Raw genomic sequence first — 71,208 nt, 5'->3', positions numbered from 1 at the left:
TATACATATCAGTTTGTATTCCAAGTCAAATCTTTATTTCCTTGAACTGGGTGAGTTAATTCTCACCAGTGGGAGAAAAATAGCTCATTTTTAAACCATTTTCAATGTTTTCAAGGCAACTGTGGCACAAATAATCAAAGTCTTATATTAATGATGTCAACTTACTGTCAACAGAATTGCAGGAAGCAAAAAATGAAGTCAAATGCAGGTGAAAAACTGGAAACTACAAATATATGAAAAATAAACCAAATAATTTTTTGTTATCAATTTCTAATTTTATTACATTTTACTGAAAAATTACATGATATTAATTTGATATTTTAACATGTGTTGAGACTTATTTTGGGGCCTATCCTATGATTTGTCTTGGAGACTGTTCCATGCACTGATGAGAAGAATGTGTATTCAAGTTTTCACAAGACAGCTGGACCTGCTAGCATCTTCATCTTGTGCATCCCAGTTTCCAGAACTTTGAGAAAATAAAATTATGTTATTTGCTAAAAAGTAATAATAATTTTGGAAGGAATAGTATGGATTTGTAATGCCTTGTTGTCACAGCATGATGAGGTTACCTGATGGTCACTGAAATATTTAAAGTGCTACAGTCCATCCATTGTCAAAAGTCATTTGTGCCTGGTTCATTCTTTGGGAATGTAATACTTTTTCCTTATTCCTTCATTATTTGTTGCAATCAAGTCACTGAAACTGACCATCTAAAAAATGAGAAAGATTCTAAGCTCCACATGTAGGAGGGGATGCTATTATTCTGCATTGTTTTGAACTCTTCTATATAAAAGAGTTGTCTGTTTCCATCACTTTTTATCAATGAAGTCTATTATGTTTTATCAGTAAATATATACTCATTTGCTGCTTTCACTTATAATTTATTGTAAAAGGTTTTTGTTTTATTGCTCATATTTTTCTAACTTTCACTATTTCAGGATCTTTTACCTTAGTTCTTATGTCACTTTTCAGAAATCCACATATGGGAGACCTTGGGAGACTCTCCTCCTACTCTTTCTTCTCTTCCTCCTTCATATGTTAAGGCTCATTTTTAATTTATCTTATGAGATGCTAGAATCAGCACTTTCTCCAGGGAAATATACCTTTTTACTGGTATTTTTAGGGAAACGTGTAATTTTTCAGGTCCAATGCAAAATGAAAACTTAGACTCCCTGTCTAAAAGCAGGTGACCTGTGCCATTGACATCATGCCACAGAAATCTATTTCTTTCTTCTGTGATCTACTCTTATATCATGGTACAGTTTGTCTGTCTTTTAATTGTCCTTTTTATTATAACATTTTTAATTATTAGTAAGACTTCTAACATTCATCTTTAAGTATACCACATCAATTCTAAATGCAAACTTACTAACAAGTCACATTGTAGAGCTTGCACATACATGTTGGATTCATTAATACCAAAGAAGTGAATATGTTACACAGAACCAGTGCAATTGTTTTTACTACACCTTGATAACTGTGAAAGTTTGTCCACCTGTTTTGTTAATGAGTTTGAAATAACTGGAAGAAAAGTGACTGTGGATCACCCTATTTTCCCTTATCCTCAGCTGGAGAGATGGGCTGATACAGTGAAGTACCTTGAGTAACAAAGCTGTCTTCTTTCTATATTTAAGTCTAATTCTGGTTGGACATTAATGTGTGGTCTCCCTGGGTTTTATCATTTTCCCTTTTTTTACTTACGTGTGGATAGGACATGGTCACATTGTACCCAAGTTTCTCTTAGCTCCCATATTTCATTGGCCCACTGGACTTCTATGTTGATGGGAATAAAATCTCAGTATGCATGAAGTGGCCAAATGCGATATACCTGCAGGTTACATTTGTGTGCTGTGTTCATACCTGTGGTCCATTGTCTTCTTTGAATTTACTTATGAAAAGTAAGTAGTAAGATATAATCAATAAAAATTAGATAGCAATAGCACAATATTCAATAAAGGACAGGTACACTTTGAGAAGGAATCCTTATTGTGTAGAAGAGCATCATGGGGCTAGGCCTCCTTTCTCTGTCTTCTGCCTCCTCCTCTCTCTCCAATATTCTTCCCTCCCTCCATCACTTGCTTCCTTCATTCCTCTCTTGCACAATAGTAAGAACACTAAGTAGGATATATGTACTCTGAAAACATATATAAGTGAACATTATAGTATTGTAAAGTGTAAGTACAGAAGTATTCTGCAAATATCTAGAAGTTGTTTATCTTATACAATTAAACTTTTATATCCATTGAAGATTAGCACCCATTTTACCTGAACCACCTTCCTTTGGAAACAACATACTACTCTGTTTCCTTTTGTTTTTGCCACTAGGGATTGAATCCACAGCACTTAACCACTGAGCCACATCCCCAGAGTTTTTATTTATTTATTTATTTTTAATTTAGAGACACAGTCTCACTAAGTTGCTTGCTTAGTGCCTGGCTAACTTGATGAGGCTGATTCTTAACTTGTGATCTTGCCACCTCAGCTTCTCAAACCACTGGTATTCAAGGTATGTCCCAATGTGCCCAGCTCCTGTACTGGTTTTCATAGGGATTTTTGTGTGTGTGTTTTAGACTTTATACTCTTCTCAGGTGATGTGTAAGTAATTTCTATCATTCTAACAGTTAAATCATTTCCATGTCCATGAATTAGTGTGCTGTGCAGAAGCTTTTGGTTTAATAAAATTATACTAGTCTGTTTATGGTTCTGTCCCCTGTCGTTTTACTGTCATAGCCAAAGCACCATTTCCTAAAGCAATGTTGTAAAGTGTTTCTTCTGTGTTTTCTTTAATATTTTGCTCACAAACTTATGCTCTTCTTTCTGTCTTTTTTTTAATTTAGATTGAAAAATAGCAACTTCATTTGCTTATGTGGTATAGCATGATATTTTGATTCATGCAACACTGTGTAGTGATCAAATCAGAGTAAAGTTCATATTTGTCACCTTAGTAGGATGGGAAGAGATTAGTAAATGAAACCCAAGCATTTTCTTCCAGGAATTTTACAGACTCACATCTCACTGTTATATATATATATATATTTTTTTTTCTGACTTGATGTTTTGATATGGTGTAAGAAAAGTCTTGGTTTTCTTTCTTCCCCATGTGGACATAGAGTGTCCTCAGAACCATTTGTTAAAGAGACTATCCTTTATCCATTCTGTATTATTGACCCCCTCCTTAAAGATGATTGTGAAGTAAATTTCTGGGTTTATCCTTGTTTTTTTTTTTTTCTGTGCATTGGTCTGTACGTTGCCTTCTATTTCAGTACAACAGTGTTTTAATTTTTATAGTTTGCAATTTGTTTGATTCTATCTTTTTGGCATTTGTTACAATTATCTATACATAATAGTATAATGCATTGGCACAGCATGCATAAATGGAGTATAACTTCTCATTTTTCTTGTTGTACATGATGTAGAATTACACCAGTCTTGTAATTATATAAGTATGCAGGGTAATAATATCTGATCCATTTCATTATCCTTCAAAACCTCATACCTCTTTTTCTCCCTACTCTTTTCTCTTTCTAATCCAAAGTGCATTTAATCTTCCCTAGTCCCTTTGATTGTGAATTAGCATCTTCACACCAGATAAAATATTCAGCACTTGGAACTTTTTTGTTGTTTTTTTAGCTTAGCATGGTATCCTCAATTTCCATTCATTTGCTGGCAAGTGGCATAATTTCATTCTTTTTAGGGTTGAGTAATATTCCATACACACACAACCCCCCCACACACATATGTGTGTGTATTTGTGTGTGTGTGTGTGTATGTATATGTGTATGTGTGTATATATATATATATATATATATATATATATATATATATATATATCACATTTTATTTATGTATTCTTCTGTTAAAGGGAGCTAGGTTGGTTCACTAGTTTAGACATTGTGAAATGACCTACTCTACATTGATGTGACCACCAGCAATGTATGTGTGTACTTTTTCTCCTATATCCTCATGAACACTATTATTGCTTGTATTCTTGATAATTGTCATTATGACTACATTCTAGTGAAATGAAGTATTGAAATAGTTTTGATTTGGATTTCTTTAATTGCTAAAAATGATGGTCTTTTTTATATGTTTTTTGATCAATTGTATTTCTTCTTGTATGAAGTGTCTGTTCAGTTCCTTAGTCCATTTATTGATGGGTTATGTCTCTTTTTTGGCATCAAGATTGTTTAGCTCTTCATATATCTTGGAGATTACTGCTCTATTTGATGTGTGTGTGACCCCCTCCTTGAGGGGCGGGTTAGTGGCGGGAGGCTTGGGCTCCCAGTACTTGAAGAGGATGTGGCCCTGCCGACCCCCTCCCTGAGGATGCCCAAGACACAGGACACGGAGAGAGCATGGTCCCCAGGGATATCCCCTGGGGTTCCCAGAACTTGAAGAGGGCACTCTGGACTTTGACAAGCTGGACCCCCTGCTCCTTACGGGTTGAGCAAATGACGCCCCCTTAATGCTGCCTCTGTTCCTTCTCCAGCTACCTCTGTTGCCCATGCTTCCCTGTGTTGCACAAACCTGAGCGCCCTGGCTGCTCCTGTGTAAGCGGGCTCTTGGGGAGCAGCCTCCAGCCTGACTTTTATTTTATTTATTTATGTTTCTAATAGGGAAGAAACAGTTGTGTGTGCATGTGTGTTGTGTTAGTTTTTGAAAGAAATGTGAAGAAGAAGAAAAAATACTATGCCTTTTCCTTGCTCTGGCTACCCCCTTCTGTCCTTCTGACACCCCTGCCCCCTGCCCTTTTGTTCTTTTGTTTTTGTTTATGTTTTGCTGTGGGTCCACATTCCTGTTTGTAATCCTTTGTTCTCCCAGTTTTCTGTTTTCAGAATAAGTTTCCCTTGTGTTTAGGATAGACAGCTTTTATAGATATATCTCTATTATACATAGTTTTCTAGTGTTTTGACCATGTATTTAGTCAAATGCTTTTCCTGCAATTATTGAGATAATTTTCTGATTCTTGCCTTTACATCTATTTACTTGAAAAATGTTTATTTATTTTTATGTGTTGAACCAACCCTGCATCACCGGGACAAACCCTACTAATCGTGTTGTAATATCTTTTTAATATAATTTTGTATGTTGCTTGCCATAATTTTAATGAGAATTATTACATCTTTGTTCATCAGGAATACTGGTCTGAAATATTCTTTCCTTGATTTGTCTTTATCTGGTTTTTGCATCAGGTTAATAATAGTTTCATAGAAGGAGGTTAGAAGGTTTTGCTATTTTATTTTTCATAAAATAATTTTAGAACAATTGGTGTTCATTCTTCTTTCAAATTCTTGTAGAACTGGGCTGATAATTCCTCTGATACTGGGTTTATCTTAGTTGTTAGGCTTGTGATAAACCTGGCTTGGGAGAATCAATGTAGTACACTCAAGACTTCAGGCTTTAGAGGAGAAATGACTACCCTAACATTAGCTTGCTTTGACAAATGTTAGTTGTCAAAAAACAATATATTTTTAAACATTTTTTGTTTTCACCAGGAGAGGACTGACACCTCCAAGACTCCTTTCTTTAAAAATGTGTGTGTGTGTGTGTGTCTCCAGAGTTTTGTGGTCACTTAGTAAAACTGCATTAAATAACACAGCCATGACTCCAATTTGGGTATTTTACTCAAGGTTTTTAGCCCAGATCTTAAATTTTTGATCCGAAGAACACTTAAAGTAGCTATAATTTCTATCAGAGTATCTACAAGGAAGTATAAAATGATGGGGTAAAATATTTTAATAATCTAACTCTCCAATATTATCAAATTTATTTCCAATGGAATTTAATGTTATTCATACTCTTGACATAATGCTCCTGAAATAAAGGTAAAAAGCTTTAAAATAAATAAAACACATTAGGATCACTCAAGGAAAGTGACAGAGTCCCATGGGAGCAGGATGTATATCATGAAATGCTTCTGAATTAAAAGCTAAGTTCCATGAGAAGTGGAATCAAAAATTTTCGTGCACGCACACACATTTGGATAATTACTATAGTAAAATATTTAGGTGTTTGTAAAGTAGGAGAATATAAGAAAAGATCACAGTGTTAAGAAATAGGAAAATAAGGGAAGCACTATCATAAACATCATGCTGAATTTAGCTGGAAATCCAAATGTGAAGCCTAGAGATGTTTTGTAGAAAGCAATGAAGTTAAGCAAATAGACCATCAGTTCTCTTGCTGCTGAGGACAGAATAGAAGGCAATAGTTTACACACATATTTTAAATAAATTCAATAAAAATTCTTCATTTCAAGGGAAACTAATAAACCAGGCTGTGGTAGAAGAAACTGTCAAGTTGAACTTGTTAAACTGTTCTTCACACATCTATGACTGAGAAAGGAAAATGACAATTTCCCATGAATAAATTCAGTAATAACAGAAAGTCTTCTCAGATAAATGGCTACACTTTGAATAATGCTGCAGTATTCCTTAACTCTGGTGCCTCATCTAGAATAGTCACTCAGTGCCTGAAAGACTCATGGGTACAAAGTAGGTACCCAGGGCTTTGAGTTTTCTTCAAGAAAATTTTTCTTTTTTTCCCAAGCTTTGGCCATCCTGATATCAATGTATGGATTGAGATATTTGGGGCAAAGTTGTACTCTGATGATCCAATTACCTTTCTCTTTAAAATTACCAAAAAAAAACCTTCTATACAAAATGCTTACTTTAAGAGTAGAGGAAGGAGACTAGGGAGAAGGAGAAGGGAGAGAAGAGGAAGAACTGGAGCCTGAAATGGAGTAAATTATATCCCATGCATTTATGATTATGTAAAAACAAACCCAACTATTATGTACAATAATACAAGCAAAAAGTATATATGTAGAGGATGAAGTTGGGACTCAGTGGTAGAGCACTTGCCTAGCATGTGTGAGATACTGGGTTTTATTCTCAGCACCACATATAAATAAATGAATAAATAAAGATCCATCAAAAAAAAAAAAGAAAAGAAAATGCTTACTTTACTTGAACACCCAAAGTCTGCTGTCATTCATGAAATGAATTTAAATTGTCATTGAAAAACATATTTCTTTAAAGTTTTCAGTGAACAAAATCATTCTTTGGTATTTGGGTAAAAAATAAGTAAAAATTTATTTGAAAGTTTAAATATTTTTCAAGAAAAGACAAAATAATTTTAAATTATCATAAACTGCTTTTATTACAGAAAAGTCAGTAATGTGATAGAAAATAATTTGGTTTTTATTTCTGTTGTCATGTTTCTTTTTCTTTTTTTTTCTTTTTCTTTTTCTTTTTTTTTTTTTTTTTGTGTTCCTAGCAAAACAATGTAAGGCCTCTCACTATACCCCAGATATATATGGCTTGGTGTATAAGAATATAAATTTTTATAAATCCCAAACTAATGTTTCATGTGAGTGTGTATACTCTTACAATACATTTTCAGGTCTTTCAATTGAAAACAGTTTAGAGTAATGATACCCTATATAAATGGATATGCTTCTCATAGAGCTTTATTTTCCAAATGACTTGTTTCTGAGAAGTAAATATGAAGAATGAACTGAGACATCTTCTCTTAGAAAGAAATGAAGGAAGGGATGGAAAATGAGAAAAAATAAGAAAATAACCAATGAAATGAGGAAGGAAGAAAGTAGACAAGAGAGAAAGGAAGGAAGAAATTTAACTAATGGTTTTTCTCATTTGGGAATGGAGATAGGTTAAAGCACCTTCTTCCTGAGGCAGCCAGTTTTTCTTTCAATTTCCCCTTTCCATTGTAGTCTATCTTCTCATTCTCTCACCCTTATCATATTGAATATTTAGCAGATATACATTGTCATTATGAACCAATCTGTGCTTGAAGATAATTTCTTCAGCTACTGTACAGTCCAGCTTGTCCATGAGCATGTAGTTTAAAAACTGTGGAAAAAAATACTGATGCCAGTCATGCAGGATTTTCTATTTCCCATTCTAGAAACCAAAATGAGAACCTCTTCTCTGTTAACCTTGTCTGAGAAATGTAAGGGAAGGTCCTGACTGGCCCTGATCATGTCCAACTCTACTAAATATTGTTGTGAGCATAATGGAACTTGATCTGGAAAGATATGACTCAGAGACCATGTTATCTGTTTCTGGTAGGTTAGTGTTAGTAACTACCATAGCTCAGAATTGGAAGATCAACATGGGAAGTGTTAAGTATTATTTTAAAAAATAAAGAAAGATTATGGAGCTCTCAGTATCACCAAATGCCTATTATTTATCTGATCAATAGGACTGTGTTTCTCAGTAATATCACCCACAATTTATCTGCCCCTTAATGTGTATCATCAAACCCCTTTACTTGGACTATCTTCATTTATTTCAACCAGAAATATATTGGGTAAGAAAAAGAAAGTAATCTCATTTTATAGGTAGCGTATTGGAAGTGAGGTGGACTTAAAAAATATATCAGATAATTTTCTCATGAATATGAGTTTAGTAAAATAAGTTTAGAACATCTTTTTATTAGTATTTTATGATTTACTATCTGTGGAGCAGAGTGATAAATAATTATTTTTATTGATGTATAAGCATCTTTTTAATGTAAGGTACTAGTTTATTCACTAAGGGCTTATGTTCACTGTTCTCTAAGAAGATAATTAAAACAGAAAAAAATAGATTTTCTTGAATTTCTTGTTGGAAAAGATCAGCAAAACTTTGCAGAAAAATGTCAAAAAAAAGAAAGAAAGAAAGAAAGAAAGAAAGGGTTGTTGGAAATTATTAATTATCAGTACAAATATTATTGTTGAGGGCCAGTTCTAGGGCCAGATATTTTTGAGGCTAGAAATATCACCAAGCCTTCTTTGATTGTTTTAATGAACAGACTTTATTTTAAGGAGAGTTGTAGATTTACAGAAAAATGAATCATATAAGACCATGTTCCCATATACCTTCCCTATTCAGAGTTTCTACTAATATTTTTTTGTATATTACTGACAAACATTTGATGTAAGTACAAAATCAAAATATTTTGCCAATAGTGATGGTATAAAATAATTATTAATGGCAATAATTTAGTTATATATTAATAAATTTTACAATTTTTAAAGCATTGAGAAAGAATAATGTTAATTTTCATCATAATGGCATCTTTCAGAGTAGCTTCACCATGCCAAAAGTTCCTGTTCTTCACCTCTTTAACATCTACTCTGGCTGATTTCTTGGCAATGTTTACCATTTTTAATGTTTGACTTTTCCAGAATGTCATAAATTTGGAATGACACGAATATAGCATTTTAGACAATATATTCTTTCTGGCAATATGTATTAATGATGCCTCCATGTGTATTCATGTTTGATAGTAAATTCATTTTATGAAATTTTTTGAGTGACCCTCCAGTGTTTGGATGTATCAAAGTGTTTACATTAATAAGAGGTAAATGGCTACTGAAATGGCAATATGTATTAATGATGCCTCCATGTGTATTCATGTTTGATAGTAAATTCATTTTATGAAATTTTTTGAGTGACCCTCCAGTGTTTGGATGTATCAAAGTGTTTACATTAATAAGAGGTAAATGGCTACTGAAATCTCTTTTAGCTGCTTTCTTTTCTTGGCAATCATGAGTGAAGAAGTTGTGGACCTTTGTATCTTGGTTTTGTGGACACTTGTATGTGGACATAGCTTTCAATTCCATCGAATTAACACTGAGAAATACAATTAGCGGGCCATATTAAGTGTATATTGTGATTTTTAAAAAGCTACCAAACTGTCTTCCAGAGTTGCTGTCCAATTTTGCTATCTCAACAGCAATGTATGAGAGTTCTTCTTGTTCCCTATCTTTGACAGCTTTTGATATTGTCAGGTATAAAATTTTATAAATTTTTATAAGTCTGTTTAATTTGTAATTTCTTTTTTTCTCCCCAAGTCTATTTATTATACCCAACAATTAGAATAATGCCTGAATTTTACATGCACAAGAAAGAAAATTAGTAATCCATTAACTTGGATAATTGGGGATGAAGAAAATGTTGACATGCACCATAATTTTACCTTGAGAAAGCTTGTTTAAGACATGGCTTATGCATTGTTGTATCTTTGAAACTCAGCACAGTTGGGCAGATAATAAAGACATCTATAGAGTACAAACCTGTTCACAAATTATAATAATTTTTTTATCTCATTACACATTTATTGATCATAAGGCTACTGAGCAGTTTTATTTTATTTGGCACAGCTCTTTCAAAAGTCCTAGCTCAACAAACTAGGACTGGGAATAGGTAAAATATACTCTTATTCAGTGTCCCTGGTTTCAGAGACAGAATATATAGCCAAAATACAAAGGGGGATGCTATTTTCTGAGAGCAAGAGATTAATACAGCTATCAATTTTTGGCACCATCAAATCAGATAATAGCAAATGGTGGGAGAAGGGGGGTCCCAATGTATAAGTCAAACCCAATAAAAAAACAAATGTGTCTGTCATGGATAGATAAATGACAGGAAAAGAGCATTTGAATAGTAAACTTGGATTAAATCTATGCAAGATTCCACTACTTTCAGTCGTTGTAGTGTGTCCTAAACACATCAAAGCAAAGCTAGCATTAAATCATACATCTTTATTGCCTTATTTTAACATTTTTTCAATTAAAAGGGTTACATCTTTATTTTAAAATCTCATCTGCCAATTTACCATTTTCCACCAACTTGGGGAGCAGAAAACGTCTCAGGTTTCACAGTCTTTTTCTGAGGTGTTGCCTTTGTGGGAGTCTTAGCAGCAGCCATTGCCATCTTTTTAAATGCCTGCTTAGCCTTTTTGTTTGTTTGTTTGTTTTGCTTCCCTGGCAGCCTAAGAGCTTGCTTTCATTGAGCCTTTTAAACTTCTGGTTTCTGATTCCTCTTGGCCATGATATTCATAAGGAATGCACCACTGATGGCCCTCTGAAATTTGGCTTCAGGTTGGGTTCTCTTCTTTTTAATTTCTTCTGACTGGCTTTTTTGTGCTTTCTTCTGTAGAGGACAGTACAGTTTAGCTGCTGAGGATTCCTCTTGGATAAGAAAGCCAACTCATATTTTGCTTTAAGAAATTGGAAAACCTTTCCATCAGTCCTTGCATAGTGACTCCTGTATATGGGGTATATCTTGTACCCACTAAAACTGCACAGCTTGACCTTCATGGTGGTGGCTGCTCTGTAATTTCTTAATGACATATAATATTCAGCATCTTTCCCTATGCTTTCCAAATATATATATTTTTTCTGAGGAATATATTTATTTCTTTCATTCAAATTTAAAACAATTGTATTAGGGTAATACTGAAATACAATAAACTATACACATATAATTCATACATTGTCATGTTTGCAGATACCTATTTATCAGTGTAACAATGACCACAATCAAGTTTTTAACATTGATAGTTTATGCAGATGGTTCTTGGTGCCCTGTTGTATTTCTACCTCTTGTTTCCTCCTCCAAGGGGGGGGGGTACAAAATAAAACAAAAACAAAAAACAGAACAAAACAAAACAAACATAAAATCCTGACTTTGTATTGTGATACATGATACAGTAAATTGGACACCACACAAATTAATTGTCAGAACCTTAGTCTGCATAGATAGTGATCTTGGAAAAATCAGTCATCCCTCAAACTTAGTTTACTCATCTGTAAGATCAGAAGTCTTCCAATCAGGACTCATGATACTTGAAAGATAAGGACAAAGTGAATAATGAATCAAGAATACTGCCTGACACAGAGAATGCTCTTGATTTCTAGTATCCAGTGTTACCATCCATGCTTTAGTTTGGTGATGCAGAGTACATGTGGGTGACTATAAATCTATAGTTTTTTTTATTTGTTCTTTTTAGATATGCATGATGATAGAATATATTTTGGCATATTATACATACATAGAATATAACTCATTGTATCTAGGATTCTATTTTTGTGGTTCTACATAATGTAGTTATTGTGGTCATGTGCTCCAATACAAGAATAAGAAAGTTATGACAAGTTTCATAGTTCATTTCTGTCACCTCTAGCTATGACTGTATAGACTTCAGTGTTTTAAAGATTTTTTTTCCTTATTGGTGTTATTGAGGTTCAATTTTCATAAAAGAGCTAAAAAAAATAAGTAGTGACATTTATACTTTTGTGGTTATAATTACAACAATTATTTTGATTTAAACATTTCAATTACTGAAAATAAATTATATAATCAGTTAATCAACACTCCCTTAAATGCCTTCCAAGCCCCTGGCAACAAACTCTCTCTTTTCTAACTCTATGATTTACAAATATTGAATATTTAATATAAATGTAGTTATAGCACAGGTGAAATTTCATGTCTGATTTTGTCTACTTTTCTTAATATTTTTGAGATTTGTCAACATGGTGACTTGTAACAGAATTTTATTTTTATTGCAGAAGAATATTCAAACATATATGGAAGCTATAAAGAGATATAGATATATGAATATGAACATATATATGTACATGTGCTTATTCAGACAAGAATACATATAAATACATAGACACATTTGTTTTCCATTCTTAATGAAAATTTAGATTTTCATATATCTTCTAATGGAAATGGTGATGTCATTTGTATTCGTGTTCAAGTGTTTGAATATCTGTTTTCAGTTCATTTGAAAATATAGCTAGAAATAAAATTGGTAGGTCATGTGATAATTCTGTTTAAAATTTTAGTAATCATCAAATTCTTTTTTATACCTACTATACTATCTTTTATATTCTGAACAGAAGTGTGTGGCTTCTAATTGGTTCACATGGTGACCAACACTTCTATTTTTAAAATAGTGCCGGCATTCTCTTGTTCATGAAGTACTCTTTCATGGTATTTATTGTATTTCTGTTGTTCAGTTAGTTGTTGTAGTAGTTTTGTATAGGGAAGTGAACCTCTAAGGTGGTCCACCAACGAGATCCATCTTCTACCTGTTGTGTTCACAGAATCTTACTAAGTTACCCAAGGTTTCCACAAACTTGCAATACTACTGCAGACTCCTGAGTAGCTTTGATATGAGCATTTGCATATTAATAGACAAAAAGAGAAAAGCATCAATATTCCTCTAATAGAATTTCACTGAAAGAAATATCAGAAAATTTAAAGCAGGAAGACAAAAAAAATAGACTGAATATGAGTGTCTAAGATACAAAGTACATAAAAATTTACATAAAAAGTTCATAAAACTTTATGATACACAAATGGTGTAAGATACAGTGAAAATTAATGCAAATGTTGAAAAAACTAATCCATATACAGAAAATAATTTTCACATACTATTTGGAAGGCATTTAAGGGAGTGTTGATTAACTTGTTATCTATTTAGATAACATTGTTGTAATAGAAAATTTTAATTCTATTTTATTGATTTTTATAAGAGGTAAAATTTTCTGAAATAGATAATATTTTATAAGAATGACAAAGTTGCTTTTGATCAGTTTTGTCAGAAGCAGACTTTTTTCTCCATTTAATTTGCATAGATTTATTATTTGAGTGTCAGCATAAATCAGCACAAAAGGACTGAGCATGCCATCACCATTGATACCAAGCCTTTGAGGACATCTCAAGATGAGATAAGTTGCTCACACTGTGCTTATTAACAGTAAGATAATGGAGTTCAAACAATACTGGATGTCAAAGCACATAATGGGCAGCAGAAGGGCATGAATTGCTTTTTTTTTTTCTGGGGAAATTTATGGAGTAAATCTGAAGCTTTGAAAAAACATGATTGTTGTTTACATCTATGAAAGATTATTGTTATGTATCTTCTTGAAAGAACCATACAGCCTCAAAACTAGAGATCACTGAATGCCATCAGTGCAAAAAAAAAAAAAGAGCAACCCGTGTTTGTAGTTCATGAGCTGAAAGGAACAGTGGTCAGTGAGAAATAGAAGACAAGGCTGCATTTTATTTGGTCTGGCCACAGTATTAAAAAAACTGGATTGGTATAGGTGGAGATGGTGAGGATTAATAAGAAAACAATTAGCCACTGGAGGGCATTTGTGGTTTTCAATTTGAAGCAGGGCAACTAGGAGCCACAGATGGTGATGGCCTAAAGCACACCCAGCATGTGGGTGGTACAGATGGAGAGTCCCCTCATGACCTAGGCCAGGAAGACATTGGAACTGACATGAACTATCCTACACTTCTCCAAAATCTGTAGATACCAAAAGTCCCATGTGTAAGGAGCATGAGGATGTGTGTTAGAGTCATGTGGGTGATTGGGAGGTCAGTAATCCTGGGTTTGGGTACCACAAAGACAGTGACAATGTAAAGGCAAAGCAGAAATGTGTCTGCTGAGATTCCAATTTCATCTTGAGGACAGAAGGTATTTCTTATGGAAATACAAATGAAATATTTGTTCATATTTATCTGGATTCTTGGAAGAAAAATAGGAGTATTTGATTGCAGCAGGATTTTTATTAACATGCTTTAAGTCAATCTACTACCCTCTATGTAAAGCAGGATTTTATTCTTTTTTTATTTTTTTTATTGGTTGTTCACAACATTACAAGGCTTTTGACATATCATATTTCATACATTAGATTGAAGTGGGTTAGGAAATCCCAATTTTACCCCAAATGCAGATTGCAGAATCACGTCGGTTACACATCCACAATTTTACATAATGCCCTATTAGTAATTGTTGTATTCTGCTACCTTTCCTATCTTCTACTATCCCCCCTCCCCTCCCCTCCCATCTTCTCTCTCTACCCTCTCTACTGTAAATCATTTCTTCCACTTGTATTATCTTGTCTTACCCCTCCTTTCCTTTTATATGTAATTTTGTATAACCCTGAGGATCACCTTCCATTTCCATGTGATTTCCCTTCTCACTCCGTTTCCCTCCCACCTCTCATCTTTGTTTAATGTTGGTCTTCTTCTCATGCTCTTTTTCCCTAGTGTGTTCTTAGTTACTCTCCTTATATCAAAGAAGACATTTGGCATTTGTTTTTTAGGGCTTGGCTAGCTTCACTTAGCATAATCTGCTCTAATGCCATCCATTTCCCTCCAAATTCTATGATTTTGTCATTTTTTAATGCAGAGTAATACTCCATTGTGTATAGATGCCACATTTTTTTTATCCATTCGTCTATTGAAGGGAATCTAGGTTGGTTCCACAGTCTTGCTATTGTGAACTGTGCTGCTATGAACATTGATGTAGCAGTTTCCCTGTAGCATCCTCTTTTTAGGTCTTTAGGGAATAGACCGAGAAGAGAAATAGCTGGGTCAAATGGTGGTTCCATTCCCAGCTTTCCAAGAAATCTCCATACTGCTTTCCAAATTGGCTGCACCAATTTGCAATCCCACCAACAATGTACAAGTGTACAATTTTTCCCACATCCTCGCCAGCACTTGTTGTTGTTAGACTTCATAATGGCTGCCAATCTTACGGGAGTGAGATGGTATCTTAGGGTGGTTTTGATTTGCATTTCTCTGACTGCTAGAGATGGTGAGCATTTTTCCATGTACTTGTTGATTAATTGTATGTACTCCTCTGAGAAGTGTCTGTTCAGGTCCTTGGCCCATTTGTTGATTGGGTTATTTGTTATCTTATTGTCTAATTTTTTGAGTTCTTTATATACTCTGGATATTAGGGCTCTATCTGAAGTGTGAGGAGTAAAGATTTGTTCCCATGATGTAGGCTCCCTATTTACCTCTCTTATTGTTTCTTTTGCTGAGAAAAAAACTTTTTAGTTTGAGTAAGTCCCATTTGTTGATTCTAGATGTTAACTCTTGTGCTATGGGTGTCCTATTGAGGAATTTGGAGCCCGAACCTACAGCATGTAGGTCGTAGCCAACTTTCTCTTCTATCAGTTGCCATGTCTCTGATTTGATATCAAGCTCCTTGATCCATTTTGAGTTAACTTTTGTGCATGGCGAGAGAAAGGGATTCAGTTTCATTTTGTTGCATATAGATTTCCAGTTTTCCCAGCACCATTTGTTGAAGATGCTATCCTTCCTCCATTGCATGCTTTTAGCACCTTCATCAAATATAAGAAAGTTGTAATTTTGTGGGTTGGTTTCTGTGTCCTCTATTCTGTTCCATTTGTCCACCCACCTGTTTTGGTACCAGTACCATGCTGTTTTTGTTACTATTGCTCTATAGTATAGTTTGAAATCTGGTATTGGTATATTACCTGATTCACACTTCCTGCTTAGCATTGTTTTTGCTATTCTGGGTCTTTTATTCTTCCATATGAATTTCATGATTGCTTTCTCTATTTCTACAAAAAATTCCACTGGGATTTTGATTGGCATTGCATTAAACCTATAGAGAACTTTTGGTAATATCGCCATTTTGATGATGTTAGTTCTGCCTATCCATGAAAGGGTATATTTTTCCATCTTCTAAGATCTTCTATTTCTCTCTTGAGGGTTCTGTAGTTTTCATTGTATAAGTCTTTCACATCTTTTGTTAGGTTGATTCCCAAGTATTTTATTATTTTTGAGGATATTGTGAACGGAGTGGTTGTCCTCATTTCCATTTCAGAGGATTTGTCGCTGATATACAGAAATGCCTTTGATTTATGTGTGTTGATTTTATATCCTGCCACTTTGCTGAATTCATTTATTAGCTCTAATAGTTTCTTTGTAGACCCTTTTGGGTCTGCTAGGTATAGAATCATGTCTTCTGCAAATAGTGATAATTTAAGTTCTTCTTTTCCTATTTTTATGCCTTTAGTTTCTTTCGTCTCTCTAATTGCTCTGGCCAGTGTTTCGAGAACTATGTTGAACAGAAGTGGTGAGAGAGGGCATCCCTGTCTTGTTCCAGATTTTAGAGGGAATGCCTTCAATTTTTCTCCATTCAGAATGATGCTAGCCTGAGGGTTAGCATAGATTGCTTTTACAATGTTGAGGTATGCTCCTGTTATTCCTAGTTTTTCGAGAGTTTTGAACATAAAGGGATGCTGTACTTTGTAGAATGCTTTTTCCTCATCTATCTAGATGATCATATGGTTCTTATTTTTAAGTCTATTGATGTCATGAATAACATTTATTGATTTTCGTATATTGAACCAGCCTTGCATCCCAGGGATGAATCCTACTTGATCATGGTGCACAATTTTTTTGATATGTTTTTGTATCTGATTCACCAGAATTTTATTGAGGATTTTTGCATCTAGGTTCATTAGAGATATTGGTCTGTAGTTTTCTTTCTTTGAAGTGTCTTTGTCTGGTTTTGGAATCAGGGTGATGTTGGCTTCGTAGAATGAATTTGGAAGTTCTCCTTCTTTTTCTATTTCCTGAAATAGCTTGAAAAGTATTGGTATTAGTTCCTCTTTAAAGGTTTTGTAAAACTCTGCTGTATACCCATCCGGTCCTGGGCTTTTCTTAGATGGTAATGTTTTGATGGTTTTTTCTATGTCCTCAATTGATATTGGTCTGTTTAGGTTGTCTATATCCTCCTGACTCAATCTGGGCAGGTTATATGACTTAAGAAATTTATCGATGCCTTCACTATCTTCTATTTTATTGGAGTATAAGGATTCAAAATAATTTCTGATTATCTTCTGTATTTCTGAAGTGTCTGTTGTGATATTGCCTTTTTCATCCCGTATGCTAGTAATTTGAGTTCTCTCTCTTCTTCTCTTCGCTAGCATGGCTAAGGGTCTGTCAATTTTATTTATTTTTTCAAAGAACCAACCTTTAGTTTTGTCCATGTTTTCAATTGTTTCTTTTGTTTCGATTTCATTAATTTCAGCTCTGATTTTAATTATTTCTTGCCTTCTACTTCTTTTGCTGTTGTTTTGCTCTTCTTTTTTTAGTATTTTGAGATGAAGTATGAGATCATTTATTTGTTGTTTTTTTCTTTTTTTAAGGAATGAACTCCAAGCAATGAATTTTCCTCTTAGAACTGCTTTCAATATGTCCCATAAATTCTGATATGTTGTGTCTGTGTTTTCATTTAACTCTAAGAATTTTGTAATTTCCTCCTTGATGTCTTCTCAAACCCATTGATCATTCAGTAACCTATTGTTCATTCTCCAAGTGATTCATGATTTTTCCATCCTTCTGTTATCATTGATTTTCAGTTTTATTCTATTATGATCAGATAAAATGCATGGTATTATCTCTACTCCTTTATATTGTCTAAGAGTTGCCCTGTGACATAAAATATGATCTATTTTTGAGAAGTATCCATGTGTTGCTGAGAAAAAAGTGTAACTGCTTGATGTTGGGTGGTATATTCTATATATGTCAATTAAGTCTAGGTTGTTAATTGTGTTTTTGAGTTCTATAGTTTCCTTATTCAACTTTTGTTTGGAAGATCTGTCCAGTGGTGAGAGAGGTGTGTTGAAGTCTCCCATGATTATTGTATTGTGGTCTATTAGACTCTTGAACTTGAGAAGAGTTTGCTTGATGAACATAGCAGCACCATTGTTTGGGGCATATATATTTATGATTGTTATGTCTTGTTGGTGTATGGTTCTCTTGAGTAGTATGTAGTGTCCCTCTTTATCCCTTTTGATTAACTTTGGCTTGAAATATATTTTATTTAATATGACTATGGACACTCCTGCTTGTTTCCGCAGTCCATATGAGTGATATGATTTTTCCCAACCTTTCACCTTCAGTCTATGTATATCTTTTCCTATCAAATGCATCTCCTGTAGGCAGCATATTGTTGGGTCTTGTTTTGTGATCCATTCAACTAGCCTGTGTCTCTTAATTGATGAGTTTAAGCCATTAACATTTAGGGTTATTATTGAGATATGGTTTGTTCTTCCAGCCATATTTGTTTATTAATGCTACTAAACCTGATTTGTTTTCCTCTTTGATTATTTTTCCCCCTTTACTGTCCTACACCCCACTGTTGGTTTTCATTGTTGTTTTCCATTTCCTCTTCCTGTAAAGTTTTGCCAAGGATTTTTTGAAGAGATGGTTTCTAGCTGCAAATTCTATTAACTTTGGTTTATCGTGGAAGGTTTTAATTTCATCTTCCATCCTGAAACTTAACTTCGCCGGATACACAATTCTTGGTTGGAACCCATTTTCTTTCAGTGTTTGAAATATGTTATTCCAGGATCTTCTAGCTTTCAGAGTCTGTGTTGAAAGATCAGCTGTTATCCTGATTGGTTTACCCTTAAATGTAATTTGCTTCCTTTCTCTTGTAGCTTTTAAAATTCTCTCCTTATTCTGTATGTTGGGCATCTTCATTATAATGTGTCTAGGTGTGGATCTCTTATGGTTTTGCACATTCGGCGTCCTGTAGGCTTCTAGGATTTGGGATTCTGTCTCATTCTTCAAGTCTGGGAAGTTTTCTCGTATTATTTCATTGAATAGATTTTTAATTTTTTTGGTTTGGACCTCTATGCCTTCCTGTATCCCAATGACTCTTAAGTTTGGTCTTTTTATGTTATCCCATATTTCTTGGATGTTCTGCTCATGGTTTCTTAACAATCTTGCTGAGCTGTCTATGTTCTTTTCAAGTTGAAATACTTTGTTTTCATTGTCTGATGTTCTATCTTCTAAGTGTTCTCCTTTTCTGGTAGTATTCTCAATTGAGTTTTTAAGTTGGTTTATTGTTTCCTGCATTTCTAGGATTTCTATTTGTTTGTTTTTTATTACCTCTATCTCCCTGTGTAATTGATCTTTTGCTTCTTGGATTTGTTTATGTAATTCATTGTCAAAGTGATCTTTCATTGTCTGATTTTGCTATCTCATGTCTTCCTTGAGACTCCAGATCATCTGAAGCATGTAAATCTTGAATTCTTTATCTGACATTCCATCTGTTGTAGCTATTACCTCTTCTAGAGTTGAGTTGACCTGCATTGCTTGTGGTCCTTTCGTTCCTTGTCTTTTCATACTGCTCGCATTTCTTTCTGCTTGGTAAAACTGTTTGTTTTTGAAATTTTCCCTCTATTTATTTATATTGCTCTTGTATAGTTGAAAAATCTCCCTTGCAGGGCAGGTAGTAGCTGTGATCCTCCTCCAATTGGGGTGATCTGTCTACCACGCTGGCGGGCCACTAGGTCTGCTCTGCCGGTTGGTCGCAGGTCCACCTATCCTGCGGCACATGGGGCAGCTCTGTCACTCTGCAGGTTGCTGGGCCTGACCTGCCGGTGGGTCGCAGGTCCGCTTACCTTGCAGGTGCAGGGGGAGGGGGCGGTTCTGCCCCTCAGCAGGCCGCTGGGCCTGATATACCAGTGATCACAGTCCCGCCTACCTTGCAGGCACTGGGGGAGGGAGCAGGCCTGCCCCTCAGCAGGCCACTGGACCTGTTCTGCTGGTGGGTCAAAGGTCCGCCTACCCTGCAGGCACGTGGGGCAGCTCTGTCTGGTCTTTTCATATTATCCCATAATTCTTGAATGTTGTGTTCATGGTTTCTTACCATCTTCACTGTGGTCAACTTTATTTTCAGGATTGTATACTTTGTCTTCATTGTCTGAAGTTCAGTGTTCTAAGTTATCTATTCTGTTGGAGATGCTTCCTATTGAGTTTTTAATGTGGTTTATTATTTCCTTCATTTCAATGATTTCTGTTTATTTTTTTTCCAGAACTTCTATCTCCCATTGAAGTAATCTTTTGCTTCTTATATTTGGTTATTTAGATCTTTGTCAAAAATATCTTTTGCTGCCTGTATTTGATCTCTTATTTAATATTTTAATTCATAGAACTTTTTAATTATGTACCTCCTCAGCTCCTTCTCTATTATTTCTCCTGCTGTTGTGGTCATGGATTCCCATAATGTAGCATTTTTGTTTGGGGCACACTTTTCCCTTGGTTTCTCATGTTCATCTTCCCTTCCAGCTCTGTTTTTTCAAGGAGTCACATTATTTACTATGGAGGATTGTAGTGTCCCTAATTTCCTCCAATACCTTCCCTTTAAGGGGGAGATCAATATTCACAGATCCCAATACAAAAATTATGCAGCCTTAAACCAAATAGCTGCTATTAAGATGTTTCTGGCTTTGTAACAATATACAGAAATGGCAAGTTCAATCATTATCTACAACATAAACAATAGGTTTGCAAATAGGTCTACAATTTCCTGTGATGGACAAAGAACCAGGAGTGAAGTATAGATTGAGATGTTAAGAAGGTGGGAGGTGAGAATATAGAGTTATTAGATCTTAGCAAGAGTTAAAGAGTAATGAAAAGAAGTTGAATAGTAGCAGGAGAAAAGAGAAAGTGTTTTGGGGGAGACAAGTTAGTGGGAAGACAGTAGAGGGAATACAAAACACAAAACATAAAAAATAAGAAATGAATAATGTAGAAATAGGAGATAAAAGAATATACAATAGAACTGTAATATAGTAATCAGACCTTCCAGATATCAGTAGCCTAATCTATGAAAAGTTTTTTGTTTTACAAATGTTGGGGATGTAAACGTGGGAGAAGAGAGAAAAGAGAAAAAAAATCTAAAAAGAAGATACAGGATTGTTTTGTTGGACTTCAGTAGTATCTTTTCTGCTTCTTTTCTCTTCTACAAGTTGGGGTTGTTTACTGGTGTCTCCACCCTCAGGATGGTGAAGGTTATTAGGGTGGGAGGGTTGGTCTTGGGATGGAGTTCCTGGAAATGGTGTAGCACTTGTCAATCCACATGGGAGACTGCACCCCAAGGATCTCGTCTTGGGCCCACCTGGAGACCTCACAATTCCTGGCCTCTAATTTAGTCTCTGGACTCTTTTTCATTTGCCCCTTTCTACTTCCCAATCAGAATCTCCTCTCTCCAGAGATCTTATGGGCTGTGCCCTGGGGACTGCTTCCCTGTTGTGGAGAGAGAGATGTTGAAAAGAGCAGTACCAGGCTCTGTAAGCTATGGACCTGCTGTGTGGCTGCAAGCACTGTGCGGGGTTAGCAGCTGCTTGGGAGAGGGGAGATTTTGGGATTCTAGGTACCTTGATATTGCTTCTAGGCCCCAGCCTGTGTCCCAAGCTAGGAGTTGCCCTTATTAAAGATGGCATCAAATGTGTCCCAAGTTGGAGGCAACTGCTTTCAGAGATAGGGTGTTGGTTGTGTCTGGCCTGGTAGTGGCATTCGGTGGCATGTTCAGAGATCTAGATGTACTGGCAGCTATCTAAAGACCCTGTCCAGTGTCCCCAGGTGCAGGCTACCACATGTATGGAGCTATGGAAGTGATTGTAGTGTTCCTATAGGGACACTGGGGGAGCCCACATTGATAATGGGGGTCTACACAGGAGTGATGGCTGAGGATCCTGTGGGACAGTTACCACCAGGTTTCCTGCATGGGTGGGGATCTAAGAGTCCTGTGTGGGTTGCTGATGGACCTGTAATTATTCTTACTCTATAAAACTGCATATTGAAAAGAGTTTTAAGTTGGAAAAAAACAAAGGACAATAGATTACAAGCATTTAAATAAAAGTACTCTTACCTTGTCTTGCCGTGTATTCATTGTCTTCAATTAATCTTGCTAAATCAAAATCTGCTATTTTACACACAAGATTTTCTCCTACAAGAATATTAGCAGCTCGAAGATCTCGGTGAATATAGTTCATTTTTTCAATATATGCCATACCATCAGCAATCTTGGAAAGGAAAAAACAGATACATACAAAACATGATGCAGAAGGAACCAGGGAGAAGATAATTTTGGTTAATGTTTAATAGATCACTGGAAAATCATATATCTCAAAAGGAGATGACAGTAACAGGCATATTACTTAGGAGCTAGTAGGTAAAATAGAAAACACTATAATAAAAAAGCAGGCTAAATCCAGCTTTTAAAAATTGGACACATCCCCAGCACAACCACCAAAAACCCCACCAAAAATCTAACACCTTTTCTGAGGGCACCACTTAGTGTATCTAGTAACCATTAGCAGCTAAATGTCCTAATGTCTTCCTGTGTCAGTAGTTGGGAGAAAAGATAAGTCACAGGGTTATTTAGAACTTTTGGATAAAAGTCTATCAAAGTTCGCATCAGGCACAGCCTAAGATGTCCTGTAAGCACAGGTGGAAAACAGTAAATGAGCTTGCTGCCTAACGTGGCCTGCAAACTCTTTTTATATTGCCCGAGAACTAAAAATGGTTTTTCTATTTTTAAAGAGTTGTAAAGAGGAAGAGGATGGGGTCTGACAGAGATTGTATATGGCTCCTAAAACCTAAAACATGTACCTGACTTAAAAAAAAAAAAAAGGTTCAGATACCCTAACACAGAGTATCTAGAATTTTGACCTCAAGGCCTGGAATATGCCAGTGTTATATGTATAGTTCCTCTGCATAAAGTTCCTCTAAACTGCCAGATTCTGTGGCCATGTGGAAGCTCACTGAGAAGTAAAAGCTGCATTACCAGTTATTTCAACTGAGTTCAATAAAGGCCCTTCGAACACCTATAATATATCTGAATAGAAACATTACACTTTAATAAAACAAAAAATTCAGAAGAATTAAAAAAGATTTTTTTTTTGGGGGGGGTCCAGAGACTGAATCTAGGAGTGCATATTAACCATTGAGCTACAATCCCTAGACCCTTTTATTTTGAGATTGGGTTTCCCTAAGCTTTTGAGGTTGGCTTTAAACTTGTGATCTTCCTGCCTTGGCCTCCTGATTCAATGGGATTATGTGTGTACTACTCTGTCTAGTCTGTCTAGCCTAAAGAGACTCATTCTTTTTTTTTTTTAATATATATTTTTTTGGTAAGGAGCATGATATTTAGATGTTTTTTACTTTTTTTTTAAGTTGTAGATGGACACAGTATCTTTATTTATTTATTTTTATGTGGTGCTTAGGATTGAACCCAGGGCCTTGCACGTGCTAGGCAAGCACTCTAACGTTGAGCCATAACCCCAGCTCAAAAGACTCATTCTTAACAGCATATTGCCATTTTAATTCTTGTTTAGGACCATAGTAAATAAAAAATTCAGCATACACTTTAGATTTCTAATATTTTCTTTGGAAGACTAATCATCCATTTTAATTTTCTTCCTTTTTTTTGTACTGGAGATTTAACCCAGGGCAATTTACCACTGAGCTACATTCCCTGAATCCTTTTAATTTATTCATTTTGAGACTGGGTCTCACTAAGTTGCTGAGAGGTTCACGTAATTGCTAAGCCTGGCCTGGATCTTGTAATCTTCCTGCCTCGGCCTTGGGAGTTACTGAAATTACAGACATGAGCTACCATGCCCAGCCATTTTAATTTTCTCAGATTTATCTGTTGAAATATAAATAGATTTTGTATCTGTGAAAATGCTTTCTAAAGGGTCATAATATATGGGATAGCACTGAACTGGGAGTTCCATAGCTAGTTTTAATATGTTCTGCTATGAACAAGTTTTGTAAATTTTAAATCCCTCTGGTCTTTAGATACTATATTATTTGTAATACTAGGAGCTCGTGCTGGATTATCTCCAACGTTCCTTTCTGTTTTAAAATACCTTTACTTTTCTACATAAACCGTATTATTTAGGTAAGATTATTCTACATTTTAAATGTTAACTTTCAATTCAAGTTGATATATCTATATGCAAATACCTGAGCAGCCATATTGACCAGTTGTGGAAGCTTCAAATATTTTCCATCTTCTTCCTTAAGGAAATCTAATAAACTTCCTGTAAGAGACAGTGAAATATCCATGGAAAATAAGTAGATTTTACATTAAGATTGACATAAATATTCCTCTACCCCCAAATAACCAAACTCTAACAAAATTTCTCAACTTTTTATTTTAAAAAAGTTTCTTTTGCAGTTTTGAAATTTCTGAATAATTACCTCAAAGATTCTAGAAAAGACCCCTAAACTGAAATTTATTCTCTTTATAACACATGAAAAAAAGGAAAAATGTACCATTTTCCATTTCCCTACAGAAAATGTCATCAAATTGGTGTCATTCTTTCCTGCTTTGATCAAGATTCTAAGTTTTATATCCCAAAATATATTTTTTAAAAAATACTTTTTCGGTTGTTGATAGACTTTATTTTATTTATTTTTATGTGGTTCTGAGGATCGAACCCAAAGCCTCACATGTACCAGGCAAACACTCTATCACTGAGCCACAGCCACAGCCCTCAAAATTATAACATTTTAAATCAATATGATTCAAGAATTCAGATATGGTTATAACTAAATGAGCTTCTGTGGAAGTGCTGGCTTGACCAATGTCTCTTAATTTTAGCAGAAATTATAATGGAAAAGCAAAATACTATGAATACAGCAAAGTGAAAAGCCAGGAAGAAATGTCTATTTGTTGCCTCTCTCTATCACTAGTTAAAAACATACACATGCTTCAATTTAATAAAGAGAAACCATCAGACAAATCCAAACTAAGATTTATTTTATAAAACATAAAATTGGATTGTTTTCTTAAACAACAATGCTGTGAAACAGAAAGTCAGAGGAATGGCTCCAAGCTCAAGGAGACAAAGAGAAATTACAACTGAATGTAACAAATGGCCAGGAGATAGGGAAAAGAAATTCCAAGTAATGGAAGCAAGGAATGAAAAAAAATCTATCTGTCCAAAACAGTGGGTTTACACTGGAGCACATAAGGCAATGAGTCTGGATGTATTATAGGGGCCAACTGCTAAGCTAAAAACCAAAATGGGGAATTTCTGAGTTTCAAAACTAGAAAGGACTTTTGTTATCTTGTATTCTTAACCTTTTACCTAGAAATAATCCTAAACTAGATATCTGACAACACAGAATTCTAACATGTTCTCAAAATTAAATAATTTTTAAAGTAATACAGAGATAAGTGAACCATTAGCTTTACTTCCATTATATTTCTTTTGTTAGCAATGTCTTGATTTAAATTTATTACTTATCCCTTTCTCCTTTGTCTTCTAGTTCAACCAGAGTACTCTTTGAAAAGGTATACTTGGAAGCTGTTTACAGTAGAAACTCTTCCCAAAGAGAGCCATGAATTATTGGGTTTAGGTATGTTTTGACTATCAATTAACAGGCTATGTCAGTTTGTTTCAGTCCCTTTTGAGAAAAAAAAATTGGTAGAGTGCTTGCTAGCACATGTGAGGCACTTTGTTCGATCCTCAGCACCACACGAAAATACATAAATAAAATAAAAATATTGTGTCCATCTACAACTTAAAAGAAAAAAAAAAGATCAAATTCAAATGGGTAAAAATTGAGCCAGTAAGCATACTTGCAGATTTACTCGTCCTTCTTCTAAAGCATCAGTAGCCTAGGGATGAAGAGGAAAGAACATCAACTTTCTTTTCTCTTTTTCTTGGCCATAACTAGCTCTGTTACAGAAGATCTCACCTTTTGGTCTGTGTTTGAAAGATGGAGAAACTGCAGTTGACAGTAGTGGAGAAAAGAAGTTTCTAGGAGTCCTGAGTATACAGACTGTGTTTACATTAAAACAAATTTCCTTTAATTTTACCTTTTTTCTTTGCTTCAGTACTACCTGAATATCATTCTGATTTTATCATTTTAACTCAGTTTGTATATTTTGTTGTATATTTTGTTTTTTTCTTCAGTCAAATCTACTTTCATTTATTTTTATGTGGTGCTGAGTGTCCATCTACAACTAAAAAACATATTTAAAAATAAAACACCTACTTTCAAAATAAATTCAAACTGCCTAGGCATCCTTTAAAACTTTGTAAATCCTCCGGAATAACTGGAACTAACCACTATTTCATTAACAAAGTGTCACATTTTTTTGGGCATGGTGGCACATGCCTGTAATCCTAGCAATTTGGGAGGCTCAGACAGGAGGATGGCAAGTTCAAGGCCAGCCTGGACAACCTAGTGAAACCCTGTCTCAATTAAAAAAAGAGAGAGAGAGAGACAGACAGAGAAAGAAAGAAAATAAAAAAAAAGGGTGTGTGTGGGGGGGTGCTGGTAATATAACTCTAGTGGTAGAGCATTCCCGAGTTCAATCCCCAGACTAGCAAACAACAACAACAAAACCAAAATGTCCATTTTCTCTTTTCAAATGCTTCCAAAAATAATCATAAATTAGAAAGTACTATGCAATAAGACTCCATTTTTATAAAAACTGAAATGAATGATTCTTTTGTAAAGAAGTTACCAACATGAATATTCCAAAAGATACTAATATACACTTACCTTTTGACATAAATTCAGTGATAATGTAAATTGGTTCTTCAGAAACAACAGCATAGAGTGGAACAAGTTTATCTATCATGTCTTAATTTTTTTCATTATCTGAGCTTCTTGAAGAAAAGCTTCTGGCATCATTGTACCTGGTTTTAGTGTTTTGATTGCTACTTTTGTGGTTCCATTCCATGTTCCTAGAGAAACAATACCTCTTACTATTTTAATCAATATTTTAAGGGATTTTAGAACAAATTTCAATGAATAGCAATTATATTACATATTTAATATTATATATATATTTTTGTAATAAAATTGCGGCACTTTAATCTGTGGCTAAAAATTGACAAAAACCAAAAATTCAGGCTTCTTACCCATCCACACTTCACCAAAACATCCTTGTCCTAGTTTAACCTCTAGTCGCAAAAATTCTCGAGGGATTTCCCAAGCATCCTTTGCTAGACCTTGAGTCTGGGGTTTCACAGTTGGACACACGGTTGTTAACTTGTGGCGTAAACCATCAGCATGTTCTAGATAAATGAATAAAAATAAAGCTACTCTGTAGCTTAATTTTTATGTATAAAAATTAAGCTACAGAGTATATAAATGCTTAAAAAGGGCTCATAAATTATAGAAAAACTTTCATAAGTTTTTCTCTAAAAACAAAAAGGAAGTTGTTTACAAGAAGTAAAAAAAAACCACATATAAGAAGTGAAACATTTTGTTAAATATATTTTTATGTTATTGTTTACTGAATACTTATGCTCTAGCTATTATGTTAATTTGGCTTTTTATAAATTGCTCATAAAAATGAGGCTTGGAAAATTTAGGAAACTTTCTCAAGGTCCCACAGTTAATAAGTGATGGGATTCAAAGCCAGGTCTGTCTACCTCCAAATTTCTGATTTAATAAATGGGATTTATTTGATCCCTAAGAGAATGCTTTTATTAATTGTTATTTCTTTTTTGTTGTTGTTTTTTTCCTGGAGATTGAACCCAGCACTTTACCACTGAGTCACATCCCTAGCCCTTTTATATTCTGAAACAAGATCTTGCTAAATTGCTTAAGGCCATAATAAATTGCTGAGGGTGGCTTTAAACCAGCAATCCTCCTGCCTCAGCCTCCCAAGCCATGGGGATTACAGTTATGCACACCACTGTTTCCAGCAGGAAAAAATTCACTTAGTTAACTGAATTTTGAATAAGAGAGCCACAATGTAAGGAACTTTAGATTTATAATGGCTTGATCTGTGCATCTTTCTCATACAGTCTTTCTTATTGTAAATGAGACATGTTTCCTCCCATTCTCATCAAGAATGGTTACCAACCACACAAATTTTCTATTCTAGCAAGGGCAATTATGTGTTGGCACTGCTTGGTAACATATTTGATTGATGTCAAGACTGCTGATTGACTTGGTAGACTCAGTTTATAGTTACCTGTCATTGAAGAAGATATTACCATGGAAACTTTCCCTCCTCCAGTACTAATCATTTAAAGACTTAGATGCATTTACATAATGAATTGATAATGAAAAATTCTGAGACATAAGACTCCACAGTTGAATATTTCCAAAATCTTTGAAAGACAAGAATATCTATAGTTGCCACAGGTTAATCTTCTAAGAAAAATATACCTTCAGACCATATTTTATTGGGTTTATATTCTAGGAAGTCTTAGGAGATCAGCCGCTGAAGGGGAAGGTAATCCAAGAGGATATGTGATACAGCTTTTTGTGTCAAAGTGTTTAGCTTTAGCTACTTACCTGTGTTTATAAATAAAATATTTGCTTTTATGTTTTTCATTTATTTCCATAATATATTTTGGGGGAGGGGGTACTGGAAATTGAACTCAGGGACACTCAACCACTGAGACACACCATATTTTGTATTTTATTTAGAGACAGGGTCTCACTGAGTTGTTTAATGCCTTGCTTTTGGCTGAGGCTGGCTTTGGACCCACTATCCTCCTGGTCTCAGTCTCTGGAACTGCTGGGATTTAAGGCATGTGCCACTGCACCCAGCCTCAAAATGTATTTGTGCATTATAAAATGGAACTCCACTGTAAAAATTATGCTTGTAAGATATAAAAATTTCAACAACAATCTAATTTTAGCACACTATCCAATAACCCAATTCAGATACTAAGAACTACCTGTTCTCATTTTAAAACTAGAATACTAACATACACTGGGCACATACTGTGTATAAAGTAGTAGTATGCTAACCCTTAAGAGAGATGAGGACATGAATTTTGTTCTCATACAACAGAGCATTAGGAAATAATTTTTAGCTGTGTAGTGTTTCACCAATTTCTGCAGAGTGTCAAATTGTGCTCTGGTTGTTATATAGTAGCCATCATTGTCAAGTTTTCTAATTTTGTAGTGTTTCACATTGTCACCCCTTACTTCATCCCAATCACGAATAGAGAGGAAATAAGCACCTGGGAGGAAGAAAATAAATGCTTATTATCTCTTTCTTAAAATACTGGAAAAACAAAATTTTATATTAATATAATAGTAATCATACCTTTAGTGGTTTCACTTTCTCTTACTAAGAATATACCTCGTTGATTGCCAGGATTCAAAAGTAATCTTTCAGCATCTTTTCTCCCCATTTTGCCAAAATACCATCTAGAAAAAAAATATTAATGATGTTTTGAGTTGGGAAGGTTTGAAGGTCAGAAAAATTATATTCATAAATAAATAAGAGTGAAATAGGATAGGAGAGCTGACAAAGAATAGCTACAGAACATGCTTAGGATATAGTAAAACATAAATTTTTATTTATTAAATAAGAATTTACAAATATCACTGTTAAAATGTCTGATAGTATTTCCATGTACTGACTACTCAACATGTCACTGGAACTCTACCTGGCAGTCATGGAAACAGCAAATGGAGAAAGACAGCAAATAACAGATCTTTTCTGTCAGTGACACATACAGGTAGGAAGAACAGAAGTTGTTCTCTGATAACATGTGATCACCTGTATTGATAAGATCTAAGTATATAATATTCAAATTATGAGGAACTCTAATTTCATATGAGTTTGATTTAATAAAGTTTAATGAATAAAAATGACAATCTTTGCTATGAAAAGACTCACAGAACAGTGAAGAAAGCAAAAGAACAAAAGTAACAAATGTTATAGTAAAAATAGTAATTGAGGCAAATGTTAATAAAACAAACAAGTATTGATAACCCCTAGCTATATGCAAGACGCTGTGTTAACTGTTGTAATATGAAAAAGAGGTTATTATTTATGGATTCCAGAACAACTAGTTGGACCAAAAAAAGTAATATGTTATTGAAACTGACTTCTAACATTTTAGAAGTTGTAAGAATAGTACACAGAACTCCCAAGTTCCCCAGCTGTTAATATTTTACTTTGTTATATTCTTTATTTCCCACCTTCCTTTATATGTTGGGTGCATGTGTTTACATCTTTTTTCCCCTTTGAACTGACTGAATGTTGCCAAAATGCTGAATCATTACCCTAAATACTTCAGTGTATGCTTTGTAGAAGACAAGGATACTGTCCTACATAACCACAATGCAAATACCTAAATCAAGTAGTTAAACACTGAAACAATCTCCTCTCTGAGGTAAATTTTGAAGAAAGTCTGCAGAATATGAAAAGGACTAGATAATTTTAAAAACTAAGTGGAAAACTAAAGGAAAAAGACAAGGCATAAAAATATGATTAAGATTTACTCAGGATACCAATATAAGCAGATACTACAGCATTAATTATGAATTCTCAAGTAACATCTATTAATGATACATTAGCTGTATTAAGACTGGTATGTAATTGTGTGTGTGTAAAATTGTGGCTAAGTAGAATGTGAATTAAAACATTTTAAAAATCAAAATAATCAATAAAATATGAAGTACTGCCATACTCTTCTGCCTGAATGGAATCTGCAGGCGCTACATAATTGCTAGGGATGTAACCATTCTTTCCTGTAGCAATTGATCTTGCTTCCCACCAGTCTCCTTCCCTGAAACACATAAAACAACAATTACTACAACGTATAATATATTGCACTTTCTTATTTCAAGTAAATGAGAGATATAACTTCTATTTTTCTACTTATGCATTCACTTGATCAAGAATTAAACTCAACATTGTAAAAGAACAACATTTTAAAAATAAGTTAAATGAATTAAAGAAATTAAGACTAAGCAAAAGTATAATTACATACTACTACAATAAATCAACAACAAAAGCCCCAAACACCATACACTAAAAATTCAATTATAGTATCTTTTATTCCTCTTCATAATTCTTTCAACCTAAGACAATAAACTATACTGAACTAAGTAGTTTTGAATAAACTTTCAAATTATTCATCTTTGTCTGAATTTCTTAAGAGCTTGAGATAATTTGCTTACCATAATACTCCCCAATTTAAGGTACAAACTTAGTGTTTTTTAATATATTCATAGAGCTGTATAGCCATTTCATAATAAATTTTAGAATATTTTTTACCACCACAAAAAGAACCCCAATACTTATGAGTAATCACCTCCAACCCCTTCCACTATTGGCAACCACTTAACTGCTGTCCATCTCTATGGATATGAATATTGTGGGCATTTCATATAAATGGAATGATTTATGTGGTCTTTTGTGACTGGCTTTTCACTCAGCATATATTTTTTTCAAGGTTAATCTATGTTTTAGCACATATCAATAGTTTTTTGTTGTTGTTGAATGCTTTTCTTTTTAACAGTACACAAAATTATAATGTTCTTGTTTTAGTCATTTTAGAAAAAAAATTATGAGGCCTGAGCACTCCTTATAGAAAAGCAATTAATAATAAACAATAATAAAAAGCTCAATTTCTAGAAAAATGTTATCTAAAAATAATTCAATATACTCAAATTAAGTCATAATTCAGAATATGAGAACTATATGGTTTGTGGTATAAAAACCTTGACTGTTACAAAAGTAATATGAAAAGAACAAATATTAGTCTCTAATAAGGATGATGTACATGACATTCACTACTTAAAATTAAGTGTAGAAATAGGGTTGTGGCTCAGTGGCAGAGCGCTTGCCTAGCATGTGTGAGGCACCATTGACCAAAAAAAAAAAAATTTAAAAAAAAAAGATTAAATGTATTTTTTATACCAAATTTTTAAAAATATTCATTGATTTTGCTCTCAAAAACTGAAATGGAAAGCCCTTTGGTAATTCAAACATTTACAAACTCGTACATTTGGTTTTTGGTTTTCTAGTACGTTAATTATTTTGAAACATACAAATAGAATTGTATTTGATCCTGATAAGCAATCATGATTCATATGAACCGAATACCTACTGAGTGATAGATGCCACTCAGGATGTGTGGAAAAAAGGTAAAAAGACAGTCCTTAAATTTAAATAACTCAGTCTAGAGTGGGGTTTTGCAGCCTCAATAATACTGACATTTTGGATTTGATAAATCTTTGCTGCATGCATAGTAGGATGTTTACCAATATCACTGGCCTCTACTTCGTAGATGACAGTAGCAACACCCTGATGACAACCAAAAATATTTCCAGCCATTGCCAAATATCTCCCAGGTAATTTTGCCCCAGGTTGAGAACTACTAACCTAAAAGAATGACAAGCTAAGTGACAAATTAAAAGTTCCCTGGGAGCTGGGACTGAAGTCTGCATAAAGTGCTATGTTAATACCTAATAGAAACAATATAGCAGGACATGGGTTGTAGAGCATAAATGTTAGAACACTTTTCTAATATACAGGAGGCCCTGGGTTCAATCCCCAGCACAAAGGAAGCGACAGAAAAAGGGAGAGAAGGAGGAGAATGGAGAAACAGTCACTCCAGAAAAAAGTAGTATGTGTGAAGGCATGGAAAGGGCAAGAAACTCTAGTGTACTTAGAAAATTCCACCTACTACAGTATGGCTGATTGGTAGAGTTAAAAAGGATTTGAAGAAACACATAATAAATCCTCAGGGAACGATGGCTACTCATGTTTTTTTTTTTTTGTTTTTTTTTTTTTTGACTGACTTGCTTTAGCAAGTCAGTCATGATCGTATTTTACATTCTGGAACAATAACTGGTAACAGATGGAAAAAAGGATAGAGGGAAACATGACTGGAATCAAAGGGACTATAAGTATATATTTCAAGAAGTTATAAGTGATTGTTATGCTTGCTAATGAAATTATGGGCTGGTTTTCCAAAACAAGGATCAAATTTTCTATGTGGATCACTAAATGACAAAAAGTCTTGAGAGTTACATAAGGAAAAAGCAACTTAATTTGGTCCATTTGGGAGTACAAAAGTTCCTTATTCAACTTTTGGCTTTGTTTTTTAGAAAAAAGAAAAGATCTTTAAATCATCTGGATACTTAAATAGGAACAAAGAATTTTCTTTATAAAAGATTTTTAAAGTAATATATTTGCATATGCCCCCTCAGTAACTCTTCATTTAAAAAAAATTTTTTATTAGCTACAACTCTTCATTCTTAAATCTCTACTCTTTATGGCTGAACCACAGCAGCACAATTTGTAGAAGTAGTAACTTCTATAGGCAGTATTATGTCACGTGTCTCAAGGAACTAAATCTATCCAGCACAGAGGTCAGAGATTAATACCCTGTCATGCTTATCTCCGGATCATAAACTAGCTTATAAGTTTCAATGTAAAGAACAAGTGTCTGTCTGTATTTCTCCCTCTCAGAATACTCAACACTTACGTATTGTTAATTATTTGAAATCTTTCACCCTTCTTAAATGAAAGATCTTCTGTAGTTCTAGCTTCATAATCATATAAGGCCACAAATATAGTAACACCACCTAGCAAAGGAAAAAAAGACCAAGGTAAATTATATAGATAAAATGAAACAAAAGAGAAATAAAAAAATATTGCCAGCAAAAATCTTATTTTTTCTCTCTAGTTTTCAAAATCTATTTTTAGACAATTGGGGCTTCTAAAAGTTGGGGCTCTAAGCAGCTGGAGTTTAAATAATGAGATGTTCTCTTAAGACCTTCCACAAAATCACTGTAGTTTACATATTCTAAAACTCTATAGACTCAGAAAAAATTTAATTTTGATTCTGAACCAATGCCTCTGGCTTGAAAAGACAGTCAAATTTCGAACCAATTCTTTGGAAGGAAGAATACTACTGGAGCACTATAGACTACTGACATTAATCTTCTCAACTTCTTATAAACAACAGGTGAACATTTACATCCATAATCATTAATACTAAACACTAGGGTTTTAGTAAGATTAACTTACTATATAATTACCTTAAAAATAAAACTGTTGGGTTTGTCGTGGAAGTTTAATGGCATGGCCGATATGAATTATAAAGTATAAATTCCAAAAATAACTCATATTTAGCAACATGTGCAGATGCTTAAGAGAAGAGCGCACTGAACAGCCAAACTATTATATGTAAGCAAAACAAATAACAATAGAACAAATGTATACAATATGCATGACTTGTCAGTGCTTAAAATTATTTCAGACAGGTATTCTGGCTAAACTTCCCATAATATATAATTTGTTTTTATTGTATATATTTATCACATATGACACAATGTTTTGAAACATGAATACACTGTGAAATGGTTAAATCAAGTTAATTCACATATGCATTGCTTCACATATTTCTTTTTTTTTTGGTGAGAAAACTTAAAATTTCTCAGAAAATTTGAAGACTACAATACGTTGTTATTAGCTATGGTCACTAGATTGTACTATAGATTTGAACTTATTCTTTTTTAATTTTTTTTTCAGTGCTAGAGATCAAGCAAGGCATCGCACAAGCAAGGGCATCGCACAAGAAAGGCAAATGCTCTATCACTGAGCTCTGTTCCAACATATTCTTAATTTCAATATGTATATATTTTACTCAATGTAATTCCGCTGACTTGGAAAATATCAATGGTTAGTTTACATCCATCCATCAATAGATTTTTTTAATGGTAGGAAGAAAGGCAGTTAGTAAAATTACAGACTAAGCAAAAATATGAAATGTAGAAAGCAGTATAAAACGTACTGTCTCTAAATACAAAATGTAAAAAGCAGTATAAAATCTACCGTCTCTAAATATAAAATAATAGCAAATCAAAGTTCACTCATCTGGCTTCTATCCCAAGTTTTAGTCATGTACCAACTGCTTTTTGACATCACTACTGAATGTGTAATAACCATTTAAAACATGTACAAAATGAAGCTCTTGATTTTTCTTCTCTAACCTGTATTTACCCAAATCCTCTCTATTTAAGCAAATAGCACTAGAATCAAGTCAGGTAATAACTTGAGCCAATTCTACTACTAATACTACCAGTTCTACATCTATAATATTTCATTTATCTATTTTCCATTTCCACTGCTGCCCCCTAAATCCCAATCCATGTCATTCCTTACTGGGACTGCTGGGGCTATGAGTACTGGCTACTTAATCTACTTCTCCACAGAGCAGCAAGAATGAGTTTTTTTAAAAGGGAATTCCATCATGCAAAATCCTTTACATATAATCTTGATGAGCTTCTTCCCAGATTCAGAAAAAATCTAAACTCCTTACTAGAGTCTATGTAGTACTAAGTAATAGTGGTATCCTAACATCAATATCACATCATACAACTCTCCTCTCTGCCTACATTGTTCTTCCCACCAGTTCTTAAAAACTTTCCAGTCCATTTGTTTCTCTTGAACTTTGTGTTTGTTATTCCCTCTTCCTAGAAATTCTGCTCTTTCCTGAGGTCTGGAGATAGTTCATTCTCATCAATCAAATATCAGTTAAAATGATTTCTTCTCAAGGAGGCTTTCCCTGATCAACTACAGGATCATTACCAATTATTCTTGCTAGTTCCTTCATAGAATTAAGAAATACTGATCTCAACTTATTTAGTTGTTTGTTCACTAATTATTGTTCAATCAACATTATTAGGTAAACTCTATCAGGAGAGAAGCCTTGTTTGTCTTGCCCATCTCTTATACCTATATGCAAAGACACTCTGTTTTTTACAAGAGTTAATAAGTGAACATCTTTGAATGGTGTATTTCATATGAATAAATACTTTTTCTTTTTCTTCAGTACTGGAGATTGCACCCAGATTGTAGTTCTACCACTAAGCTACATCCCCAGTCATAGCCCTTTTTATTTTGAAAAAAGGTCTCTGTAAATTGCCATAGTTGGCCTCAAACTTGTGATCTTCCTGCCTCAGCCTACACAGTTGTTTGGATTACAGGTGTGCACCACCATGTCCACTATGCACATCAATAAAAATTTAAAGTAACTAAAGTATGTCTTTTAAGTATTAAAATTCATTTTAATCATTTTGAATTAGTAACTTTCAAAAACATATAATCCTGAAAATAAGTTAAACTTTTTACTAATGACAGAAATATCATCATGGCCATAGATTATTGAAATATTTGCAGTCAGAATGCTGGAATTAGGACTGTGATTGTGGTGATGTCCAATATTCTCCAAATGTTGTCTAACAGAATCAGTGTATGGCAGTCCTCACTATTATTGGTTCAGAGGTGAACAAACTGAGGAGACAAATTTATAATCCATGCTTGTGACAGAGATTTCTCCTTTGCCCCCACAGGCTGTTAATAAGGACATATGTAAGGGCTAGGGTTGTGGCTCAGTGGCAGAGTGCTCACCTAGCATGCATAAGGCACAGGTTTGATCCTCAGCACCACATAAAAACAAAATAATGTGTCCACCTAAAACTAAAAGATACATAAATAAATAAATAAATTTTTTTTAAAAAAAAATAAGGACATATGTTACTCCATTTGATGCTGGTAGCTGTTTATGCGTAAGGATAAACAGGAAACAGATGAAATAAACCCAAATCCTCTTGATATCATGGAACTGCCACACAAATGAATCTTGAAGTTCATCTTCTTTGCTTTAGCTACCTGTGCTTTGTTATTTCAAGGGAAAAGCATCCTGATGCGGGAGCCCTCATGTAACGTAAGAGCTCATTTTCTCTTTTTCAAGTTTTTAAAATCTACTTTTTTAGGGCATTCTGTATCCATGGAAGATTGTCAACTATCTCTTCTTGCTGTTCTCTGAAAAGATATGATAATGTAAAAATGGGAGTCCTGCAATATAACACTGAATTCAAGCTCTTATGCTTATAATCTCTGGGGGAAAATTTTTTCTGACCCTAGGATTTTTCTTTTATAAATCATAGTATCTGATAGAAATACTGCATTATCGTGACTGTAATGCCAAATAAATAACCCTTATTAAGTAACTACTGGATTACTTTAATACTAGTTAGCACTTTCTAATCCTGAGAAGTTATAAGATTCTTGGAAGAGGAATGTATGTTTTTAATCTTCATTTTCCCAGTGCCTGCCACATATTAATTGCTTAATAATTACTGGTAAATTAATGAAATAATTAAAAGTATAACCCTATCAAACTGTCAACAAATTTCCCAGAACCATATATATATATATATTGACTTTAATTTTTATGTTAGATATTGAATTTTCACATATACAATTTTTAAAAGTGCTTCAGTAAGATATTTTTCTTAGCAAATAGACCATAAGTATGTACTGCCCAAGGTTATGTTCTCAAACAGGCAACATAATTATCCATTTAAATTTCACCTGTTGAACCAGTAGGATATGAACTTGGCACCACTGAGAATGAGGAAGATGCTCCTCCAAAAGGAGTCACCCCTGAGGATCCTCCAAATGGTGTTATGGAAAGATTGCTAAAATTAACCAAAGTTCATTTTGCTGAAGATGATGGTGCCACTGCAGTGTGCTCTGCTCCATAATGGCTGACACTTGTACTGACAGGCTCTGGAGTGTTTTCAGTTCTAAATTTAATAGCTGGACTTTTGTTTTCTTTACTTTTAATGCAGCCCATTATCAAATCTACAGAGGAAACAGGCAAGTATTTTGAGAAATAGTTAATATACATCATACTTTAAAAAAATACAATGGAAAATATGACTTTAAATAAAGCATCCTCCCAGCCTTGCTACCCAGAAAAAAAGCAGTATTAAATTATGTCCCATTATCCTATATATGACAACTATAAAAACTTAAATTGAGCAGCAAATAAACTACAAATAGTAACTTTAAAGGTAATTCTTTTTTAAAAACAGTAATTCTTAGTTGTAGTTTTTCGCATCCTATAACATTCAGAAGAAAGCAGGTGAATGATGACTGCCTGGTAAATTCTGAAAGCGTGAACATTCATAACTTCAGTTATGTAATATTAATTCAAAATATAGCTGTAAATATTAAAATATAAGCAGTCTCAGAAACTCACAGTTGAAGGGTTTTCAGATCACTACTTTAAGTGGACACATTCTAAAGATGTGACAATTGAATACACACATCAAAACAAGATGGGTCTGGAAATTTAAGTATATACTGAATTTAAATATATACTGAAAACTATGAAGGAATTATAAACTAAACAATAAAAGGCAATTGCTGGGGCTGGCATTGTAGCTCAGTCGTAGAGTGTGCACCTATCACACGTGAGGCACTTCTTCCAATCCTCAGCACCACATAAAAATGAAATAAAGATACTGTGTCCACCTACAACTTAAAAAAAAAAAAAGGCAATTGCTGCCGGGCAAGTGGTGCACATCTGTAATCCCAGTGGCTTACAAGGGTGAGGTAAGAAAATCATGAGTTAAAAGCCAGCCTCAGCAATAGGCACTAAGTAACTCAGTGAGACCCTGTCTCTAAATTCTAAATACAACAGTTACTAATATGGCATTATGTAAAAATGTGGATGTGTAACCGATGTGATTCTGCAATCTTTGTAATGTTTTGAACAACCAATAAAAAAATAAAAATAAAAATACAGGGCTGGGGATGTGGCTCAGCGGTTGAGTGCCCCCGAGTACCCCCCCCCCACAAAAAAAGGCAACTGCTACTAAAATAAAAGTATTAGGAAACATCATCATTTAATGACCCATATGAGAAAAAAGCAAAATAAGAAACATGGAGCAGTAAATTATGAAAGGAAAAATGAGTTAGTTGATATGCAGAATAAATAAGTGTAGATGATAAGCTGAATATGGGGAGAGAAAACACAAAGAAAAAAGTGGTCATTTATTCATCTTAGTATTTATAGTATTTATTGACACTTAGTTTTTATACATGTGTAATGAATGACTTCAAAGTTTGTAGTTTCAATCAAGTGGAAAGAAAAACCATAGCTGAAAGGAAACAAGTAGAGAGGGATAAGTTTTTTTTTTTTTGACCAATGAGTTTAATTCCAGATGTATATTGTAGGTTGCTGTGAAGCTTAGTGAAGGATAATATAAAGCTCAGAAAAAGGTGGGGAACTAGAGAAAAAAATAAACAAAATATTTTCACAGTTTAACTCTTTTGGAGATAATAAAACTCACCCAAGGTACAGATTTAAAGGAAAATGAAAAATTAACACAATGTTGGAGGATACCTACATATAAGAGATAAGCAGCAATTACAGCTGTTAATATTTCCATATTGAAAAAGATAATCATAAGCTTAATACAATGACATGAGTTGGGTGGGAAAGAGCTTCAACCATAACATTTTTATCCTAAAATAAACATAAACAAATAGTGAAAAATGTTAATGTATTAAATGTAGGTAATTATGTAACTATTTTCAGGTGAAGTACATTGTAATTTTTTAACAAGTGCTAATAAGTAGAATAGTATAGAGGGAATAAAGACACAGACTCTCCAGATAAAAATGACTAACAGTGTTTAAAGACCAAAATGAAGTGACATTTAAACTGATTTTTAAAGGTTAGCTGATTAGAAATTAGAAGCCTGATAGGGGCTTTAGTGTTTATTTTCAAAGAGCTGAGAATCAAATTCAGGACCCTCCAGTTTAGCTGGCCAGGTAAGTATTCTACCACTGAACCATACTCCCAGTCTCAGGAATCTCTGCCAATCCCTCCCCACCAACGGAGATAGAACCTGGTGCCAGAAAGTTGACCACTGACTTTTATCTCCAGTACTTTCTTATTTTGAGACAGTCTCACTAAGTTACCTAGGTTGGTCTTGAACTTATGATACTCTTGCTTTAGCATCCTCTTGCCTTGGCTGAGATTACCAGGCCTGTGGCACTGTACCCAGCTGGAACATTTCTTAATGTCATGAAGACATAGGATAGATTACAGTATACTGAAGAATACAATAATGACTAGGTCATAAAAATATGGATAATTATTGGACTACATCTTCATCAGCTGAGAACATACATTTACTATCAAGATGGCTTCTATAATTTCTTTGTATAATTTACTGAGCCTCTCCTTCACAGTCTTAATGTAATCTGATACAACAGACATTTGGTTACTGAACAATCATTCTCCCAGTTTTCGGATAGAAGAACCCTGACTTTATTTACCCTCCTTTCATTTGCCAAGTCATTCAGAGGAGGCTTGACACCTTTCTAGCCCTAATGATTGACTTAAGCCACTCAGGAAGTCTCCTTCCCTTGACAGTTTGCTTGTTGAGCCATGAACACAGGTTTCTAGAAAGTTTTCCTTACTTTCCATTTTTCTTGCACAGATGTTACATTCACAAATATGAATGCCCATATCTGGGGCTGCCATCCAGAGACCTCAAGTACCTAGCAGAGGTAACATACCAATATATTGAGAATGGAAGGGCAGGAAGACATAAGGCACTTGGGTCCTAGATAGTGTTACTCAAATATTGTATAAACCTAAAGTCTCTTTTCAACATATCATAAGGACATATCAGCTCTTCTCTTGCCTTCCTTGTGCTTGAGGTCAAATCCAGAACAATCCTGTGCATACTAGGCAAGCACACTATCTTTCAGCTACATTTCCAGGCTCCAGATATCAGGATTCAATAGCATAACAACAAAGATTTCAAACTTCCCTCAAAGTGTTTATATAATCATAAAATATTCTTTTCTTTTTAAGTTTTTTAGTTGTTGATGGACTTTTACTGTATTTGCTTATTTATATATGGTGCTGGGAATCGAACCCAGTGCCTCACACATACAAGGCAATTGCTCTACCACTGCGCTACAACTCCAGCCCTCCATAAAATATTAAGTTGTAAAATTTAAACCTTAAAATCATAGGCAAACTATTTTATTCTGATATGTGTATGAATATTTGCTGGAAAACAATGTTTTAACTCTCAATCTTATTTATTACTGCTATTCTGAAGATTTTTTTAAACATGAACTTATTTAAAAATCATGGAAATCTGTCCTGACACTGTCATAAAGTTTTTATCTAAAATTCTTTAAAAAATAAAAAAAATCAACTTTGAAGATATAATTTACATACAATAACAGGCAAGCATTTTAAGCATAAGATTCAATGAGTTTTGGCAAATGTGTAAAATTATATACTATATTCACAATACAGAATATTCTGATCATCCCAAAAGGTTCAGTTGTACCCTTCTCCACGCAAATCCTAACTTCAATCCATAACCTCAGCCCTAGGCAATCATGATCTGTTTTTTCTAACTATAGATTTATCTTTTCTAGGGTCTTACCTAAATAAAATCATATGTATTTTGTATTTAGCTTTTTCATTAAATCCTGTCTGAGATACTTCCATATCATTGCAATGTATCAGTAGTTTGTTAATTTTTATTGCTATGTAGAATCCCATCACTTGCCTATAACCACATTCACTTGTTGATAGGTTTTTCGAGATGTTCCAGTCTGAGGCTATTACAAATGAAGCTACTATAAACATTCCAGTAAGTCTTCAGGGGTGGGGTGAACATGAGTCATTCTCTTCACCACCACCACCAGCAATATCTAGGAATAGAACTGTTTGATCATGTAATATAAAGTTATGCCTACTTTTACCACAAAAAGCTATTAAACTATTTTCCATATTGTCTATACCATTTTGCATCTCACCAGTAATCAATGTGAATTTCAGTTGCTTTACGTCCTCAACAATACTTCTTTTTTTCTGTCAAAAACTTGTCATATAACTACATGGATTTGGATAGAATCCAAATATTCTGTATAGCTATGTTTTACATTTCCAAGCTCTGGCAATGGAAATCTATTGATATCAAAAGGTATATGACATCATAAAATGCATCTGGCTGAACTGATATTATAAAAATCATATGAACTACATATTAACGCTAACCAATTCACTGATACAAATTACAGTCAGGTACTGAATAATGGCACATCATCTTTAATCTCTCTTTATTTGCCAAAGTCAGCAAAAAGCAGTTAAACAACATCCTATCTTCTAAAATATACTATTTCTTCACTTAGGTTAGTTTCAATGGTAAACTAAGTAAGCATGCACATTAATTACTAAGATATGATGAGGAATCTCTTACATTTGCAATGCTTCAAGGATCAGTTTCTCACTTTCTAAAAATCCTATTTAAAAACCAGGATTTAACTTACATAATTTAAAGTCACCCTTATTAATATACAGGTTATTCAGGTATGCACTTTTTTTTTTTTTTTTTTTGGTGGTGGTGGTCCTGGAGACTAAACCCAGGGCCTCGCACATGCTTGACAAGTGTTTTCCCACTGTTACAACCCCCAGCCATTTAAAAAAATTGAGTTAGGGTCTCATTAAATTGCTCAGGTTGGCCTCAAACTTGCAATCCTCATGCCTCAACCTCTCAAGTAGTTGGGATTATAGATGTGTGCCACCATGTCTGGCTCAGGTCTGCAAGTTTTGACAGATGCATACAATTGTACATTGGCTACATCAATGTCAATAAAGAGCAATTGCATCACCTCCCAGGATTCTCCTATTCCCCTCTGTACTCTCCTTACAAGCCCAGAGAACCACTGATCTATTTCCTGTTCTTATAGCTGTATCTTTTCCAGATACCATACAAATAGAATCATATGATATTCAGCTTTTTGATTCTGGTTTCCTTCACCTAGCTTAATGTATCTGAGATGCAGGCATGTTTCTGCAAATGTCAACAGTTCATTCCTTTACGAATGAGTACTATGCCACTGTATGCACATACTACTGTATGCACATACTACTGTATGCACATACTACTGTTTATTCATTCCCCAATAGAGAGACATTTGAGTTGTTTCCAATTTTTGAAAATCACACATAGAGCCACTATCAGCATATGCCTGCAGGGTTTTCTGTGAACATAATAAGCTTTCATTTCATCTGAGTAATTACCAAGGTGTGGAACTGCTGGCCTGTATGGAAGTACAATCTTAGGAGAAATGACAAAATGTTTCCAAAGTGGCCTTAACATTTTGCATTCTCACCAACAAAATGAGAATTCCAGTTGTTCCACATTTTTTTTTTTGAGAGAGAGAGAGAGAGAGAGAGAGAGAGAGAGAGAGAGAGAGAGAGAGAGAATATTTTAATATTTATTTTTTAGTTTTTCGGCAGACACAACATCTTTGTTTGTATGTGTTGCTGAGGATTGAACCCGGGCCATATGCATGCCAGGCAAGTATGCTACCGCTTGAGCCACATCCCCAGCCCCTGTTCCACATTCTTAACACTTGTTTATGTCAAAAATTTTAAATTATTCTAATAAGTGTGAATCGAGATCTCTTGATCTCTCTATGGTTTTAATTCACTTTCCCCTAATGACTAAGCACCTGATATTGAGCATGTTTTCATGCTTATTTTCTACTTTGCTAACCATATCTACTTTGGTAACATATATATTTAAACTGGTCCTTTAATTGGGTTGTGTACTGGAAACAAAAATATTTGCTATTATAACACTCTATAGTCTTTATATATTCTGGAATCATGTTCTTTGTCAGATATACATATATTATTCTATTTCCTCTCAGAATATATGTTGCCTTTGCATTATTCTAATGGTATCCTTGTACGTGTTTTTTTAAAATTTTTTTGGTAGTTGTAGATGGACAGAATGTCTTTATTTTATTTACTTTTATGTGGTGCTGAGGATCAAACCCAGTGCCTCACACATGCTAGGCAAGCATTCTACAACTGAGCTATAGCCACAGGCCCTTGTATGTGTTTTTTAAATTTTGATAAAATCCAATTAAGAATTTTTAATTTTATGGTTTGTGGTTTATACGTCCTGAGAATTCTTTAGTAGAAGATTTTCTCTTATGTTTTCACTAGAATTCTAGCCTCTTACATCAAGACTATCAGGTTATTTTAAGCTAACTTTTGATTATTCTGTAAAGTCAAGTATGAGTTTCAATTTCTCCAAATTTGACATCCAGTGTTCCTAACTACTATTTGTGAAAAAAATTAACTATATCCCACTGAATTACCTTGGTACCTTTGTCAAAATCAATTTACCACATTTGTTTAAGACTATTTCTATGGTCTGTTTCCCTGTTCTATGCCTATGATCAATTATTTCACTCTTTTCATTACTGTAGCTTTAGAGTAAGTCTTGAAATTAAATAAGCCCTCCATTTTTTTGTTTTTCAAATTTGCTTTGGATACTCTAGGCCAGGGGTCTGCAAATTTTTGCTGTAAAAGGCCGGACAGTGTTTTAAGTTTTGTAGACCATGTTGGTCTCTGTAACAACTACTTGACTCTGCCACATTATTGCAAAAGCATCTATGCACAATACACAAATACATTAAGTGTGGCAGTGTTGCAATGACACAATTTCCAAAAAATAGACAGTGAGCCAGTTTGGCTTGCAAGTAGTAGTCTGCCAAACCATGAAGTAGAGTCTATGTATTACTATACAAATTTTACTATCGGAGTGTCAATTTCTTAAAAAAAAAAAAAAAGGCTGCTGGGACTAACTCTACAGATCAATTTGATATCTTGCCGATCATGGTGGTGCACAATAGAATTCCAGTGCTTTGGGAGGTTAAAGCAGAAGGATCACAAGTTTGAGACCAGCCTTAGCAATTCAGTGAGATCCTCAGAAACTTAGTGAGACCCTGTCTCAAAATTTAAAAATAAATAAATAAAATAATGAGGACTGAGGATGTAGCTCAGTGGTAAAGCATCTCTGGGTTCAATCCCCAGTGCCAAGAGGTGGGGGGGGAGGTTGACTTTTTAAATTTGTTTTAATTAGTTACACATCACAGTAGAATACACTTTGATATATCATACACAGATGGGATATAATTTCACATTGGTCATGCAGTCTGTTTCATTCAACTATTTGTCTTATCCCCACATCCTCTCCCCTTCCCTCTATCTAATCTGAGGTAACTCTATCCTCTTGTCTATGTTTCACCCCCCCCCCCAAACACACACACCCCTGTGAATTAGGATCCACACATTAGAAAAAACATTCGCCCTTTGGTTTTTTGGGATTGACTTATTTTATTTAATGTGATATTCTCCAACTCCATCCATTTACCCACAAATGCCATAATTTCATTCTTCTTTAAAACTGAGTAATATTCCATTGAATATATACACCACATTATTTTTATCCATTCATCTACTGAAAGACACCTAAGTGTAGTACTGTATTTATTTAGGATCTTCAAGTTTTTTCTCAAAAATATTTTGTAGTTTTTAATGTTATAGGTCTTGTCCAATTTTTGTTAAGTAAACCTCTAAGCATTTCTTGGTTTTCTAAATACTATTATAAATGATATTGCTTTATTTCTATTTTCAATTGTTCATGAGACAGATACTTCCTGGGCACACACCTGGAATCCCAATGACTCAGGAGAGGGAGGGAAAAGGACCTCAAGTTTGGGATCATCAGCAAGACTTTGTCTCAAATTTTAAGATAAAGGATTGGGTATGTCACTCAGTGGTAAAAAAAAAAAAAAAAAAAAAAAAAAAAACCTCTGGGTCTAATTCCCAATCTAATAATAATGATAATAAAATAATTTTTAAAAAGATACTTCTATACTGATGTGTGTATTAACTTGTTATGTTCCTGCTAGCCTCTCTGTTATCAGTTCTACTAGTTTTTTTTAAAATAGGTTCCATAGAATTATCTACATCCAGAAAGACCACAAACCAGTTTTATTTTCCTTTCCAATGTATGCCTTTGCCTGCCTGGCTTACTGCACTGGCTTGCTCCTTTACAGTACAATGTTGATAGAAGTGAAGAGAGAAAACATCTTTGCGATGGCTCCTAATATTAAGTAAAAAACATTCAATCTATACCTTTAAGTTGTCTGAAGGATTTTTTGGTAGTTGACTGTCCTCAGGCTGAGGAAATTTCCCTTGAAATTCTTTGTTTGCCTGAGAGTTTTAAATCATTAATGGGGATGTTGAATTTCTTCCAGTTTCTCTATTTGTACTTATACAATCATATAGGTCTTTTTTATTCAACTTATAAGGTGAATTACATTGATTTTTCAATGTTAAATCAAACTTGGAACCTTTGAATTCTTGGGATGAAGAACATTTGGTCACAGTATATCACCCTTTTAGTATATTCCTGAAAGTTAATATTTTGTAAACTATTTTTGGGTCTGTGGTCAAGAGACATTATTTTTTAATTTTCTTGTGAATTTTGTGTTGCTTCTGGTATTAGACTAATCATGTTGGCCTCATGGAATGAGTTGGGAAGAATTCCCCATACGTGTGTGTATTTGTATGTGTGTGTATTTTTAAAGAATTTAAGACAGGTATTACTTGTTCCTTAAATGTTGAAAAGAATTCACCAGAGAAGCTATTAGGGCCTGGAGTTTTCAATTATAAATTAAGTATCTTTAATATATAGCACTATTTATATTCTTGATTTTGTTTCTTGCATTAACTTCCAAGGATTTCTTAAACTCATCCCAGTTGTTAAATTAATATCAGCATAAAATCATTTACAACATTCTATTATTACTCTAGTTTAGCCCCACCCTCCCCCAGCAAGGCCCAAGGCTCTTTGGGAGTTTTCACTAAATGCCCTGAGTGATCAACAAGAACTTTTCCCCTCTGGTTAGTAAAAGCTCAAATACCTACCACTCATCTATGACCCCCGATGTACGTCAGGTCACATTAATTTGGCCACTCTTTGTGCGGTTTTATAGTCTCACTCTATGCCTACATTAAGAAAAAGTAAAAAGACTTCTATGCACACACACACACTTTTAACATTATTTGTCTACATTGTGTCAGCTGGAACTTTTCTTTTCCTCTGCAAACTCCAGCTACCTCCGTTTCCATAAATTCTGAAGTCTGTCTCTTCAACTTGTTAAGGCCATCATTCTCTACCTTTGCTGAGGGGGTTAGGTAACTGAAAACTGCACCTGATTTTTAGTCTTTCAGGGATCACTGTGTGTAGTGCTGTTATCCACTGTCTAAAAAAAAAAAATCACTGCTTCAATTTATTTTGTCCAGGTTTCACGCTTTTGGGGAAGGAGGCTGGGGATGGATTAAATTCATCATGACCACTTAATTTGTTCTTAAAAGTTTAAATCCAGAAAAATATTTCATTCCTTGATTTTAATATCATCAAAGTGCAGAGGGTATTACTTTCTAAATAAATCTGTACTTCAGGGCTGGGGTGTTGGCTCAGTGGCAGAGCATTTGCCTTGTACATGTGAGGCACTGGGTTTGATCCCCAGCACCACATAAAAATAAATAGATTGTGTCCATGTGTAACTAAAAATATTAATAAATCTGTACTTCAGTTTGTATAACAGAATTTATCCCTTAATAATAAATCACCTTCAAATAAATTTTAGGTGTTTCACTATAATCTGTTAAAAGTACTCTGTGGCATTTTTCTTTTGTACAAGTTGAAGAAAGGAAACATTTTTAAGTACTCATTTATGTATCTGATTAGTTTAAATTTTATACTCAGCTTCAGATAGGCTCTTTTAGATGGGAAGAGGGGTTCTTATAAAGATAAGCATAATCAAAGAAAGAATATATAAAAATCAGAAGCTATAGAATAATCTGATTATAATGATTGCAGTCTTACTACTATAATCACTGTTTTATTGTCAGGAGTTTATTGCTTCCCTTCTATTATGTGGACATAGCATCTCTATTTTTGTACTTTTCTTTTTTGCAGTGCTGGAGATCGAAGCTAGCACCTCTTACAAGCTACACAAGTACTCTGCCACCAGACTACACCTCTGGTCCTTGTTCTTCTGATGTTTTAAAACCAACTACTTCACTTTCTACTGACACAGCCATTTCCTATCTATCTCACAATTTCTACATACTTTATTCATTTGTGACTGACTCAAGGGTCTCTCAATATTCCACAATTATATGATTTGCCTATTTTGGGACTTTGCATTTGAATGAGCAAAATTAAAAGAATATGAAGTACTACCCAATTGCCTTAACCTTGTAACCAGTTATGAATTGGCTGTTGGTTCATCCCATGGTTTCTTCGTGAGCCTGGAAGGAACCAGGATGACTGATCAGTATTCAGTGTAAACTCTTTAACAAAGTCTCCTGGATTGTTCTTGCTTTAATAGCAAGTGTTGACACATGTTTTAGCAAAATGCACTAAAAAGTAAAAACTTCTCAGACTGAAGCAAAACACCACATTACATTATTTTTCTTTAATGGAGATGACTTCAGAGATCTGGAAGATTAATGTTTGAATGCTGATCCAGTTCCACCACAAAGTCACTTTATTTTTTCTGGACAGAAGATCAGGATTTACCTTGTTCCCTCATCACACCTGAACTACTTTTTCATCTTTGATAATGAGTAAGAAAAGGAAGAGTAAAACTAAAAGGGCTTTGCTGATAGGGCAAATTCTCAGGAGCAGAGAAGTAAAACAGTTCCTTTCCCATTTCTTATATAGCCATCTTGTCACCCTTCAAAAGAAAATAAATCACTGAACTAAAATATCTGCCCTATCACCTTTGTCTTTTGTTTCAAAATTCGGTAGGAAATAAAAGATAAGATAGTGACAGCACCAAAAATTGTTATTAGTTATTTAAGATGGTCAGGTATTCTTTTTTTCAAATCTCTGATTTTTTAATCCTGCCCACTATAGTTTTCCACTTTTCTTTCCACATATCCCATTCTTTCAGCAAACTTCATTCCAACATTCCTGTTTCTCACACTTGCTTAAAATATAATCTGAATTTTCTTTCTGACTGTGTTTGCTGCTTTCACTATATTAAAACTTCCCAACAGGTCCCCAAATAACTCCACACTGCTAAATCCAATGACCAACTTTCAGTCCTCTCATCTTACTTGACCATTAGCCATCAGCCACATTTGACACAGGTTTTCTACTACCAACAAAATAAAATCTGAACTCCCTTAGCCCCAGTACTTCAGGCTAATTTCCCTAAATCCTTTTCCCATTCTGCTTTCCCTATCACCTACTAATCTAAAACTCAGCCTCAGAGTTAGGGAAGACAAAAAAGGATAATCAATATTAATTAAGAAAACCAGGAGGCAGAGACAGTCTACCAGGAGGCAAAGACAGCCTTTTAAGCAGAGCGAGCATGCTGTGCAAATCAGAGACATGAAAAATTGTACTCTATTTGTATAATATGAATTAAATTACATTCTGCTATCATATGTAATAAATTTAGAATAAATAAAACAAACAAAAATAAAGATCCCTATTAAACTAAAAAAAAAAAAGCTTACTACAAACCCAAGAATGAAGTGAGTTTTAAGAATGTTAAGTAGTTCAATGCTGAAGTACAACATACAAATAAAAAGGGAAAGATGAGAACAGAAGAGATAGTAATAGGAAACAGTCTATCTCAGAGAGATTTTGTTCTTTCTACTTGACACAAGCTGCATTTTATACACTGGCATTCATTTAATTTTCACTGAAATAAATTACTGAATTAAAATTTGATGCTGATGAATTCTATACAACTACTTAATATTTATATCCCCTGCAAAGAGCCAAGCATACCAAAAGGTATAGAAATACTTAAGTTTTCCAGCAAGTTTTTAACACATCAATTCCCTAAGGCAGATTAAAGTTTTTCAGCTTTATCTTAGGTGGGTATATGTCAGAATTACCTACACTATATAAGAATCTATAACACTGTATTCAGTGAATTGGGGACAAATTTGAAATGTTTTTAATGCAATTGGCTTAATCATTAGCAGATAATATTATTACACTGTATAGTGTTAAGTATCTTTTAAATAATATTTTCCACTTTGACAATGTTTTCTGTCTCTGAAATATTTATTATTTAATTTGACCCCATAATAATCCTAATGTACTACCAGGAGAAGTAGGCATAATTTCTACATATTATAGAACCTCAAGCCCAGGGAAGCTGTCTTGTTCAGGAGTTGAGGCTAAAAGGAAACACAACCAGGGAACTATATTTTCTAACTTCCAAGTTGCATTCTTTTCACTACTCAACATAACCTCTAAGAAAATTGTGTATGACATTTTCTGTTCATTGATGTCACTAAATACTAACTCTTTAGAAAACATTACAAACATAACAACATTATTGGGAGCCAGCTTCACTGCACAACTAACACCAATCTATTAACTTTGAAAACAGTCTTCCATCCTTCACTCTAACCATGTTGCATTACTGGTAGTAACAGTGAATAAAAATTCTCAAGTAATATAACACATTTTACATTTTCATTTTTTTTGAGACAGGATCTCACTATGTGGACTAGGCTGGCCTTGAATTTAGAATACTCTTATGTCCACCTCCTAAAGTAGCTAGGATTACAGGCACACATCACCTACCTGGCTAATTTAACACATTTTTGAACTTTAAGAAAGACTTAAATGTACTAACTTTAGCAATCTAACCAACTGTGGCATTCATTATATGCTATATCCAGTTTGGGGGAAGGGCCAGAGTCCTAGTTTGGCATTTTGCCCAGATGGTTCCAATTTACCACAGAGTTTTAAAAAATCCTAGATAAATTATAAATTTAATTTCATAAGGTATGAAATGAACAATTTCATTTGACTGTGAAATCAAGAAGCCTTACAGGTCATAAACATAAGTAAGTGACTTTTATTTTTCATTTTTAAATCTTCCCCTTTAATATAAAGCACAAAAGACAGCAGGATCATAAAAAAAAAACAAAACAGAAAACATAAGCAAAGAGAAGGAAGCAGCAGATTGCTTAAAGGGCGTGAACTCCTGTCTTGTAAAAGCAAATAAATAACTTAATTTTCCAAGAGTGAAAGAAATAGAAAATGTAAGCAATGAAAAACTGAGGCTTGTAGAGTTCACTAATGGTGGCAATTTTCTACCACTGCAATCTTTTTTCTTTCTTTTTTTTTTACACTTTTAACAATTGACCTTAAAAAATAAGCAACTCATTCCAAATCCCTGGAGCCTCATGGTTTAAGTCTGACAAGGGTCTGAAGTCAAAAAATGAATCTTTCATTGTTTCTTTTTCTTTTTTTTTTGCTATGGATTATAGTAATAAAAATAACTTACAAATCAATGTTAAACCACAGATTTAAAAAGTGAATTAAATTCAACATAGATCAGATCCAAGTGTAAGAATGAATTACTTTTAGCTACTTTCAACAATTGTTAAAAACAATTTGTTGGTAGAAAAGCACCTATAAAGAACTATTAGGCATCATTCCCTTCTCAAATTCTGCCAACTCTTGAAAAAGTAAGCTGATTTTATTTCTTAAGAATTTTTATCCTCTCAGATTTTCACATCTTTTGTCAATATCCTCCACCAACACCACCACCACCACCCCGCCCCAGGATATTCCAAGCCCCCTTTTTTTTTTTTTTTGAGGCAGGGTGTCCCTAATCTGCTGCAGCTGGCCTTCAATTTGTGATCCTCCTGTTTTAACGTCCCAAGTAGCTGGGATTACAGGTGTGTGCCACCATGTCTGACTTTTGTTAAGATTTTTTAGGAGCAAATTGCTGTATCAGATACTGCTTTAACCTTTGTTGGTCAGTTAAATGCTCCTCAGATGCTACATGAACTCTTCTTTAAACAATTATTTGTGTAACAACATTGTATCTCCCTTCTGGTTTTTTTTCTTTAAGTAAGACTAAACTAAAGAAATTGGATTTAGTTATTGACTGGAACTCTTTACTTTTCCCCAAATTCTTGGGATATTTACTTATTACTATCTTGAATTTCAATGTATGTTTTAATCAACAGATTTAAAACCAAAAGTTTGATATATAAGTCAAATGTACACAACTATAAGTATGACAATGGTCTGTATAGCAGACCCAAGGAAAGGGAGTTTTCAGCAATGAAGCAACAAAAGCAAGGAATAGCCAAGTGATTTAAGAAAACAAAATGAATCACATGATGAAAAGTATGGGTGGAGATGAGTTAAAGAGGCAAAGCAAGAAACCACAATCAATAAGTTTTAAGACCATGGAGCTTTTGTTACAGATGTTGTATTTTTGTTAAACCACTAATCTTCTCTTAGAAATTAGCAGAAGCCATAACAGTGCCTATCAAACTCAAGGTAATATATCTGGTAATGGAAGTAATTAAAAAATAAGTTGTGAAAAATAAGTTGAGACTGGTATACCAGAATTTCATTTTAGCTTGTACATATAAACTACATTTAAAACCATTGCATTTTTTCCATTGTTAAAAACAAAAAACTCTGAAATAATTTTACATATTTGTAGTTGGTTTCTCTTAAATTAGGCATGATGGTGCATGCCTGTGACTTTCTACTTGGGAGGCCAAGGTTGGAGGATCATAGCATGAGCAATTTTGTGAGACTCTATATCAAAATAAAATAAAAAAGGGCTGAAGATGTAGCTCAGGGGTAGCATACCCCTGGCTTTAATCCTCAGTACCACAAAAAATTAATAAATAAAATCACTGTCCTTGAGAGGTGATTAATAAACCTTTCCTTCTCAACCATGATATATTACTTCATGAAGTAAACAGTTTATTTTGGTTTTGTTAGAAATCAGTAAAATTTTGACATTTGCTTCAAATTTTTAAATCTCCAAACACATTAAAAAATTTTTAATTTTTAAATTCCATTAAGAAAGTTCTGTCTTGTAATTAATATATTAAACAAAAAACTACGGTTTGGGCAGATAATAGGTGTTTAATAAGTGCTTATTACTCAGTTTTCTTAGCTTTTGTCTCATTCAAAATCAAGCTAATATAATTCCATGGATACCCTCTAGGTAAAAAGATCTATAAAATATCAATTTTGCCTTTTTTTTGGTACCATGGATAGAACCTAGGGGTACTTAAGCACTAAGCCACATCCCTGGCCCTTTAGATATTTTATTTTGAGACAGGGTCTAGCTAAGTTGCTTAGGGCTTGCTAAATTGCTGAGGCTAACTTTGAACTTTCAATCTTCCTGCCTCAATCTCCCAGGCCACTGGTATTACAGGAGTGCACCACTGCAGTGGCCTCTGTTTTACTTTTTAAACAGGAATTTTCCCAAAAATATGTCTAAGAAATAATGACAATTACACAGAAGAATAGTAAAGACAAGCAATGATTTTCCTAGCAATTTTTTTGGGGGAGGGTGTGGGGAAAGAACATGACCTTACTTTTTAAATGAATAGAAAACATCTCTCAGATCATCTAAAAGAGCAAAATGTATTAGATACCTAAAGTCATTCTTTTCCTGAAACTTATAGAATAAAATAAAAGATTAGGTCTCATTTTGTCAAAATACTCTCCACAGAAAGCTCATTTAGTGGATATAGCTGTGTATTATAGGCACCTGTTAGAATATCTTCCAGGAATCTCAAATTTACCTTATCCAAAATGGGACCTGTCATCTTTCCCATCACAATCTATTACTCCTTCCTCTTGTCACTTATGTCTCTGTGAACGGTAAGCACAGTGCTCCCATCCACACTTCACTAGAAGCCTGAGAGTCATGTTTAACTTCTACTTCTCCCATGTTCCATATGATTAGTAACCAATACCTGATCATAATAGCCCATAATCTATAAAAATTTTTTCACTTCTTCAGCTAATTACTACTTCCCTTAATTACCTATTATTTATTACCTAGATTATTGCAAAAGCTTCCTTGACTAGCCTGTCTCTGTGTTAGTTCTCTTATCACTCTGATTATACAGTATGTTTGCATGTTCTCAAAAAACGAAACAAAACAAACAAAAAACCATATGCAGTGATGGTGCACACCTGTAATCCCAGTGGCTCAGGAGACCAAGGCAGGAGGATCACAAGTTGAAAGCAAGCTTAGCAATTCAGTGAGGCTCTGAGTAACTTAGTGAGACCCTATCTCCAATCAATCAATCAATCAATCAATAAAAATAGTATGCTGGTTGGAAATGTGGCTCAGTGGTTAAACATCTCTGGGTTCAATCCCTGGTATGTATTTATGTATGTATGTATGTATCTATAAATAAATGAATTAATGAATAAATAAATAAATCTGATTATGAGCCTTGATTAGCCTGACTCCCACTTCCTTTCTCCCAGTATAAAGTCTGCACTCCTTAACATGCAACAGAAGGCCCTGTATAATTTGCTTTATTTACCTCTCCTGGATCTTCCCATCCCTCTTCCTATATCCAGTGCTTCTTGGCATACTGAATTTATTTTAGAAATACTGCTTTCATAAATGTTTGATACATCCACCTACCTCTTTCTTTACGCTTGGCTTATGACTACTCAGCCTTCTCAAGTCTTACCTTATATGTTCAAGGAATCTTCCCTGATTTCTCAAAGCACATTTTATTTATAAATATGCTAATATTTTATTCCTAAATAAGGCAAGTCACTTTACTGAATTGCTACTGCCTGTTTTTCACTATGTTCCTCTGAACTGTAAGCTTTGGGGCATCAATTTTTAAATAATTTTTTTTAAAAATTTTTCCAGTGTTTGTTCTATAGCTAATACCCAATAAATATTTTTAGAGTGACTTTGGAGTTAGACCTACATTTCAATTATGATTTCATTACATATTATTGTGATTTCTGGTTAAAATACTTAATCTCTCCCAAGCCCGAGTTTCCTAATTTTTATTCAGAAGAAAAATACCTATCTTTCAGGGTTCTAAGAATTAACTGATATCATATGTAAAGCAACCAGTACATACCCTAAGAAAAGCAAGTGTTTGCTTTGATTAAGACTTCTGGCTTAAGCAAAAAGAAAATTTTTATAAAGGTTACTGAAAGGTTACAAGGAACTTGAAATTATAAAAGAAAACTAGAAAAAGGAATCTAAGTCCTAGAAATTTAGTTTGTTACCTTCTCTTTCTTCTGGTCCCTCTATCATACCCATTTTTTCCTCATCTCAGCTCCCCTCTTACAAGTTTGTCTCAGTCTCTATCCATCTTGCAGTCTGCCCCTCTATATATCTGCTTCATTCTGCTCTCCTGTGGCAGAATGGCCTTTTCAGCCCTTTGCTTCACAAGGTAAAACATATTATAGTCTTAATTTTACAGTTAAGACAGAGATTTTAAGAATCAACTTTGAATTCCTAAAGCACTCTGAACTTCCCTCTGGGTGAGTCTTTTCTAGACAAAGGTTGGATTGCTGCTGGAACACAGCAGGTCCCATTTTAACTTTGAGATGGTGAAATGGGTCTTAAGAAGTCTGGGCAATCAAAATATTATTGCACGTAATAAGTAAAAGGCAGCAGCATTTCAGGAGAACTAAAAACTTAAGTTAACCAACTACAATAAAAATGTAATAGTTATCAGTCACAAGTTTAAAGTTACATTTCTATGACCTATGAGTGGAAAATGTATATCAATATAAAACATGTTAAAGGATTAGTTTTTTCCTGTTTTAAATTCTTTTACTAAATTTCTGATCTCAATAGCTAAATGTTGCAAAATAGACTGCAAAGGTAAACATTTCTTTTTAAAAGAATAAGGATTAAGGATATTCTTTTAAAACTTTTATTAAATTAGATAGCAAACGAACAAAAAAATGTACAGCATATTTTAAAGATGAAAAGAGAAGGTTAGGAAAAGACCTCAAAAGTACATTTTAAAATTTAACCTAGCAGGGCTGGGATTGTGGCTCAGCAGTAGAGCACTCGCCTAGCATGGGCGGGACCCAGGTTCAATTCTCAGCACCACATAAAAATAAAGACATTGTGTTGTGTCCATCTACCCCCCCCCAAAAAAAAGATATTAAAAAACAATTTAAACTAGCATAGTCTTGTTCTAAACTGAAATAAAAACACTTCTTTTTTTTTTTTTTTGGATGGGTTAGCACCTCAATTTTGCTGAGGCTCTCTTTGATCTCTCGATCCTCCTGCCTTAGCCTTCTGAGCCACTGGGATTACAGGCATGATTACACCATGCCTGGCAAGAAAACACTTCCTAAAGTAGAAAAACCATGTGGGAAAAACCATCACATAACCTTTTATGGCATTCTAGCAAAAAATGGTTGCAATATTGTACCAAAATTGAACCTGAAAGCTTGACTTGGAAAAAACAGGATAAAATGGTGCTCTGTGAGTGAACTCATAACATATCTGCCTCCCACATGCCGACACAACAGATTTTTCTAAGCTTCTATTGTATCACAGTCTGAGTACTTTTTCACCTGGCATGAATATTTATAACATACAATTAACACTGTATAAATAAAACTTGGTAACTTAATAAGAGTTACTTAGTTTTCTTTTTTAAGTATAAGAAGATCCATTTTCATACCTTAAACAACAGGAATGATATTGATGGAATCTTTCCAAATTTCATATTGGCAAAAAATGCGCATTTTAAGAAACATTCTTTGTAATTATTAATGTCCAGAAGATATTTGCTAAGTGTCTAATTTCTTTTGTATTGAGCATTTTTCTTTTAATTTCATATTTCTGAATACACTCACAATATTACCATTTAAACAACAGATATATGTAAGTGTATGCAATGGAAGCACCAGGGGACTGAAACCAGGGCACCTTACCACTGAGCTACATCCCCAACTCTTTTTATTTTAAATTTTGAGACAGGGTCTTACTAAAATTTCTTCAGGCCTCACTAAGGTGCTGAGGCAGGCCTCAAACTTGCAGTCTTCCCAGGTTACCAAGATTACAGGCAAGCATCACCACATCCTGCAATATATGTGCTATTATTATCTCTTTTACAGATGGAGAAACTGAGGCCTGAGCAGTGAAGCTGTATGTCACTAAAGTAGTGACAGAATTAAAAGTTGATTGAAGACTCAGTGCCATTTCTATTTCTGCTATAATAAATTACCACAAATTTGGTGGCTTAAAACAATGCAAACTTAATACTTTGGAAGTCAGATAGCAGTCTCATTGGGCTAAAACTCAAAGGTGTCAGCATGGCTGTATTTCAAAGAGACTCAACGCATTCTCAAGACAAAATGGGTTTTCTTGACTTTTCCAGCTTCTAGGTGATGCTTGCATTCCTTAACTTACAGATTTCTTCCTCAATCTTTTAAGGCAGCAACACTTTTATTTATTTATTTTTTTACTCTTCTACCTTCTTCCATTCTTAAAAACCTTTGTTACTGAAGCTGGGGATGTAGCTTAGTGATGGAACAACTTTCCTTGCATGAATGACACCCTGGGTTCAAGCCCCAGCACCATAAAACAAACAAACAAAAATCTTTGTTACTGGATTGGGCCCACCCGGATACTCTAGTATGTGCTCCCTTTTTAAAAATCAGTTTAATAGTAACCTTAACTCCATTTGCAACTGTAATTTCCCCTTTATCAAGTACTATGGTTTGAATGTCTGCTCCCCAAATTCATGTTGCTGTTTAATTGCCATTGTGAGGCATAAAGAGGTGAGATGGAGCAGGTGGGACCTTTAAAAGGGGAGCAGGTCATGAAGGGTTTTCTCTCATGAAAGAATTAATCTATTCATGGCTTAATGGGTTGTCTTGAGAATGGGTTTGTAATCAAAGCCAGTCTGACTGTCTCTTGTATGGACCCCTCTCACCCTGTGGACCTCAGGTCCCACCAGCAAGGCTCACATAAAAGACATCTCCTTAGCCTCGAATATCCCAGCCTCAAGATTGAGCTGAATAAACCTTTATTCTTTAAAAATTATACAGTCTGTTATTCAGTTATAGCAACAGAAAACAGACCAAGCCATCTCATATAACTTGATATATTCACAGGCCATGGACATCGTAGGGAGCCATGATTTTGTCTCTCACAGGACCCATACTTGGAATCAGCATACAGTCATCATTTGGTATCTATGGGGGATTGGTTCTAATATCCAATATCCCTCACCTCAACAGGATATAAAAAAAATCACAGATGCCAATTCATGGTAGCATCAATTTACAACAAAGTTTATCAGTTCATTCTGACAATGACAATCGATAAAAATCTATTTTTTGCATTACGGATTATTTAGAAATTGCTGCTATTTCAATGTAGAAATAGGTAGAAATCTTAAAGGCACCTGAATAAATGAAAGTAAAAAATTATGAGAAAATAGGATCTGGTATTTATCAAATTATATATAGCTGAGCTCCAAGGGCTATATTACAAAGGCAAAAACAGATATATAATATATGCTCTGAAGGACTTCAATCAATTTATATTTTGAATTTCAAATGCATTTACATTTTGAATCTCCAAAAAAATATCAATTTGTCTGTTTTGCTTTTTGAAGCAAAATACAGGAGTCAAGAAATGAATGTGGAAACAGCATGGATGGTTTTATTCTAGTCTGATGAAATTGTCACATTAAAAGGAGATAAACAAGTTTTTCATCACATAAAAGCTGATGCTTTATAGGGAGCATTTTACCATACGCTATATAATTGATCATTTATACTCAGTATCTAGTTTCTTAAAGATGACCAAAGAAAGCCAGAAACAATCTTGGTTTAATATTTCTGAAATATTCTTTACTTCTGTGCTGTACTATTTCAAGCCTGAAATAATTTTTAAAAACATGTACATAATAAGTATGTGTATGAATGTCAACATTTTAAAAGTCTTATTAAAAATGAAAAACATTTTGATTTTCCAAATTATCACATAAAGGTGTGAAAGTTTCCAATTTAGAAATACACAAAGTTCTATGAAAAACTATATTAGAATTCAACATGTTAACAACATTTGAAATCTTGATACTATTTTATACCCTTACCAGACTGTTATAATACTACTAGCAGGTTTTGATTGCTCAGAGCAAGTATATAAAAGTTTGTTGAACTGGATTGTAGGAACATTTGTCATACAATTGTCCATATTTTATATTGTTTGTTTTAGGAATGGGTGTTTAAAATTTCATGTCTACATGCTGAAATTAATTCTGACTGGAAACAATTTCCTCATAGTGTTGATTAGCATTTTTTTTGAGTAATAAAAACAGAATATATACCAGAAGTCCTAAAAAAATTGTACAGCTGTTTTTTCAAACTTTCCTAAGTGAGATGAAAAATTTTCATGATCCAATGCTCTTATGTCAAACAAGAAACAAAAACTACAATTATAAAATAACAACTTTATACATCAATGAGCTATAGCAAAAGCTGTAGTCAGAAAAAATTCAAAGCCATGTAACTTTACTAAAGACAAAATAATATAAGCAAACGAATTAAATATTTAGAATTTAGAGAAAAATAACAACAACAAAAAAGGGGGTTTTATTTGTAAACATACTGGAATTTCCCACTTATATTTCTAATTTATTACCTTTTCTTTTAATTTTATTGTTATAATAAAAATTCCTATATAATTTGCAAATAAAAATCAGTTCAATAGGGCTAGGGATGTGGCTCAAGTGGTAGTGTGCTCGCCTGGCAAGCGTGCGGCCCAGGTTCAATCCTCAGCACCATATACAAACAAAGATGTTGTGTCTGCCGTATGGCTCTAGAGCAGGATTGTCCAACAGAAATACAATGAGAGCCACATAAGTTACACATGTAATTTTAAATTTTCTGGTATCTGGGCTGGGATGTAACTCAGGGGTACAGAACTCAAATATCATGTGCAAGGGCCCAAGGTTCAATCTTCACTACTGCTCCCCTGCACCCCCTCAAAAAAACAAAACAAAAAACTAGTAGAAACATTTAGGGTAAAAGTTAAAACAGGTTAAGATTAACAAAATATCTAATTTAACCTAATATACACAAAATGTAATCAACATTTTAAAACCGAGTTATTTTACGTTATTTTTTACTATATTAAGTCTTTAAAATCTCACGTGTATTTTACACTCATAGCACATCTTAGTTTGGTCTGGCTACACTTTAAGTGCTCAACTGTTTCTCCTAGCTGGTAGATACTACACTGGAAAATGCTCATAATCCCTGTTCTATCCTTCTCCACTGGGAGAAAAAAAAATTATTCTCAGAATGTAAGAATGGTTTACTAATCATTCGTCTGCTCATCAACACGTTAAAAAACAAGAAAAGGCATTTCTTTCAATAAAAGCCAAGAAAAATTATTTAAGTCAACATCTACTGCTACATTTAATAAAATAAAAACTCATGAAATAGAAGAATCTTCTGTATATTATATATCTATATTTAAAGCTCAAACTCTGGCATCATAGTTGGAACAGTAAATACTAGAAATAGTCTAATTAAAATGTGTAACAATTTTTTTTTATTTTGAAAACATTTTTAAATAAGATGGGTAAATACTGGCAATAAACTAGGATTATAATCATTATTTCTGCATAATATGATTATTTAAAGTTTTACTGACTGATTGGTAGAACTGGCGATTGGTCCCAGGGGTACTTTACCACTAAGCTATATCCTAGTCCTTTTTTAAAAAAACTTGAGATATAGAGTCTCACTAAGTCACTAAGGCTCTCTCTAAATTGGTGAAGCTGGCCTTGAACTTGTGATCTTCCTCTATCAGCCTCCCAAATCACTGGGATTATAGGTGTGTACCATAATATAACATATTAATTTAAAAATGAACCATTTGAAAACCATTCACACCTGCTAAAAGGAACGAATACTCCTTGAATAAGTGGCAGATTTCAAAGTTACAGCAAGGCAAACATGAGATGCACCTGGGACATCATATACCAAAAATAAATAAAGTACTACTCAAAAAATATTGGGTGTCTATCAAAAGTACACAGGAGACAGCTTAAAGAGGCTCTTGCTATCCAAAACTAGAATAAATTTGAGAACCAAAATGCATAGTCATACTATACATAAATTATAACATGCTAACTAAAAATAACTCCATAAATTCTTCTGATAATAAATAAATATTCTCTTACAGAATCCCAACTAATAAATGTAAAAGAACACAGGCCAGCAGCAGTAGCACATGCCTGTAATCCCAGTGGCTCAGGATCCAGAGTTCAAAGCCAGCCTCAAGGCACTAAGAACTCAGTAAGACCCTATCTCTGTATAAAGTACAAAACAGGGCTACAGATGTGGCTTAGTGATTGAGTGCTCTAAGTTCAACCCCAGGTACCTGCCACCCCAAAGAAAAAGAATACAGAGTTAGAAAAGTATTATTCTGTAACCATCATTGCAATAATTAACTCAGGTGAATTAAGGCAAGAATCATCAGAGGAGGCTAAAACTTTACCCACATATAATTAACTAATTAAAGAGAAAAATGCTAAATTTATACTGAAGAAACCTGACAAATATCACTGTAACTAAGCAATCAAGTTAATATTGCCAATAATTGGACAGGTTAACATAGTGTGCCTCTTAATGTGTTATATGAGGAAGGATACAATACCCCTTATGCTGTATTCCTGCCCCAAATTTGTAAACTTAATCTACTCATGAGAAAACATCAGACAAATCTTGATACACACTGTACAAAACAAGTAGTCTGATTTAAAAAACATCAATGTTTGGAGAAATAAAGAAAGATTTGAAGAACTGTTCAGGTTAAAGAAGACTAAAGAAATATAACTAAATACATGTGCTCCTAGATTGGATTCTAGATTTTTGTTATAAAAGGAATTATGACAATTGGAAATTTGTGACTATGGTCTGTTATAATATTTCCTAAGGCTGCTATTAAAAAAAAAGCTTAAAACAGAAATGTGTTCTTTCATAGTTCTGGAGGTAAGAACTCAAAACTCAAGGTGTGAGCAGGGCCATGCTCCCTCTAAAACTCTGGGTAAAATCGTTTTGTGCTTCCTTCTACCTTCTGACTGTGGCTGGAAATCCTTGGTGTTCCCTGGTTTATAGCTGCATCACATTAATCTCTGCCTGTTGTCATATGGCATTCTCCCTTGATGTCTTTGTCTTCACATGGTGTATTCCTTTTGTAAGAATGCCAGTCATAGTGAATCAAGGGCCCACCCTAATTCAGGATGATTTCAACTTAACTTCGTGATATCCACAAAGACCCAATTTCCAAATATGACAAGGTCACATTCACATTCACAGGTGGGTGAATAAATAAGGACATTTTGAGAAATAGAATTTAATAACCACAAATAGAAATTAGGTAATGATATTATAGCGATACTAAAAACTTAACTGAATTTGATAATTGTATATTGTGGTTATATAAGAAAAATGTCCTTATTTTTAGGAAATACACCTTGAATATTCAAGGGTATTAAGACAGTATGATTGCAACTAACTCTCAAATGGTGTAGGGGGATACACATATACATACACCTGTATCTAAGTAGGGGATCACAGAATACATAGACAAAAAGTTAACATCTGGTAGATATGGGTGAAGGTATCCAGTTCTTTGAAACTCTTTTGCAACTTTGAAATTATTTCTAAACTAACATTTTTTTTAAGTACACATACAAATATCTATAAATAAGTGTAACAAAAAATGCTCAAAAATGTGGTATATATACACAATGGAATATTACTCAGACATAAAGAAGAATAAAAGTATGGTACTTGCCAGTAAACAGAACTGGAAACAATCAATGTTAAGTGAAATGAACCAATCTCCCAAAAATCCAAAGGCCAAATGTTTTCTCTGATATATGAATACTAACACACTAACACACAAGGGGGTGAGGGGCAGAAGTTCATTGGATTAGGCAAAGGGAAATGAAGGGAAGGGAGAGGAATGGGAAGAGGAAAGAAGATAGAAAGAATCAGTCATAACTTTCATATGTTCATATATGAGTACATGATCAGTATAACTCCACATCATGTTCAACCACAAAAATGGAACTCTAATTAGAATAAGTTATACTTCATGTATGTATGTCAAAAAATATTATACTGTCAGGTATATCTAAAAAGAAAGAAAATAATAATATGTACTTAGGAAACTATGAATGCAAACACTAGGGAAAAGTGTATTCTTAAAGTTGCTTTTGTTAAAAACTGACGAGAGAGAGAGAGAGAGAGAGAGACACGCACACACACACACACACACACACACACACACACACACACACAGACCAACCGACATGGATTATGGTAACTTGAGTAAATTAAATCTCTTGAAGCTTTTTTTACCTGAAGAAATAAAGATATTAAAAGCACATAACTCATAAGAGCTTTGTAAGAAATAATCAGCTAAACTACATCAAAGCATTTATCACTGGGACTGACACATGTCAACGCTCAATACATTTTATTCCCTGCTGCTACTGTTATCATGGTCAGAGTTCTCAGCATCAAGCCATGTGGTACTGGCATAGGAATAAACATTGAAGTTCCTGGAAAAGAAAAGGGTGGGGTGTGGGGGGTAAGTCTAGAACCAGACCCAAGGGTATTTAAAAAACAAAAATGTAAATGCCACGGGTGTGAAAAAGCTTTTAATAACTAGCACTGGAAAGCTTTATCATCTGAAGGGAAAAAAAACCGGATCCTTACTTCATAACATACATAAATTCCAGAGTAAAGAGCTAAATAATTAATATTGTGAAATAAAATACAAACCTATAATAGAATTTTTTAAATGATTCTTATGTATAAGATATTTTTATCTTATCTGATAGATAAAAAGACAGATAAAAATTTTGAGAGAAAGTATTCTTGAAAAAGAAAATCCATAATCATAGAGGAAAATTATTTTAACATACTTTAAAAAAAAGATATAAGGAAAGCCCGGCATGGTAGCTATGCCTGTAATCCCAGTAGTTCTAAAGGCTAAGACAGGAGGATCTTGAGTTCAAGGCCAGACTCAGCAATGGTGAGGTGCCAAGCAACTCAGTGAGACCCTGTCTCTAAATAAATACAAAATAGGGCTGGGGATGTGGCTTAGTGGTCGAGTGCCCCTGAGTTCAATCCCTGGTGCCAAAAAATAAAAAAAGATATAAGAATTAGATGAAGAAATGACAAGCACAGATATGAAGAAAGTGCAACCTAAAGACATAGAAAGAATCAATATCCACAATAAATTAAGAGCTTCTAAAAATCAATCAAAAAAATTGGCAAAGGTTACTGACAAAGCAATTCACCATTTGGAAAAATGTAGAGTAGGCTTCAATTGGAAAGTCAAATTAAAGTAACTTTAAGGGGCTGGGTACAGTGGTGCACACTGGAGTTCTAGTTCCTTGAGAGGCTAAGCAGAGAGAGGATGGCTTAAACCCATAAGTTTGAGACCTGTCTGACCCTACCTCGAAACAAAAGTAAGGTATCTTTATTCACACACTAGCAAAAGTAAAACAATTTTACAGATATTATTAATAAATAAGCAGGCTTATATATTATTCCAATTCAATCTTCCTAAAAGAGCAAAACAAAACACCTGGAAAGATATAAAATGAGCCTTAAAGCTCTTAATATTCCAGGCTCTAATATCACCAAAAAAGATAAATCAATTTATCATGTCATTAGAATAATTATGGATGTGGGAAAAATAAAAAGAGAGCCAGCACACCCTCCCCAAAAGATAAAAAAAGGAATCACTAGATCTTATTGTCAGAAGGGAACCACTCAGGTTTGACCACTGAATGGCACAGGAAAGTACTACTGACAGATGATCTTGTAGGCAGCATTTACTCAACTCTATAGAGATAGAGGTTCAGTGAGTCAATAAAGCATTGCTGGACAAGTAACTATTTAAAAAATGTAATTCTATAGGGGCTGGGATTGTGGCTCAATGGAAGAGCACTTGCCAAGTGTGTGGGAGGCCCTGGGTTCAATTCTCAGCACCACATATGAATAAATAAATAAAGGTTCAACAACAACTAATAAAAAATTCTTAAAAATATGTCTATAATCTCCTAATTGCTTAAAAACTATCACAAACATCTGTTTAATAAACAGTTCTAGAATTTTATCAAGAATTAAAGGCAACTTCAGTGTCTGCACTTATTAAAATTTACCCTTTAATCATTTTACTTTTTTCTAAAATATCTACCTATCTCCATGATTTCTCTACTACTGGTGTGGCTCTGGGAATATAAAAAAAGTCTTTCAGAAACTTAAGATAATTCTTTCGAACCGAGAGACTTGAAATAACTTAAAGCTAAATGCTCTCTTATTAACTATTTTCTTATCTTTGTTTTAACTTTTCTTATTTAAAGAGCAACCTCTCGATACAAATGTTAAATGATTTTAATCGTTACAGTACAAGGTATTCTCTGTCGTCTATTATTTCTATTATCCTACGCTGTGGATCTATGATGTTTCTCTTATTATTAGTTTTTCCTTCTCCTAAACAGCAGTCATTCTAAAAATCCTATTTGTACTGTAAGAATATACTAACAGGGGGCTGGGTTGTGGCTCAATGGTAGAGTGCTCGCCTAGCATGAGTTAGGCGCTGTGTTAAATCCTCAGCACCACATAAAAATAAATAAATAAAATAAAGGTGGTGTGTCCAACTACAACTACAAATATATCTAAAAATATATACTAACAGGTTCATGACCCTCTCTTCTACTTGACTTTATTATGAGTTCCTCCTCCTATTTACATTAATCAAAAACACAACAGAGCAAGCCCCAGTAGGAGTAGCTAATGGAGTAGTGAAAGGAAAGGTGAGCAAGTAACATGGTGGGGGAGAGGGAATGTCAGCTTCACTATTAATTTCTACCTGCTACCACCCCCATCAAATTTTTTGATATGACTACTTAATGTCTTTCCTCAATTACCAGAAGTGCTGAGTAAATACAGAAACAGTCCTAGTCTAACTCTGAACTCCCTCTCCCACCAGAGTGCTTGTACTTTACCTATAAAATGTTTGGAGCATTTTTAGACTTTTCATTCCTTTGGGTGGTACATTATTAGAATCTTACATCATATTCTTACTGCTTTTCTCATGATTCCTGAAATCTAAGGCACACATAGTATATAGAGAATTCTCTTCCCTGATACTTTTAATAAAAATCATGATGACATTGCCCCTTATCTCCAAAGATTCTTTCTAGAATTTAGATATCACTAGCTTATTTTTTCTATTGGTTCTAATTAAGTTAAAATAAGAACAACTAATATCTTTCTAGATCCTTTTCCCACCTAAAAATACAAAATTAAATTTATCAGACACTCTGCTTTAGAAAACAAACTTCAAGAAGGTCTGAGCTATGAAGTCTTCTATCATACATAGTTTGCTTCTTTAGAAATACTGAAGCCTGAAATAAGGAAGTTCACTTATGGCCAACTTTTTAAAAAAAAATACTCTGTTTATAAAATTAGTGTATTTTCATACAGATGGCTAACTGTAACCGATAGGTTATTTCCTGTCCCAACCTGTGGCAGACACAGCTAACTGTCCACCAAAAATCCATCCTCTTCCTTCTTGGGTGTGAAGTTGTTTTGGGGAGCTAGATTGTCCTGCCAGGGACTAGCTCTCCTTATGAACAGATAGCCATATAAATTGCTCACATACTGTAATTATAAGAGGTACTGAGTGCTTAAGAAGCATAATTCTAGACACATATTTACAGAATAAGAAACTTAAAAAATAAACATAACCCACTTATTGTAAATGGATAATTGTCCTTAGGAATAATTTAAGTTCTACTTCTCTTAACATTTACAAGTCACTGCCAAATCAAACCACAGTTTCTATATCAGACTCCAGTAGATTGCTTATTTGAATTTACTTGATTATTAATGCTACTAGCTTAGTACTAGGTCTGCCACTCCAAAGTTAAAAAAATATGATTATTGCCTGAGTTTAGTGAGGAGTTATTTGTTGATATGCTGATGGTAGGCAGACACTACTAGCTGACTGTTACACTTTCCTGCATTAAAAATACTTCAAAAGTGTCACCATCAGGGAGATCCAAGATGGTGGACTTAGAGAGAGGCTACATTCCTTGTCACTCCATGACTCTGGATTCAACCAGAGGAAATACTGTTCCTCTGAAAGGCAGCCTTACTGCCCACTGATCCCTGGCTACCCCTCATTTGTCCTCCGTGATCACCTGCCATCTACCAGCAAATCCCTCACCTTTTGAGCACAGATCATTAGATGACTTTTACCTATCATCAGCCATTTGCCTATCTGCCCACCTCTTGCCTGCACATTGCCCACAGCCCAATGTCCACCTGCAGATCTCCTGCCTGCAGACTGCCCACAGACTGCAAGTGGATCACCCGCTGCCCACTACCCAGAAGTCCACTGACAAAGTACCCACAGGTTTGATTACACATGGCCACCACCATTTTGGGACACCATCTAGGGCCTCCAAGTTTGCCACTGCGGCGGGGCTTCAGTTTGGAGACACCAGCCAGGGCCTGGAGATATATTGTCGGGGAACTGCAAATCTGGTTGCATCTGAGGTCTTTCTGCTGGGTGTGCTAGTGGCCGCCTTCTGGCTGCCTATTTGTAGTGTTGTTTCTTTGTGTGAGCACATTCCTGGTGTTCTCCTTGCAAGTTGAAACAGAGGAATTGAGATTGAGGGTCTGTAGCAAGGCAGAGCCTGGGGAAATCTGAAGCCCAAGTCCATCAGATTGTAGCTGGGCTTATGTGGGTCAGTCTGGGTCTAGCAAACCCATGGAACACCAGAGACTTGGGGCAGTTTGCTGCGGGGAACTCAGCTGGAGAAAACTGGGCTGTCTACAGCTTAGTGAGTCCTGAAGTGCACAGGTACAAAGGAGGCCAGCTACAATGGTGGGGAAGACTGGAAAAGGGCGTGAGGGCATCTTGCTATCGGATCACCACCCAACAGGTCCCAGGAAACTGGACCAGACCTACCATCAAACTTCAGACAACTCCACCTATCATCAAAGAAGGGAAGCTGAGAAATTTTTTGAAAGCCAATGGAAGCTATCATTCAATTTTCCATTGAGACTTTTCCTTTTATTTTTTCTTTTGCCCCCTCTCTCACATCTCTATCATCTTAGAATTTAAATATTTTTCATGCATCAATTTATTGAGAAATGGAATGGCTGAATAGTATAATACAGATTTTCTGTGTATTCTTATATATTTACTTTTTGATTATTTATATTATTCTTTAAAATCTGTATATATTTTTTTCTCTCACCTACCTGTCTCCCTGGATTATCTTACTTCTCTCATACGAACAGCCAACCTCTATTAATTCCCCCCTTGTCCTTACTATAAATTTTTACCTTTATCTTCTCTCTTTCTCCCTCATAAATATCACATCTCACACTACTTCTGTTCCTTCACTGTCCATCATTAGAAACTGTAAACCCTTTCAGTAGACTTACTCTTTATATTGTAGACAATAATTTAACATATTATTTCTGTTTATTGCGACAAAACTGTAGAAGCCTTAATAGGAACTATTTTGTTTAAAAGTGTATATTGTTTGCACTGGGTGCTGTTACTATTAGTCTCTCCCTTAAAGGTAAGGTACTAGAAGCCTTCAGGGACACTATAAAATTACAGGGTAGAAACTACTGCCTAAGATCCATACCACTAGATCAGAAGACACAACAACAACATGAAAAAACAAGGGAACAAAGCACCTCAAACAAACCAAGATGTTCCAACAATAGAATCCATAGATAACACAGTAGAAGGAATTTAAAATGTACATAGTTAAGCTGATATGAATTAAAGGTAGTACAAGGAGTAAAATCAAAGAGAAAATACAGGAAGTGAAAGATCATTTCAATAGAGTTAGATTGTGGAAAAATACAACAACCAAAATCCCTAAAATTAAGGAAACGATGAACAAAATTAAAATTTCAATGGAAAGTATCATCAAGCACAGACTAGACCACTTAGAAGACAGAACTTCAAGAATGAAGACAAAATATATACTCTGGAAATTAAGTCAACCGCACAAAGAAGATGGTAAGAAACCATGAACAGAACTTCCAAGAAAAATGGGATAACATAAAAGACCACATTTAAGATTTATTGGAATAGATGAAGGCACAGAGATACAAACCAAAGGAATGAACAATCTTTTCAAAATCTCTGGGACACTATAAAGGCAGTGCTAAAAGGAGAGTTCATTGCATTAAGCTCACTCATTAAAAGAATAAAAAGTCAACAAATAAATGACCTAACATTACATCTCAAAGCCCCAGAAAAAGAACAAAATCAACACCAAAAGTAGTCAAAGACAGGAAATAATAATTAAAATCAGAGCTGAAATTAATGAAATTAAAACAAAAGAAACAAATGAAAAAATTGACAAAACAAAATTTTGGTTCTTTGAAAAAATAAATAAAATTGATAAACCCTCAGCCACGATAACGAAGAAAAAAGGAGAGAGAGCTCAAATCACTAAAATTCGTGAAGAAAAAGAAAATATCATGAAAAACACTACTGAAATACATATAATAAGAACCTATTTTGGGACTGGGGTTGTGGCTCAGCGGTAGAGCACTCACCTAGCACATGAGGCCCTGGGTCCGATCCTCAGCACCACATAAAAATAAGTAAATAAAGGTATTGTGTCCAACTACAACTAAAAAATAATTTTTTAAAAAAGAACCTATTTTGAAAATTTATACTCCAATAAAATAGAATATCTTGAAGACATCAACATTTTTCTACAGACATATGAACTACCCAAATTGAATCAGGAAGACAAAGAAAATTTAAACAAATCAATTTCAAGCAATAAAATAGAAGCCTACCAACCAAGATAGGAATAGGACCAGACAGATTCTCAGTCAAGAGCCTGCCTTTCTCCTTCCTCTGACAGATGATGTGGCCTGAAAGATGGGGGGGATTACATCTGCAAAGTGCCACCTGGCTGTCTTCATGAAGAGTCAGGACCAGAGAGGACGTGATCCGCTGGCCTTGAGAAGTTGAGGAAGGGCTCAGAGGGGATGTGAGGTGGGGCCTGGGTGGGAACAATCAAAGGTGGGGCTGCAGATGTGGGATTTGGCCACCCCCAAGGAGCTGAGGCCACACAGTTGGCTCTACGGGCTAGCCTGTGACTGGAGCATGATGTGAGCTCTGAGGCGCAGGCCAGCGTTCTGCCAGGTTTCCACCTTAACACACTGAGGAGACTGAAGTACTTTCTCACACAGCCTGTATTGCCAGAGGTCCGTGAGGCCAGGCTGCATCCTCTGAATGGGGTCTCACAGGTGCCCATAAATGCACGGGCTGAGCCTTTCTCCTTCCTGGAGGCCTGGGGCTGCCCCTGAAGGTGGAGGTAACAGCTTTCCAACCTGCCCAGGGTCCTTGATGGGCTTGGAAAGGTCCACCTCCCCTTCCATCCTCTGCTGACATTAAGAGCCCTTGGGATTCCATGGGGCCAACCCAGGTCATCTAGGTTGACCTCCCTATTTTTAAAGTCACTTGATTAGGAACCTGAATTACATCTGTAAACTTCTCATTTGTCTGAAAAGAAATAGATTATACACTTCCAGAGATAAGGGATAGAATCCTTGGGGATGTAATTCTGCCCATATTTCTCTCTCTGACCTTGATCTTGCCAGCCATCAGGACCTAACAGATTCCTGCTGAACCATCCAGAAGGACAGTAGGTGCCTACAGGTGACAGAGCCAGTCACAGCCTCTCCAGGCCTCGCCCTTCTGGAGGTGACCAGGGATTTGGTTGGTACTGGTGTCCAGCAACACTTGCCCTTGCTGGCCCTTGGTGGCATGGAAGGATTTATCTTTACTTTAAATTCATAGCCAACATTAAAAGAAAAAAAACTCAGGAACAGGATCATGAAAATTCAGATTTCCGCTGGTCTTGGTGGCACATGCCTATAATCCCAGCAGCTCCAAAGGTTGAGGTAGGAGAATTGCAATTTCAAAGCAACTCAGTGAGACCCTGTCTCTAAATAAAATTCAAAACAGGGCTGGGGATGTGGCTCAGTTGAGTGCCCCTGAGGTCAATCCCTAGTACACAAAATAAATAAATAAATTCACATTTCCATTTTCTCTTGAAAATTTAGCATTTCTGGCAACACAGAGTTCCAGGTCAGGCTGGTACTGGGAAGCCCCAGGAGAAGAAAGGAGGACCCACATATCTTTCTCTGGGGGCATCCTCCACAGGAGCCCGAGTTAAAGTCCACAACCCATCTCTGGGGGACTCCACCAGGGCAAGAGGGAACCAATATTTACCAGCGCCCAGCAGCCACCGCCCCTGCACATATATTAAATCATTTAATTCTCCAAAGAAGCTCTGGAGGAAGGTTCCCTTCCTATTCCGCTGATCCCAAAGCAGGGCACACACAGTGTCGCGCTGGGGAGCACAGTCTGCGCGCTGGGCCAAGGGCTGCTGACCAGGCCACC

The 71,208-nt window shown here is 34.7% G+C and overlaps 2 pseudogenes across 1 annotated transcript; both read right to left on the bottom strand.

Annotated features, from left to right (window-relative positions):
• Nucleotides 1-10,621: 10,621 nt before the first annotated feature.
• Nucleotides 10,622-11,159, bottom strand: LOC144369547 (large ribosomal subunit protein eL24 pseudogene; annotated as a pseudogene).
• A 9,743-nt stretch (nucleotides 11,160-20,902) lies between these two features.
• Nucleotides 20,903-37,820, bottom strand: LOC144369519 (tyrosine-protein kinase Yes-like; annotated as a pseudogene). The gene is made up of 10 exons (XR_013429320.1): nucleotides 37,552-37,820; nucleotides 33,656-33,755; nucleotides 30,848-30,946; nucleotides 29,473-29,576; nucleotides 29,239-29,386; nucleotides 27,320-27,477; nucleotides 26,958-27,142; nucleotides 24,402-24,478; nucleotides 22,300-22,453; nucleotides 20,903-20,913 (listed from the first exon to the last, which is right to left on the bottom strand). The product of XR_013429320.1 is annotated as a tyrosine-protein kinase Yes-like (transcript).
• Between the last annotated feature and the right edge of the window lie 33,388 nt (nucleotides 37,821-71,208).

Source organism: Ictidomys tridecemlineatus, chromosome 12, assembly GCF_052094955.1.
Source record: "Ictidomys tridecemlineatus isolate mIctTri1 chromosome 12, mIctTri1.hap1, whole genome shotgun sequence".
NCBI classification, from domain to species: Eukaryota; Metazoa; Chordata; class Mammalia; order Rodentia; family Sciuridae; genus Ictidomys; species Ictidomys tridecemlineatus.
Note: the sequence above shows the minus strand (reverse complement) of the source record. Positions and strands in the feature narration are given on the sequence as shown.